Source organism: Meriones unguiculatus, assembly GCF_030254825.1.
Source record: "Meriones unguiculatus strain TT.TT164.6M chromosome 13 unlocalized genomic scaffold, Bangor_MerUng_6.1 Chr13_unordered_Scaffold_33, whole genome shotgun sequence".
Lineage (NCBI taxonomy): Eukaryota > Metazoa > Chordata > Mammalia > Rodentia > Muridae > Meriones > Meriones unguiculatus.
Window position 1 is genome coordinate 9,483,036 of NW_026843645.1, and position 72,089 is coordinate 9,555,124.

Genomic DNA, 72,089 nt, shown 5'->3' on the forward strand with positions numbered 1-72,089 from the left:
GGATCTGAACAGTGCCCAGGGGTAAGCTTTATTGTATATTTAAAGGGCTAAATCCACAAGGAGAGGGACCCTTGGTGATTGCTGGGGTCATCCAATCAGATTTTAACGTTGTGAGGCAAAGCAGTTTCTGTTGGAGGCTGTGCTGATCCAGGCCGCTGGGCTCAAGGCCTTTATGTGTTTTCCAAGACATTCAGTCTGGAATCCAAGGCCCTTAATTTATATCTCTCGATATGTGGTCCAGAGCTCAAGTGACAAAGCAACAAAGAAGCGTGTCCTCTGTCCATAGTAATGCAGGGCTTTGTAAGCGATATATTTTTACAATTTAGTCACCTCGGTTAAGGTAACAGCAAGTTTTACCAGTTAACTGATAATTAGGAAAATGTTTCAAGGGGTTGGGTGGGAGATGGCGCTGCAAGCTTGGGAATGTAAAGTTAGTTTAATCTTGCTAGTAAAATGGATGAACTGCTTGGAGAAGATTGGGGCTCTAGAGGCTGCCTCCATACACACCATGGGTCTGCATCTTCACAAAGTATTTGCAGTAGGGGCTTGAATGTAGAAATGTCCTTGGTAGGATGCAAACTCAGAGAGGCCAAGTTTCTAATATCTTTTCCAAGTTCTGACTTTGGCATTTAACATTTAGGTATACGATTCATTTGGAGTTATTTTCATGTAGGTTATAAATAACATATGTCTCAAGTGTACATGGTGTAATATAGATAGATGGGTCAGATTTCACATCTTGTGCTGTAATAGGTGTGGCAGGAAAGAGACATAAAATTACTATTTAACATTGTTTTGTTTATGGACATCAGGGGGACTGGGTTTACCTGCAATCACTAGGGGGCCATGAGGGGCTGTAGCACTATAGTCTACCTTTCTGGTGATCTCCATTTACAGAGAGATGTCTAGAGCATGAGGGCTATGTTTGAAAAAAAAATGTCAGTAGTATCTAGAGGGTAATTTGAACAAGTAATTTGAATACTTTGAGTTATTTTCATGGGAGTTGTGACATTTGTGTTTATTTAATTTCTATATGTATACAATCATAGTTAACATGGGTCTGCTTCACATTTTTTCTTGGTTGGATTTCCTTAGGTATCTCGATGGATATTTGACTAGATTATTTGGCTTATATTCTTGGCATTTTTGCTTTATTCTTTCATAAATATTGTGCACAATCTTTATTATTATTGCTATACAGTCAGTACAGTCATCATATTTTGTGTGTAACATGTCTTCTTAATCCTGCTGAGAATTCTGAGTTTTTTTTTCACATGATAAATTCAGTTGACAGCATGCTATCATAAAATTGCTGGTTGCCACTACCCATAAAATGCACCCTACACATATCTAGCTGATGGGCAGCTTTGTCTCCATGTTGGTCACCTACCAATTGAAATTGGTGTTGGCTGTGACATGGACACAGTTGCCTGTTTATAAATCAGTTTTCCATAGCTGGGCGGCCTTTTTTGGCCTTAGTGGAAGAAAATGCATTTAGTTTGTATGCAACTTGATGTGCTGAGGAGAACTGGTATGTGGAGGCTTCCAGAGAAAAAGGGGAGGAGGAGTAGGGGAAGAGGGTGGGAGGGTGACACCAGGAGGAGAGGAAGTATGGAGCTGCAAGCAAGATATAAAGTGAAAAAAGAAATAAACTAATGAGAAAAATGGCTGGTTTCTATGTAAGTGAGAGATTGTGTTGACTGATGATTTCTATAGAGGGTTCTACCACTGGGAGTGGCAATATCCTTAAGCAAGTGGCCCTGGGCTGCATAAGAAAACTAGCTGAGCATGAGACTATAAAGAAACAAAAGAGCAAGGCAGGAAACAATGTTTGGCATATTTTTGCCTTACTTTTCTTGGAACTTGATTTTCTGTTTTTGGCCTCCAAAAAGATGGACTGTGATCTGACAGGACCAAACAAGTTATCCCATTGATGACCTGAGATGTTTATAGTTAGGGGATTCAATTATAGCAGTAAAGTAGCAAGTTAGAATAGAAAAAAAAAAGGTATGCCAAAAGTGCCTTTGCTCCTGGACAGACCTGAGAATGTTCTCTTTTTTGAGGAATGTGGAAAATATCAGGTCTTGAGATGACAAACATCCAGACCTTAACTAGCTCTTCCTGTAGGACCTGGAAGGTCATAATATTGAGTGTAGTGCATACAGAGGAAGTGGAGGTCATAGGATTTCAGTGGAAAATAGACTCCATGGAAAATTAAGCTAGAGTTCTTTTCTGTGGTAATTTGTCCCTAGATCTTTCTTATTCTGCTCATGTTATAAGAAATTAAGAAAGGAAGAATTAATAATTGGGGACTGATTCCTTAGATGGAGATTTTTTGTTTTCTTTTTTTTTTCAATGCAGTTTATTCAGGAACCTTGAACAATCATCTGACCCTGGGGAAAGCCAGCCCACAGCTTAAATAGCCTCTGGGTAGCCAACCCCAACGTGCCAAGTGGGCAATGCAGATAGGTCCACATACATGGAAGCAAGCCAGATCTTCAGCCTTAGCCAAATGTGGAGTTATTCGTGTCAGAGCACTCACCATCGGGAAGATGGAAGGCGGAAACCAGCTCCTCTTTAAGGCGCAGTATTACACAGCTCTCTACAGTTCCCCCTTTTTGTTTTAGACGTATCAGGCAAGAGTAGAAGTCTGATCTCTGATATTAGAAATAAATTGGGACTTTGTACTGATGTTCATTTAGGTGTCATCCACCCAAAGAGCATCAGACCCACCTGATACCTTTTTCTCAGAGGCAGGACCTGGGGCATCAACCCGCATGCAATCAGACTTGCTCTTCTCTGGGTCGAAAGTGGCTGATCCTGAGTGCAGTGCATAGCCTCACATCCTGAGCGTAACATTTTAGCTTTTTATGGTAGCCAACCATGCTTAGGGAGACTGTCCTGCTTCAATGGCTGTAAAGGCCTGAATGGTCATGACTGCATTACGCTGTTATGAGACTCTAATCTTGCATATATACCACAGGCAAACCAAGGAGACCAACACCAGAAGGCCAGCTGACGCTCCCATGCCCGTCCATTCCTTCAGATGATTCATGGCTACAGCAATCCATGATGATAATCCTATGGCTAGTCCTGCGTCCACTCTGGTAGAATTTACCGTGACAATGGCCACTCTCAGCTGCTCCATCGTAGTATCAAATTCTCCAGTCCAATTACCTAAAATATAGCTAGACAATTGTTTAGACAGATTTGCAGCACAGGAAAAATTCTTATGTTGTATGCTAGTGACTCAAAGTCCAGCATACTTCCATTGACAGCCAAGTTGAGCAATTTGCCATAGGGTATCAATTTGCTCCTGCACGAGGTCAATTCTCTGATTGAACACCATCAAGTCTCCTTTTAGTTGAGCATTAATTCCTTTTTGTACATCTAAGGCATGAGCTACATTGGCTAAAAGATTATTCAGGGTCTGAGCAGTCTGTATACTATGACTCATGGCTAATGCCACGGTGGTAGCTCCAACAGCCGCCAATGAGATGGCAGTAACAATGGCGGCTGTAATTCCAAGATCGCTTTTCTGTCTGAAGAGAGTCATAGCATGAGGGGCATCAATGGGCACAGGCACCCAGCGAGGCATGCGAGTAACCAGGGCATACCTAAATTCACTAGAATTCCAGCATTGGGCAAAAAAGCAAGTATCATTAACACAATTACTTGGCTCTATCTGGCTAATAATGAATAAAAATGGGGGATATAAACAAACAGGTGTGGGCTTATAGGAAATGTTATGAGAAGCCTTAACCCCCTCGTTGGAATATCCTGCATCAGTTCTAGAACTAGCAGTGGGGGTATCCGAGGTCTGAGTAGGTTCAGGAGACCATTGCCCCCAGGGGCGAGACATGCTCCATGTAAATTGACTAACTCCATGTTTTCCTCCACTTTTGAAAGTCATTTAAGGTTCTTAAATTATTTTTTTCTTGTTTTTTTTTTAATTTTTCATCAATTACACTTTATTCATTCTGCATCCCCCCATAAGCCCCTCCCTCCTCCCCTCCCAATTCCACCCTTCCTCCTCCTTCTGCATGCATGCCACTCCCCAAGTCCACTGATAGGGGAGGTTCTCCTCTCCTTTCTGATCTTAGTCCATCAGTTCACATCAAAAGTGGCTGCATTGTCCTCTACTATGGCCTGGTAAGGCTGCTTCCCCCCAGGGGGAGGTGATCAAAGAGCAGGCCAATCAGATTATGTCAGAGGCAGTCCCTCTTCACATTACTATGTAACCCACTTGGACTCTGAACTGCCCTGGTCTACATCTGTGCAGGGGTTCTAGGTTATCTCCAAGAATAGTCCTTGGTTGGAGTATGAGTCTCTGGGAAGTTCCCTGTGTTCAAATTTTCTTGTTCTGTTGCTCTCTTTGTGGAGACCCTGTCCTCTCCAGCTCTTACTATTTCCCATTTCTTACATAAAATTCCATTCACTCTGCCCAACAGTTGCCCATCAGGCTCAGCATCTGCTTTGATAGTTTGTAGGTCAGAGGCTTTCAGAGGCCCTCTGTGGTAGGTTCCTAGGTTGTTTCCTGTTTTCTTCTTCTTCTCATGTCCATCCTCTTTGCCTTTCCAGATGGGGATTGGACATTTTAGTTAGGGTCCTCTCTCTTGCTTAGTTTCTTTAGATGCACAGGTTTTAGTGGGTTTGTCCTATGTTGTATGTCTATATGAGTGAGTATATACCATGTGTGTCTTTTTGCTTCTGGGACAACTCACCCAGGATGATCCTTTCCAAGTCCCACCATTTACCTGCAAATTTCATGATTTCCTTATTTTTCATTGCTGAGTAATATTCCATTGTGTAGATGTACCACAATGTCTGCATCCATTCTTCAGTTGAGGGGCATCTGGGTTGTTTCCAGCTTCTGGCTATTACAAATAAAGCTGCTACAAACATGGTTGAGCAAATGTCCTTTTTGTGTACTTGACCCTCTTTTGGATATATGCCTAGGAGTGGTATGGCTGGATCTTGGGGAAGCACTATTCCTAGTTGTCTGAGAAAGTGCCAGATTGATTTCCAGAGTGGTTGTACCAGTTTACATTCCCACCAGCAGTGGAGAAGGGTTCCCCTTTCTCCACAACCTCTCCAGCATGTGTTGTCACTTGAGTTTTTGATCTTGGCCATTCTCATGGGTGTAAGGTGAAATCTCAGGGTTGTTTTGATTTGCATTTCCCTAATGGCTAGTGAGGTTGAGCATTTCTTTAAGTGCTTCTCTCCCATTCGGTATTCCTCTATAGAGAATTCTCTGTTTAGCTCTGTTCCCCATTTTTTAAGTGGATTACTTGGTTTGCTGCTTTTCAGCTTCTTTAGTTCTTTATATATACTGGATATGAGTCCTCTGTCAGATAAAGGGTTGGTGAAGATTCTTTCCCAATCTGTAGGCAGTTGCTTTGTTTTGGTGATGGTCTCCTTTGCTTTGCAGAAGCTTTTCAGTTTCATGAGGTCCCATTTATTGATTGTTGCTCTTAGAGCCTGTGCTGTTGGTGTTCTGTTCAGGAAGTTTTATCCTGTACCAATGAGTTCTAGGGTATTCCCCATTTTTTTTTCAAGCCGATTTAATGTGTCTGGTTTTATGTTGAGGTCTTTGATCCACTTGGACTTCAGTTTTGTGCAGGGTGATAAGTATGGATCTATTTTCATTTTTCTACATGTAGACATCCAGTTGGACCAGCACCATTTGTTGAAGATGCTATCTTTTTTCCATTGTATGGTTTTGGCATCTTTGTCAAAGATTAGGTGTCCATAAGTGTGTGGATTCATTTCTGGGTCCTCTGTTCGGTTCCATTGATCCACCACCATTGTGTTTCTATGCCAGTACCATGCAGTTTTTAAAACTGTTGCTCTATAGTACAACTTAAGATCAGGGTTGGAGATACCTCCAGAAGATCTTTTATTGTAGAGGATTGTTTTAGCAATTCTGGGTTTCTTGTTATTCCATATGAAGTTGAGAATTTTTCTTTCCAAGTCTGTAAAGAATTGTGTTGGTAATTTGATGGGTATTGCATTGAATCTGTAGATTGCTGTTGGTAAGATGGCCATTTTTACTATGTTAATCCTGCCAAGCCATGAGCATGGGAGATCTTTCCATCTTCTCATATCTTCTTATAATTCTTTCTTCAGAGAATTGAAATTTTTTTCATACAAGTCTTTGACTTCCTTGGTTAGGGTTACTCCGAGGTACCTTATGTCATTTGTGGCTATTGTGAAGGGTGTTGTTTCCCTAAATTCTTTCTCAGCCCTTTTGTCTTTTATATACAGGAGGGCTACTGATTTTTTTGAGTTAATTTTGTATCCGGCCACTTTGCTGAAGGTGTTTATCAGCTGTAGGAGTTCCCTGGTAGAGTTTTTGGGGTCACTCACGTATACTATCATATCATCTGCAAATAGTGATAATTTGACTTCTTCCTTTCCAATTTGTATCCCCTTGATCTCCTTCAACTGTCTTATTGCTCTAGCAAGGACTTCCAGAACTATGTTGAAGAGATATGGAGAGAGTGGGCAGCCTTGTCTTGTCCCTGATTTCACTGGGATTGCTTTAAGTTTCTCTCCGTTCAGTTTGATGTTGGCTATAGGTTTGATGTATATCACCTTTACTATGTTTAGATATGTGCCTTGTATCCCTGATCTCTCCAATACTTTAAACATGAATGGACGTTGGATTTTGTCAAATGCTTTTTCAGCATCTAGGGAGATTATCATGTGTTTTTTTTTTTCTTTCAGTTTGTTAATATGGTGGATCACATTGATGGATTTCCGTATATTGAACCACCCCTGCATACCTGGGATGAAGCCTACTTGATCATATTGGATAATATCGTTGATGTGTTCTTGGATTCAGTTTGCAAGTATTTTATTAAGTATCTTTGCATCAATGTTCATAAGGGAGATTGGCCTGAAATTCTTTCTTTGTTGAGTCTTTGTGAGCTTTAGGTACCAAGGTGACTGTGGCTTCATAGAATGAGTTAGGTAATGTTTTTTCTATTTCTATTTTGTGGAATAGTTTGAAGAGAATTGGTGTTAGCTCTTCTTTGAAGGTCTGGTAGAATTCTGCGCCGAAGCCATCTGGTCCTGGGCTTTTTTTCGTTGGGAGACTTTTGATGACCGCTTCTATTTCTTTGGGGGATATAGGTCTATTTAGTTGATTTATCTGATCCTGATTCAGCTTTGGTAAGTCAACTCGATCAAGAAAATTGTCCATTTCATTTAGATTTTCAAATTTTGTGGCATATAGACTTTGGAAGTAAGTCCTAATGATTGTTTGGATTTCCTCAGTGTCTGTAGTTATGTCCCCCTTTTCATTTCTGATTTTGTTGATTTGGGTGGTGTCTCTCTGCCTTTTAGTTAGCTTGGCTAAGGGTTTGTCGATCTTGTTGATTTTCTCAAAGAACCAGCTTTTGGTTTCATTAATGCTTTGAATTGTTTTATTTGTTTCCAATTGATTGATTTCAGCCCTGAGTTTGATTATTTCCAGCCATCTACTCCTTCTTGGTGTATCTGTTTCTTCTTTTTCTAGGGTTTTTAAGTGAGCCATTAAGTTGCTTGAATGAGCTGTCTCGAATTTCTTCTTGAAGGCACTTAGTGCTATGAACTTTCCTCTTAGCACTGCTTTCATTGTGTCCCACAAGTTCGGGTATGTTGTGTCTTCATTTTCATTGATTTCTAGAAAGACTTTAATTTCTTTCTTTATTTCTTCCCTGACCCAGCTGTCATTTAGTAACAAGTTGTTCAGTTTCCATGTGTGTGTAGGCTTTTTGCTATTTCTGTTATTGTTGAGGTCCAGCTTTATTCCATGGTGATCAGACAAGATACAAGGGATTATTTCAATCTTCTTGTATCTTTTGAGGCTTGCTTTGTGACCAACTATATGGTCTATTTTGGAGAAGGTTCCATGAGGTGCTGAGAAGAAGATAAATTCTTTTGTGTTTGGGTGTAAAGTTGTGTAAATTTCTGTTAGGTTCATTTGTTTCATGACCTCTGTCAGAGACATTGTTTCTTTGTTTAATTTCTGTTTTGTTGTCCTGTCCTTTGATGAGCGTGGGGTGTTGAAGTCTCCCACTATTAATGTGTGGGGATCTATATGTGGTTTAAATTTTATCAATATTTCTTTAACAAATGTGGGTGTTTGGATTGTGATGTCTTCCTGGTGGAGTTTTCCTTTGATGAGTATGTAGTGTCCTTCCCCATCTCTTTTTATTAATTTTGGTTGAAAGTTTATTTTATCAGATATTAGAATGGCTACTCCTGCTTGCTTCTTGGGTCCGTTTGCTTGGAAAGTCGTCTTCCAACCCTTTACCCTCAGGTAATGTCTATCTTTGTGTCTTAGGTGTGTTTCTTGTATGCAACAGATTGCTGGGTTTTGTTTACCTATCCATTCTGTTAATCTGTGTCTTTTTATTGGAGAGTTGAGTCCATTGATGTTGAGAGAGATTAATGACCAGTGGCTGTTAGATCCCTTGATTTTGATGTTGGCTGTGGTCATCAGGTTGTGTGCTTGGTTGCTTTTTGTTTTACTGTAGTAAGTTTAATTATTCCCTGTGTTTTCTTGAAAGAAGCTATTTTTTGGGGGTCGTATTTTTCCTTCCAGTGTCTTCTGTAATGCTGGATTTGTTCGTAGGTATTGTTGAAATTTGTTTTTGTCATTGAATATCTTGTTTTCTCTATCTATGAGGACTGAGTGTTTTGCGGGGTATAGTAGCATGGGCTGACATCTGTGTTCTCTTAGGGTCTGCATGATATCCGTCCAGGCCCTTCTGGCTTTCATAGTCTCTGTTGAAAAGTCAGGTGTGATTCTAATGGGTTTGCCATTATATGTTACTTGGCCTTTTTCCCTTGCAGCTTTTAGTATTTTTTCTTTGTTCTGTATACTTACTGTTTTGATTATTATGTGGCGGGAGGATTTTCTTTTCTGGTCAAATTTGTTGGGTGTTCTGTAGGCTTCATGTATTCTTATTGGCCTCTCCTTTAACTTGGGGAAATTTTCGTCAATGATTTTGTTGAAAATATTTTCTGGGCCTTGGAGAAGGGAGTCTTCTTTTTCCTCTATACCTATTATTCTTAGGTTTTGTCTTTTCATATTGTCTTGGATTTCTTGGATGGTCTGTGTCAGGAATTTTTCAGATTTAACATTTTCTTTGACAGATACATCGATTTCTTCCATTGTATCTTCTACTCCTGAGATTCTTTCTTCCATCTCTTGTAGTTGGTTATGCTTACCTCTGTAGTTCCTGTTTTCTTCCCTAGATTCTTCCTCTCCATTGTTTCCTCCATTTGTGTTTTCTTTATTTTTTCCAATTCTATCTTCAGGTCTTGAGTTGTTTTGTTTACTTCCTTCACCTGTCTGATTGTACTTTCCTGTTTTTCTTTTAGTTCCTTCAACTCTGTTTCTTTTATTTCATTCAGTGCTTTAAGCATTTCCTTTCTAAAGGCCATAAACTGTTTGACTGCAGCTTCCTCTAGTTTTTTTACGGATGGCATGTCTTTATGTATCTTATTTGTTTCCTCTGTTATCATCTTCATGAGCATAGTTGTTAGGTCATCTTCTTGGATTTCAGTTATGCTGGGGTGTCCAGGGCTACTTGCCCCTGGGTAACTGGGTTCTGGAAATGCCATATTGCTCTGTCTTTTGTTGCTTGAGCTTTTATGTTGGCCTCTACCCATTATGCTATCTTAGGTGTTTGAGGTTATTTTCTGGTGGTTCCTGTGGATCCTGTGGTGGAGAGAATCCCCTTTGCAGAAAGCTGGTTTTTCCTGAAGGATGTCTTCTCAGCTTTTTGAGTATAGTCCCTGGATGGCTGGCGTTTCTTCAGGAGTTGCTGCTGCTCACCTCAGGGATATAGACCTGAGTGGTAACTGTGGTCTTTGTTAGGCGAGAGGGTTCTCCTCTCACTTAGGGAAGTCCTGAGTACAGCTGCCCTGTTTCTGGGTTTCTTGCTGTAAATTTAATGATCAGCTGCTGTGACCCAGTTGGACATCTGGCACGCAGCAACTGTTTGTGCCTGTGTCTGGAGCACAGCTGAGTGATGGTGGCTCGGTCCCGCTGGTCTCTGCTAGACTTTTTCCATTGAAGGATTGGGCGATTTAAGTCAGTACAGTTTCTTTCCTTCCCTGTGGATTCTCTGGAGACAGGAACTCTCAGTCTCTCTCTCTCTCTCTCTCTCTCTCTCTCTCTCTCTCTCTCTCTCTCTCTCTTTTGTGCACTGCTCAGTCTCTGTCAGCTGGCTGGCCGCAGAATCTACCTGTGTCTAGAGCACAGCTGAGTGATGGCGGCTCAGTCTCCATCTTTCTGGCCTTTGGGAGATTGAGTGTTTGCCTAAACTGGATAATTTTTCCCAGTCCTTTTCGGGGTGGGGGTGTCGGCTGAATGCTCTGAGATCAGACCAGCCGTTTCCCTCCCTGTGTGTTTGCACTGGACAGTGAAAACGCAGTCTCTGTTGCCCTGGTGCCCACAGTTCTATTGAGGCGGCGAATTGGGTGCGCAGGCAGGGCTCTGTGCTGGAGCCTGGGTCCCTGGCTCTGGCTCCGGGCTGGCTCCTGGTGCGCCTGTGGAACCCAAGTCTTTTCCAGGGGCTATCTGGGTGACCTAAGGTTGGTCCCAATCGTTTCCTGTACTGTGGGGTTATCTCTCGACTGAAAATTCCAGTCTCTGATAGTGTGGTGTGCACGGTTCAGACTGGGACCGTGACCAGAGACACTGGCTTGTGGCTCTGGGCTGTGGCTGTGGCTGGCGGCCGGCAGCCACGCATCTGGCGGAACCGGGATCTTTTCCACGGTTTAGCTGGGTGAGTTAAAAGCTGATTGAATCCCCCACCGTGGGGTATCCTCTCACCTGGGAAACACAATGACTGTGTTTTATGGCCACGAGTTCTGATTGCTGGTCACTGTGCTGATCCTGCTGCTGCTGCTCAGAATGAGAGTCCTCCCCAAGCCGCCATCTTGCCCCTCCCTGGAAAGCATGATCTTTATTTGAATTATGCACCAAAAACTGACCACTCCTGGACAAAGGCACAGATGTGGGCACTGACTGATTCTCTGAAGAGTCCTCATAGGAAATATTTAACAGATGAAAAAGATATTACTGCATTCAGGCCACTACTGATCAATTAGGGCCTCAGAACAGACTTTAGAGCTGAACTGTGAAACGAAAGTGAAATTGTACAGCATTTTTATAGGATGGAAGCACAAATCAACGGGGAGCAAGGAAGGCTGTAGCATTTTCCTATCATACCTTGACAGAGAGCTTTGATCAAGGAAGTAAACGCTGTTGACTGAGCCCTATCCAGGGCACACGGTTTCTGGGTTCTCAACTCAGCTTTTGCAGTCACATCCCCTCCTGGCCTTACAGGAACAAAAGATTGGAAAAGCTTCTCATAATCAATTTAAGTCCTGAGAGGCAACACATTTACAACCTGTGTGTATCAGTTTAGATTATCAGCAGATTCCCTCTTTACATTCTTTACCTGTCAACAGACAAACATGAAACACCTGAAGAAGAAGGTTATGAGTTGGTTCTGGGGCTTGGGAACATAAACTCAATTTTCACCCTGCCAGCAAGAGGGAAGATGTTACTGAGATGGCAACCATCTTGTAACAACTAAAAAGAATAATACTTTACTTCTATACTTTTTATGCTTTTCTTTAATACAGTTTCTCATAAATATGCTTGATATAATTTCATGGTAATATTATATATTACTGTTACTATAATACAATATATAGAGTATAATTCAAACAAAATTTTGAAATCTTACTTCTGTAAAAACAGTTTATGAAAAATTGGCCATGAATTTTTAAAAGACCAAAAAAAAATGTTTGCTGGAGACTTTGAATGGAGAAAAGTGAAAGAAAAATGATTTAGTTATAATTTTAATATAGAAATAATATATAAATAAATAAAAGAGCCATGCCCAGGGGATGCTCAAATGACAGGAAAGTCACTGACATGGGCAGGCAGTGGTTTCTCTCAGGGTTTGGGTACTCTTGACCTCGGCCAGGGTTAGGATTAGGGTTAGTGTTGATGTCCTCTTGCTGATCTCTGGGGAGAAAGACAATCAAAATTTCATCTTGCACTATTATGTACTAATTGAACATTTAAATCATCAGAATGCTTTCCAATGATATATGTAGTCTGGCATATTCTGCTTCATGATAGTGCCAATATCGTGAACTCTTTATGAATCCCCAAACAGCAATATTTTGACTTCTTCCTTGATGATTTTTATGTCCTTGATCTCCTTTAGTTGATCTCATTTAGGTTCATGAAGTCCCATTTCCTAATTGTTGATCTTAGAGCCTCAGCAGTTGATATTCTGTTTAGAAAGTTGTCTCCTGTGCAAATGAATTCAAAACCCTTCCCCACTTTCTCTTCTAACGTATTTAGTATATCTGCTGTTATATTGAGGTTTTTGATCTACTTGGTTTTTTTTTTTTTTTTTTTTTTTTTGCAGGGAGATAATTATGATCTATTTGCATTAAGATCTACATGCAGAGATACAGTTAGACCAGCACCATTTATTGAAGATGCTGTCTTTTTTTTATTGTGTGGTTTTGGTTTCTTTTCCAAAAATTAATTATTTTCAAAAATTGATCAAAGTTATGTGGGTTTATTTCTGGGTCTTTGATTCAATTCCATTGATTAACCAGTCTATCTCTATGCCAGTACCAAGAAGTTTTTATTAATATTGCTCTGTAGTATAGCTTGAAGTCTGGTATGGAGATAACTCCAGAGGATCTTTTACTGTATAGTATTGTTTAACCTATTTTGGGTTTTTGTTGTTTTGTTTTCCATATGAAGTTTAGAATTGTTCTTTCAAGGTCTGTAAAGATCTGTGATGGGATTTTGATGGTGATTTCATTGAATCTGTAGATTGCCTTTGGTGAGGTGGCCATTTTTATTGTGTTAATCCTTCAGATCCAGGAGAATGGGAGACCTTTCCCTTCTCTGATATCTTCTTCAGTTTCTTTCTTCAGACACGAAGTTCTTTTCATACAGGTCTTTCGCTTGTTTGGTTAGAGTCACACCGAGAAACTTTATAGTATTTGTGGCTATTGTGATTGGTGTAGTTTTCCTAATTTCTTTCTCAGCTTGTTTCTCACTTGTGTTCAGGAGGACTACTATTTTTTAATTAATCCTATATCGAGCTTCTTTGCTGAAGCTGTGTATCAGCTGTCAGAGTTCTGTGGAATTTTTAGGGTTGTATACACAAACTACCAACTCATCTGCAGAAAGTAATATTTTTACTTGGTCTTGCTGATTTTTATGCCCTTGATCTCCCTTAGTTGTCTTATTGCTCTAGCTAGAACTTCAAGTACAACATTGAAGAGGTATTTAGAGAGTGAACACCCTTCTCTTGTCTCTGATTTTATTGTAATTGCTTTCAGTTTTTGTCCATGTAGTTTGATGCTTGCAATCAGCTTGCTGTATATAGCCTTTATTAAGTTTAAATATGGACACTGTGTCCCTGATATCTCTAAGACTTTCATCATGATGGGATGTTGGATTTTGCCTAAAGAAATTTCTGCAACTAATGAGATGATCATATGGTATTTTTTCTTTGGTTTTGCTTATAGGGTGGATTAGATTAATGAAGTTTTGTAAGATGAAACATCCCTGCATCACTTCAATGATGTATATGATGTGTTCTTGGATTCAGTTTGTACTTTATTGAGTATATTTGCAATGAAGTTCATGCATTAAACCTAGAAATAAAAATTTGAAGAGGTCAAACAAAACCTCAAGTGATAAACCTAACCAACACAGTTGAAAACATGAAAAACAAACTCTCAATAACAGAAGAAATGCCACTGTGTTTAGTAAGTCTTTTATTCTCAGCAAGTGAGTTCAAGCCTATTCCTTACTTTGTTGCTCATTAGATTCCCTGTTTCTTGATTTTACTGAGCTCTTTAATTCATTTTGGTGGTGAATTTTGTATAGAATGATAAGTAGGGATCTACTTGAAATATCTTACATGTGTACATCCAGTTTGACCACCACAATGTGCTAAAGATGCTTTCTTTCTTCCATTGTTTATTTCTGGAATTCTTATTTTAAAAATCATGTCTCCATAAGTGTGTGGATTTCTGCCTGGGTCTTCAATCTCATCATTGACTAAAGGGTTTGTTAGTCTGCCAATACCCTGCTGTTACTTACTACTGTAGTTTTGTAGTTGAATTTGGACTTTGTATGGGTGATCCCTCAAGCAGTTATTATGCAGGATCATTTTAGCTATCATGGTTTGTTTGTTCTTCTATGTGAAGCTGAAAATTGTTCCTTCAGTATCTGGGAAGAATTGTCTGGAATTTTCAAGGAGGTTGCACTACATATGTTGATTGTCTTTCTGAGGATGTGGAGTTTACTATATTAATCCTATTTATCCATGAGCAGTGGAGATTTTTCCAACTTTTGTCCATTAGTCATTTGGGAAATGTACATCAAAACAACCCTGAGATTTTACCTTATAACCATCAGAATGGCTAAGAGCAAAAACTCAAGGGATTATGCATGCTGGAGATGTCGTGTAGAAAGGGGAGCCTCCTTCATTGCTGGTAGAAAAGTAAACTTGTACAAACCCTTTGGAAATAACTCTGGTGCTTTCTGAAAAAAAATAAAAAGAGTGCTACCTCCATATCCAGGTACATGACTCTTAGGTATATACTCAAAAGATGTCCCACCATTCAATAAGGACATTTGCTCAACTATGTTCATAGCAGCTTTATTTGTAATAGCCAAAATCTGGAAACAACCCAGTTGTCATTCAACCAAGGAATGGACACAGAAAGTGTGGTACAAGTGCACAATGGAATACTTTTCAGCAATTAAAAACAAGGAAATTATGAAATTTACAGGCAAATGGTGGGAACTAAAAAAGACCATCCTAAGTGAGATAACCCAGAAGTAGAAAGACCCACAGGGTATATACTCACTTAAAGTATATATTATCCATATAATATAGGATAAACACACTAAAATCCATAGTCCTAAAGAAGCTAAATAACAAGTTGGATCCAAGGGGAGATGCTTAATCCTCATACAGAAGGGTAAACAGGATAGACATACAAAGTAGTAGGAGACAATGAACAGGAGCCATCCACATGGGGAATCTGAAAGTCTCTACCCACTAGGGTATGGATGGAGATACTGAGACTTATAGCCAAACTTTGGGCAGAGTGCTAGAATCCTTATGGAAGAAGAGGGAGATAGACTGGAAGGGACAGGAATTCAACTAGGAGGCCAACAGAGCCAAAAACACCTCGGCATGGGGGCATCTGCAGAGACCCATACTCCAACAAAGGATCATGCAAGGAGAGGACCTAGACCCCTTGTTCAAAGGAAGCCCATAGGCTGCTCAGTTTCCAAGTGGATTCCCAAGTAAGGAGATCAGGGGCTGTCTCTGACATGAACTCAGTGGTCAGCTCTTTGATCACCTAACCCTGGGGGATGTTCCAGGCTACAGAGGAAGATGATACAGCCAGCCTTGATGAGACCTGATAAGCTAGGATAAGCTAGAAGGCAAGGAGGTCCTGTCCTATCAGGGGACTAGGAAAAGGGCATAGGGAGAGAAGTGAGAGGGTGAATAGAACTGGGAGTACATGAGGGAGGGAGCTGCAGAAGGGATACAAAGTGAATAAATTGTAATAAATAAATTAATTAAATTAAAATTAAAATGAATGAAAGTGAAATTTAAAAAAACTCATGGCAGTGTTTTCATGAATGGATTTTCCATAATTTAGATATATAAATTTGATTTGCATTATATTATATTATAATAACAATAATATATAATAATACCATAAAATTATATCAATATTATTTATGATAAACAGTATTACAGCAAGTTCGAAAAAGTACAGAGATGAAGTATCATTTTGTTGTTGTTAGGAGACATTTTCCTGAGTCCAGACATCTCAGCACTTCTGCTGCCAGGTTCAAAACTGAGTTCATAAACACAGGCCCAGGAACCTTCTCCTATCCTGCTTCTTTAGGTGTTTCATGTTTGTCTGTTAATCAGGAAGGAATGTAATGAGCAAAGTTGCTGATCATCTAAACTAAGGCACAAAAGTCATAAATGTGTTTCTTGTCATGACTTAAATCGACTATGAGCAGATTTCCCCCTCTTTTGTTCCTGTAACATTCTGATTTGGGGGCCAGAATTCCAGGAGGAGATGTAAATGCAAAAGCTGAGTTGAGAACCCTGAACCCAGGTGTCCTGGATAAGCCTGAGTCACCAGTGCTTACTTTCTTGGCAAAAATTCCCTGTCTAAGTATGATTAGAAAATGCTAAAACCTGCTCTGCTCCCCATTGACTTGTGGTTCCATCTTATAAAAAATGGTATACAATTTCACTTTAGGTCATAGTTCAGCTCTTGAATCTGTTATGAGGGCCTGAATAATCACCAGCAGCCTGAACACAGAAACATTTTGTCATCTGCTTAAATATTTATACTATGACAAATGTTCAGAGAATCAGTCAGTGCCCACATCTGTGCTATTGTCCCCGACTAATCAGTTTCTCCCTCCTTATTCAAATAAAGATCTTGCTTTGATGGACTTTTGCAACTTCTTGGATTATTTTGGTATTTCTGACCCCACATTGTGTTTTACTGAAAAATGTAATTGTGGAATGGCTGGTACAATAGTGTACTAGCAGCAAAACACAAATTGTGAGATTAAGGCTTGAGGATCTTATTAATATGAAAGACTGAGGTAGAAAATGATCATCTGTACTTGGCTGTAATAAACTTACTTTTTTACATATTTATTATTGTAGCTGCAAATGAGTTAAGATAGGTAAAAGGACAATGGGCTTCTGAATGTCAGACACTGGAAAATGATATCATAAGTTCTTCTTCTTAAAAAAATGCACTGAATATTTTAAAACTGAATATTTTAAGTGAGCTTTGTGGAAAACAGCTATGGCAGTTTTCAAATCACCTGTTCTTTTTGATGATTTTTTCATTATTATTATTATTATTATATATTACAGTTTATTTATTTTGTATCCCAACTTTAGTCCCCTTCCCCATCTACTCCCTGTCTCACCCTCCCTTCATCTTTTCCACCATTGTGTTCATCCCCTAGTCCACTAATAGGGAAGGCTCTCTTCCACTACTATCTGACTTTACCCTATAAGATTTCATCAGGACAGTCTGGACCCCCTTCCTCTGTGGCCTAGTAAAGCCACCTTGACTGGGGGAAGTGAGCAGGCAACAAAATTCATGTCAGTATCTGTCTCTGCTCACCTTACTAGAGGAAATCAAATGTTCTAACTACTTTCACAATAGCAATCCCAAACAAACAAGATGTTTTTGATGACCTATAATTCTGTGTCAGACTATGGTGCTCACCAAAGTCACTATGGACTATGATGAAATCATCCAGGTTGGTGAAGAAAGAAAGAACCAAACATGTTTTTCACCCACATGGAGGAAGCAGGTGCAGAGCCCCAAAGCACATGGGAAGTAGAACAATGGAAGAGGGAAGTAGAACAATGGAAAGACAGAAAATTCAGAGCAAATCTGGCTACAGTGACAGAAATATTTCAGCACTGTGACCCACAGTTGTCTGGACTTTGCTGCAGTGTGTGTGCTGGCCTGTCATTAGAACCATTGGGTATGCATAGACTGAGAGCCTAAATCAAGAGTAGGAAGCAGCTGTAGCATACAAAGTCTTCTCTGACACTGTTGAGGTCTGAACCTGTTCCATGATCACAGCCAATAATCTCCTTCAACCAGCCTCAATACAGGGGACTATCTCTGTGTAGTGAAGATCCTGACATGTCCTTTCCTTTGCTTGGTCTCATCCTCCTCCTGCAATCTGTATATACATCAATGGAGATGTTTCAGCTTAATTGTCACCAATACTGGGAGCCCAGCACCGACATGGAGGCAGACATAAACCTCAGTACATTTATCCCCATTCACATCCAAGTTGAAATACTCAAAAATGTTCATTTTTGAGTGTGAACCAAGTCTACTATGAGACACCTTTCTGTGAGTACTTGTTGCTATGGGTTTTCTGGCTACAAGATAATATATGACCTGCTAAACACATGTAATTCCATTGAGAATAATGAAATAGATATGGAGCAATGTGAAAGACGGTTTCACATTTTCCTGCTTCCTTATGCATCTATAAATATTTCCACTCTGCTTTGCTATGTTTCCAGTCAGGAAGAAATTAGAGAAAGAAACCACCAACTTTTGTGTCTGCTCCATAGTGTTATTCCATGGTCAGACTTACATATTTTTAACACATTGACTCTAAATATGTCAAGATACATTTCTACTCTGCTCACCTCTATTTAGCCATCTAAATGTCTTATGTCTGAATATCTGTTTCTTTCCAGGGACTTAGAGAGTTTCTGCTAAAATGAACTTGAATATACCCATGTCCTCAGTACAAATCTTAAAATTTCCTTCCACATGTTCTGGTTTTAGTATCTTTAATTTAGCTCAGAGTTTACACAATGGTCATACTTATGCCTTATTTATTTACCATTGACATTGTAATGAAGTGTTCTGATAGTCATGTTATTCATACCTGCTGGAAACCCAGTGCTTTGTGTTTTGAAAGGAGGTTTATGATTTTCATTTACAACATGTGTATCTGTCCTTTTACCCCCCCCTCAATTTTGTCTTAGGATTTGTCTTTTATGGTACTGAGACTTTCCTGTGGATTGCTATTTTTTCTATTGCTATTCCAAATTCTCTTGTGCACTGTTGATTCTTCTCTCAATATCCAGTTTAATTTATTGTTTGATTCTGTCTTCTTTTCTGTTTTTCATCTTTTTTGCTATCTGAAGTATTTTTCTGCAAATTTAACTCTCTGAGAAACTGAGTTCAGTTGTTGGTTATTTATGACACTGTGGAGGAATCATTAGGCTTTTTCATATTACCTGTTTTTCTGTTGATGCTATGATTGGTACATGTGTTCATTTGAACATCAATTTAGGAATGAGGATGGTCCTTTGCTGTGAAATGTCTTTTTGAAACCTCAGTACATATTTCACCTTTGAGCAGGAAACAGAAATACAAGCCTGTTGTCCTAGTAGTTGTAGCATTATGGAATATTTGAATAGAAAAAAAAACATGTCAGGATGCCTGATTGATTTTGGAAATAAAGCACTCTTAGGAATGCTTTCACAAGATAGAGAAACTATAGCTCAGTAACGCACTGCAGCCAGAGAAAGAAGAAATCCCTACACCAGAGCAAGGAAGGAACCCATCCTCAGACATAGATAATAGGTAGAAAAGACTGAATTGTTAATTGACAGAAGTCTTAATGTTGATTCTGTTTCACTTGTGATAGGTGGATCAAATCTCAATTCCTTGAAGCTTACATCACAGTTTTTAAAGTTTACCCAAAGATATAAAAGTTTAAAATATATTAACATGGCCACAATCTGTAATCTACACTGAAATTCTCACTGTAGGAAAGACAGGTAACAACTGTCTGTAAATATCTGGGTTAAACTCATGTTTTACAGCTAACCCTTGAGCACCAAGAAGAATGGTTGGTTCTGGGGTTTACAAAGGAAAACATTTCCTTTCTCTTTAATGTAATGACAGATAAGATTTCAGCACAATGAAAAGCATTGAAGTATGTCTTCAGCAGGAATGAAAAGGTAATAAAAAGGTTAATTCTGGAACTATGAGAGAGAAGCCAGCACTTTCATATCGTAGTTTTCATAGCATATCAGAAAGCCACCTATTAATATTTTAAATCTCTGAAATTTTAAAATCTTCAACTCTCATTTTCACATACTTTAAACCGCTTGCTCAAACATTTACAACTTGGAATTACATAGCTTAAATCACTTTCTTAGACATTCAAAATTTACATCAACTTTGAAGTGTTTGTTTCCTCCATCCAAGCATTTACCAGGATACAGATTTGTTTGTTTACTGGGATAAATGTTTGACAATCAAGTTCTTTTCAGTGAGAGAACTGTAAAAAGTAAACTGTTAGGTATTAGTAGCTTCAGTTTGAATTTCATTCAAACTGGGAGATTGGATTTTTCAGTGTGAAGCTAGCAAGGTAATGATTTCTTCATCAGGGAACCTAGTATCTGTAGAAAAGAACAAGGGCTGACTTTTATGTATGATATGGACTAACCATGAAGCTGCAGCATTGTTCAGAGAAGCTACCTAAGGTTTAATTACCTCTGCTAAACTTCTACAGTGACAACTTGCTGTCAACATATCAAGAGATCTGAGAGGGGTAAATTTGAGCAGGAAGTATAATCCAATTGTCTCTATGTGAGTCAAAATGACAGACTTAAGGGATACCTGGACACTCAGTCTGGGATCCTCCATAGCAATCTCAAAGACTTTGTAGGGAGCAGAGGTTGACAGTGTTTGGATGTTACCCAAGACAACATTAAGGCTTCAGCTGCCACACAGAATATTAGCAGCTTTCAAACACCAGACAAGTGAGGTCTGAAAGATTTTTTCTGTGGGCGGAAATTTGGAAAAAGTAACCTAACTTGTCAGGGAGAATAGGGCATTTAACTCAACAATGTCCATAGGTTGGGCAGGAATGAATTGGTGAAACATATGGCAATTCATAGTTCAGTTGTCAACATTACCAGAGTTGAAATACGATCAAAGAAAAGGTCATTTCTGCCTATCTTATTTGTGGATAGGCATAGCTACTGACTCTTGAAGTCTGTCAGAAAAAGCCTTTTTCATTAAATTCCTTAAATCCATACTCAGCAGAACTCTCTGAGGGGTTTGATGGAGAACATCAAATTTATTTCCATATTTTTCACTTGAATATTTTTTATTAATTAATTCAATTTACAACTTGGTCATGCACCTCACCCTCCTCTAGCAATCCCCTCCCCTATTCTACCCCATACCTACACAATCAATCTCCTGTAGTCTCATGATGACTTGTTCATCTATCTTCCCTGTAGTCTGTTAAGGCAGTTCCATCAGGGGAAAGTGATCAACAAACAGAAAAGATATTCCATGCCAGAGATATCTCCCCCTTCCCTAATTAGGGCCACATGAAGCCTAATCAGCTCATCAGCTACTTGTGTGTAGGTCCAGACCATGCATTTTTCCTTGGTGGGTACTTCAGGGTCCTTAGGCCCCTTTGGGCACATATTGATTGGCCCTGATGGCCTTCATGTGGAGTTCCTGTCACACATATATAAATGAATAAGTATAAAGATATAGCCAACTGAATCCATTGCTAATTCTTTAGTATTGCTTTTAAGGGATGGGAAAAACATCAGCCCTCAGCTAAAATGGAAAAAGAGAGAATATATTGTAGAATATATTTGAGAGTCTCTGAACATAGTTTATGTTATCCCACATTCCATGTTACAATGTGGAAGAACCTTCAGCAGTTTTCATAATAACAGTATAAAGAAAGCTATAAATCAAATGCATCACTGGAAATATCAGAGAGGAGCTTACATCAAGATGGGGCAAGTTATCATACAGGCCCATGATGCTATGTGATGTCATTCTTGTCTTTTAGATTGGCAGAAGCCAGTGGTGTGCTGGGGTACTACATTCCAAAATGATTTTATTCATTAGCTATAGAAGGTAGATATAGATATAGATATATCATTTCAACCTCAGAGGTGTCCAAAAAATGGCTATGTAGGGTGCTGAAGATAGCCTGCACTATGATAGTAAGCCCTTAGAACTACTATATTCCGATCTCTTCACATCAATGAAGTTTTTATAGTCAGTCTTCTCAGGCACAACTGTTCCCAGGAGTTCTCATTGACACATGCATACATTCATACAGTTCAATATTTAGTATGGAATAATCCCTGGGGAAGTTGTTGCTAATTGCCTGGTTTTGATCAATAGCATCTCTTAACATAGCTTCTAGCCATAAACCTCAGAGATAATGCAGTACAGCCAAATAGCATTTATTTTCTGTGATAGCTGGTCTTAAGGCAGAATTGTTCCTTCAGTACAACCCAGTGGACTTCAGGCTCATTATTTATGTTAATCTACCTCTATTAAGGTCACCTAGACTCTTACCTACCACAGGTTTTGAAAGAAACTTCTGACAACACATCTGCAAGCACAAAAGCCATGAGTGACACAATTCAGCCCACATATCTGCACCAAAGTTCAATGTCCTCTCATAGTGAACATTATTTTTTAAATGTCTTACTATCCTCTTTTCCTCTCTTTTATATGCTAGTTTAACTTACTTTTTTTTCCACTGCCTTACCTTACCCAGGAAACTCTACTCAATGATTTAGTCTGAAAACTCATAGAAACACTTTTCCTTTAGTTACTACCTTTTACATTTTTATAAATATATATTAATATTTACATTATGATTACAAGTGTTTTGCCTACATGTTTGAGTGTGTTCACCACTTCTCTTCCTGGTTTCTTTAGAGGCCAGTGGAGGACATGGATCCCCTAGAACTGTTGTAACATATTATTGGAACCTAAACCTGGCTACTGTGATAAGAATCAGGGTCCTCCACAAGAGCTGCAAGTAGTCATAATATCTCATGCCCACAGAACACTATTTTACACAGGTTTATTTATTTTTATTTCATGTATTTAAGTGTTTACATTCTTGTATATGTGTGAATGCCACAGACGTGCCTGGTGCCCAAAGATGCCAGAAACGATCTTATGACCTATAGCTACACATGGTACCAAGGCCACACTGTGGGCACTGAGAACTAATGCTAGCTTTTATTTAAAGTGGTCAGTGTGCCTAGAGGCCTAAAGATCTTTCTATCCCTCAAAGAGACACTTTAACACTGGGAGTACATACAAACACACTTGTTACAATTTTTCCAGTGAGTATGAAATGGAATCATTACAAAATAAAAAGACATGAAGCTCTTATCCACACACCTAGTGGACACCTTATTGACTCTCCCATGACACAGTGCTTCCATGAACAGAAACAGCATAAGCACCTATGCATTCAGCAGTCATAGGACACAGACAAGAGACACTTTATCCACGCAGTGTAACTCAAGAAAACAATGACTAGATGCAGTTTAATTTCTGGGCATTTAGGAGCCATTCCATGAGGTAACTCAGTTGCCAGGGGCTTATTCACAACAGCTTTCCATGTCACAGGAAAGTGAAGTCCTAAGAACTCTAAGTTCCTGAATTTGAAAAAAAAGTCTTTAAAAAAGTCTCTGAGAAAAATGTACTGACTATACTCTTCACTCTAACTCTATGAGTTTAGCTCGAGATGGAAAAACTATCAAATTTTGCTGACCTTATACTTTGCCATTGAGGAGATCAATAAGGACTCACAACTGCTTCCCAATGTGACCGTGGGTTTCCATGTCTACAATGACTTTAATTCTAGCAAAAGAACCTTGGAGGGCCCTCTGATGTTGTTGTCTGGAAAGAGTGACTATATCCCTAACTACGGATGCAAAGTGCAACACAAAACTCTAGGAATCATTTCAGGAACCAGGCCAGAATTTTCTGCTGCTATTGAAACACTTTTGGAACTCTACAAAGTCCCACAAGTAAGTTAGAAAAGTCCTTTTGTTCACAATCACATAGGAAATCTGACCAAAAAGAAAACAAACAAGTGGTTTATGTTCAGTGTAAGCAGATTTCAAAAAGCAGTGAATGAATTACCTTGATAACACAATGATTAAAAGTGGAAAGAGTGTGGTGAAAAGAATGAGCAGTACATTCTGAGAATTTCAAAGCAGATCACTTAGTAATATTCATGATTCTATCTCCAAATGCTGGCAAGGTGTACTGTGGATATTCAGGCTGTATGTGCTCACAAGTCAAACTCTAAAACACAGATACCTAACTACCCAATCTAGCTTATAAAAATCTCATAATTCATAGATCAATATCTGACATAGAAAATAGAAAGTATAGGACATGTAACTAAATTTGGAACAATCCCGAAACCATCACCAGTGAAAAATTCCAAGAAACTTTTGTGAACTCATTCAGGATAGTAGATCTCAGATGAAAATTGATAGATAACACCAATTTTGGTATATTCCCACTACTGACTATTGCCAGGCTATGCTGAAGCAAAACATCCATCAGAAGGCTTATTGCAAACAGAGAAACCATTGGGTGAATGTAGAGGTCAGAAATAATCAAGATCACAAAACCCACAGTGTAACTCTGATTGTTATCATTCAGTTAAACAATTCATATGTGAAGAATAAACCCATTTGCTCTCTTAGGGTTATGACCCTAAATACCTCTAAAGTCAGAATCCCCACTTTTTTTTCTTTGCTTTTTCAGGTCACATATGGACCTTTTGATACTGAGCTAAATGACCAAGTTACATTCCCATCCCTTTACCAGATGTCTCTTAAAGACAGAGATCTAGCCAATGGAATGATCTCTTTATTGCTATACTTTGGCTGGAATTGGGTGGGGCTTTTTGTGCTTGATGATCGGAAAGGAAAAGAGTTCCTCTCTCACCTGAAAGCAGAGATGGTATCAGAAGATATCTGTGTGGCTTTTACAAAAAAATTCCCTGCTTTTTGGAAAGTGGAGTTAAAAAATATTGCTGTTTTGATGGACTTGAGCCAACATACACAAGTAAATGTACAGGTATTCTATGGTGATATAGATGACTTGATGTTATTCTGCTTTGATAACCAAATGTTTGTAGCTGGAGGGAAGGTGTGGATCATGGCAAAGCAACACTTCATATATTTAGATTCTATAGCAAATGAGAATTCTTTGCTAAACTTTTTCAGTGGAAGCATCTCCTTTTCAAAGAAGAAAACTATATCCCTGGATTCCAGCACTTTCTTGAGGATCTTACACCCTCCCAGTACCCAAGAGATTTTTACTTCCATAGATTCTGGATTGATCATTTTGTTTGTTCACCTGCTTTACCATGTAAAAATCTTAAACCCTGCCCAGCAAATATTTCCCTAAAGATTAATCATGAAAAAGTTGATGTGATGACCATTTCTGAGCACAGCTAATCCATATGGAATGCAGTGTATGCAGTGGCCCATGCCCTCCATAAAATGCTATTGAACAAAATTGAAATGGAATCTAAAGAAGGTAGAAACACCGACTGGCTTCTACCATGGCAAGTAAGTCTCACTCAGAAGCAAGTGAAGCTCAGGTTCTCATATTATTAGTAAGTAATTTACTGTGTTCAAGCCATTCAAATGTTTTCATCTTATACTTAAAAAATACACTAAAATGGAAAAAGGTTCTGTACCAGTGTATGTATATATGTCTATAATTATCTTACATGATTTTAGAACTAAAAGCACTGATTTGAAGACAGTAAATTTGAATGTCTTTCATCATATATTTTCCTTTTCCAAGAAGAAATTCTGTAAGATATCGATGTAATTAATATAAAAATATAGCAAGTTCAATAACCAAATATTATGGGCTTAATGGAATAGGTCAACTGTCATAAGATATAGACAAAGTGACCATACCCAAAGGTGCTACATTAAATAAAATGCAATCTATATTTTTAAGGACACAAAACCATGGGGAGATCCTTTTGTGGAAAATAAATCATCTGTCCTAGAGTCATAAGTAACAGAAAATTAATTGCTTATACAAATTATTTATTCTTAATTTTATAAATGAAGATAAAAGCAAAACTATGCTTCCATTCTTAAATGTTAGAGCACAAACAATATTCATAAGCCAAGGCTATATCTTCATGCATTAGTGACAAATGGCTTTGTTTGGGTTTTACACCAACAAGATAAAAACAGGACTCATCAACACATATGAGCCTCGATGATCACCTTCAAATAGGGCATCATCAATAAGACTGTTGAACAAGTCAATTTAACTTTAAATTCTATCAAAGATAGATAAATAAAAAATGAACTCTGAATGTGTAGTGTACTATGTAATATTGAGCTTGTTGGAAAACAATAATATTTGACAGACATTGACACAGTTTGTGAATATGGTTTTCTGCAGATGTGATCTTGAGGTAAGTTTGTATATACCTTCTATAGATAACAGAGTACCTATCCAATAGTTCTTTATAACATGAGTTTAATTAGGTAACGCAACACTGAATATCAAAAGTCGAAGTACTAACCCATTTTATTTGATAGATATGTAATTAAATCATGGTCGAGGGATGACTCAGCAGGTATAACCATGTGCTGCTCATACAGGGTACATGAGTTTAGTTGTTAGCCCACATATGGTGGCTCACAACTGTCTTTAACGTCAGCTCCAAGCAATCTGGCACACTCTTTTGCTCTCTGTGGGAGCAGGCATACATTTTGTGTACATATATACATAGTTGAAGGCAATAAACAAAAACAAAAATAACACAAATCTTGGGGGTTGAGATGGCTCTGTTTAGAAATACTTCTTGCTCTTCAGAAGACCCATGCTCAGTTCTTGGTATCTATATAAAAGCTTACAAGTGTATGTAACTCCTCTTCTGGGGGATCCAGCAGCTCTTCTGGCCTTCAGAGGCACCAGGCACATTTGTAGTGCATATTGTCCCGCATGGTGTTCATATCAAAACTGAAAGTCAACTGTTCTAACAGAAAACAAACCAAAGAGAAATGAAGTTAGGCAGTGGGTCCTTTACAGTTTCCTGAGTTATAACTGACATAAATTTTATACTTATTTAATATACATTTTTAAATGAATGTGGAGCTTTGCATAAATTCCTACTAATGTTATCACATCAAGGTACTCTCTTTAAATATATGCATACCTATTTACCTAATTCAAATACTCTCATATTCATGTGTGGCATAAAAATGAACATATCTTAATACATATGAATCCACTAAAATAATGTTGTTTAAATTTTAGTCAAAATTTTCTCTACAAAAATTTACATTTTCTAGTTAGAAATATTTTGCTCATACTAGAAAAAGACACAAGGCCTTGTTCCCTCTAAGAACATGCTGCACATGTGCCATACCTTAGACAACATTTCTACTTGTGTTCAGTAACTCTTGCATTAGTAGGGGAGGACTGTTCATCTCAATAAAAAAAGTGGGGAGACACCTAAACAATCTAAGCCTCTTCAAAAATAAAACCATGTTAGAAAGAGAACGGGTTTCTCTTAAAGAACATCAACCAGTAATTTTTATGGGCCACTCATATCAAATGATGTTTCTCTTCAGCTGCATCCATTTCTGAGGAAAATTAAAGTGACAAATGCTGCTGGAAATGAAATAAGCTTTGAGGAGAACAAGAATACTATGGAAACATATGATATACAAAATTTTGTAGAACATGCTAAGCATAATTCATTATTAGTTAAAGTGGCAGAGTTTTTCTTCAAGAGTCCACAAGATCATGGCTTTTTCATCAATGAAGTTCTGATTAAATGGCCAAGCAACTTCAATCAGGTCTGGAATTTCTCAATATTTAATATGTAGAGAAATATTTGTAAAGATTTATTAAAATTGTGTGATCTCTTTGAAATTTTAAAATAATTGTTTTTTAATTTCAGTTTACTTTCTTTACATCCCCAGATGGTCCCTCCCTCCTCACCTCCCAGCTTCCCCTTTCCCCTTTTCCTTTTTCTTTCTCCCTTTAGCCCAGAAAAGGGGATCTCCCCTTCCACCATAGCAACTCTCTCTAGCGCATCAAGTCACATCAGGACTGAGCATATCATCATCCACTGAGGCCAGGCAAGGCAGTCCTGCCAGGGGGAAGTGCTCCAAAAGCAGTCAATAGAGACAATGTTAGAAACAGGCCCTCCCATCTACACTCCCCGGGTGACCCATGTGAAGAGCAAACTACTTACAACATATGGACAGAGGGCTTAGGACCAGACCATGTGTGCTCCTTAGTTGATTTCTCTGTCTCTGTTAGCCCCCATGTTTCTGTGTTAGTAATCTCTGTTAGAATTCTTTTAGGATTCCGACCACTCCAGGACCTTCCTACAGTTCCACAAAACCCCTGGAGCTCCACGCCATGCTTGGATGCAAGTCCCAGCATCTCCACCCAGCTGGGTGGAACCTTCCAGACAACTGTCTTGTAATCCTCTCTACAGTGCAGTGGGTCTCAGTTTGTGCCAATTACTAGTTCGACTTCTCCTCAATCTTTGTTCCCTCTTCGCATCCCTAACCCCCCCACCCTTCATGCAGGAAGGGTAATTTTTGGATCAATGGTTTTGTTGATGCAATTTAGGCTTCATGTCTTTCTCCTTGTTAGGGGGTCTCAGCTAGAGACACACCTATATCCTCTCAGGAGCCTATCCTGTCAGTGGTCTCCATCTTAACAAAGATGTAAGTTCCTTAGTTTCCCTTTTTGTTCCCAGCCCTAGAAACTCCCATCCTCATTGCCCCCACATCTGAACCCCACCGGTGTTTCTCTCAATTCCTTCTGTCCAGTTCCCCCCTTCATCCAGTTCTGATATCTATTCTATTTCCCCCTCTGAGTGTTATTCTGTCACCCTCGCTTGGGCCCTCCTTCTTAATTAGCTTCTTTGGGTCTGTGGATTGTAGTAAGGTTATCCTGTACTATAATATCTACTTATAATTGAGTATATATCATGTGTGTATTTCTGCATCTGGGTTACCTCACTCAGGATGATCTTTTCTCATTCCAAACATTTGGTTGCAAATTTCATGATTTCCTTATTTTTAACAGCTGAGTACTGTTCCATTGTGCAAATATAACACAATTTCTTTACCCATGTTTTTGGTTAAGGGACATCTACGTTGTTTCCAGTTTCTGATTATTAAAAATATAGCCACTATGAACATAGCTGAGCAAATGTCCTTCTTGTATGGTGGATCATCTATTGTAGGTGATGATTACTATTTACTAATTATCTTTTAGTAAAGCTTACAGTTAATCCTAAACAGCTGTATAACCAAATCACCATACAGAGACTGGGTTTATTTAATTAACCTAGAACACAATATTGGGCAATTGTTACTCCCTCCTAAACCTCGAAGCCCTCAGTTTCCTAACATTTAGATTTCACCCATTATACTTGCTTTTAGTGATATGTTAGGTCCAGTCCATCTCTCCACATTGTTCGAAGATCTATCCTCCAGCTCCCTCTCCTAGCATTCTTCTCACCCTTTCTCCTCCCACTCATTTTCTGTCCTCTGGCTCCTCCCCTCTTTCCTGTCCTCTGGCTCCTCCCATTTCTCAACATTGTGGCTAGTTGCTTTATTTTGGCCTGTTTACACACAGTTGAGACAGGATGCTTATAATAAGTGTCATAATGCAATATCCATATTAAAACCAGTGAGTGGGAGGGGGGAGAAATCAGTATTTGAATGAACAAGGGTAAGGTGTGTATACATTTCAAAAGAATGTTATATCAACAATCATCTTTTAAGTATATGCCAAGGAGTAGTATATCAGGGTCTTGAGTTAGAACTACTCTCAGTTTTCTGAGAAAGTGCCAGCTTGATTTCCAGAAAAGATGTACTAGCTTCCACTCCCATCAGCAATGGAGAAGTGTTCCCTTTTCTCCACATTCTTGATAGCATGTGTTGTCAAGTGAGTTTTTAAACTTAGTCATTTGGAATGTAGGAAAATGGAATCTTAAAGTCGTTTTGATTTGCAGTTCTCTGATGGCTAAGGACATTGAGCATTTTTAGCTGCTACTCATCCATTTGAGATTCCTGTTGTGAATTGTCAGTTTACTTCTGTACCCCATGTTTTAATTGGATTATTTGATTTGTCGATGTTTGATTTCTTTTTATTTTTTGTGCATTTCGGATATTAGCCCTCTCTTTGATGGAGAGTTGGTGAAGATGTTTTCCCAATCTGTAGGCTGTCATACTGTTCTATTGACAGTGTCCTTTGATTTATAGAAGCTTTTTCAGTTTCATGAGATCCCATTTGTCAACTTTTGATCTTAGAGCCTGTGCTATTGTGGGTCTATTGTCTGCTATTCTAATGAGTTCCACGCTTTTCCCCACTCTGTCGTCTAATAGATTTAGAGTCTCTAGTTTTATGTCAAGGTCTTTGATCCACTTGGACTTGAGTTTGTGCAGTGTGATACATATGACTCTATTTGCATTTTCTACATGCAGACATCCAGTTAGAACTTCAGTTTGGTTCTATAGACGAACCTGTCTGTTTCTGTGCCAATGCCATGTAATTTTTATTACTATTTCCCTGAAGTATAGGTTGAACTCATGGATGTTGATACTGCCTGAAGTTTTTTTATTGTACAGAATTGTCTTGGCTATCCTGTGTCTTTTATATTTCCATATGGAGTTCATGGTTGCTCTTTCCAGGTCTGTAAAAAATTGTGTTGGAAATTAATTGGAAATGTATTGAATACATTGGCTTTTGACAGGATTTACATTTTTAGTATTTTAATCCTACTGATCCACGATCATGGAGAACTGTTGATCTTCTAAAATCTGCAGTTTCTTTTTTCAAAGACTTGAAGTTTTTTTCATACAGGGCTTTCAATTACTTGGAGTTACACCAAGTTCTTTTATAGTATTTTTAGCTATTCGGAAGTATATTGTTTCCCTAATTTTTTATCACCCCTATACGGGAGGGCTACTGATGTTTTTGAGTTAATTTGGTATACAAATAAATCTCTGAAATTGTCTTGCACCTGTAGGAGTTCTCTGATAAAATCTTGGGGGTCACTTGGGTATAGTATCATAACATCTGCAAATAGTGATACTTTGACTTCTTCTCTTTCAATTTGTAATCCTTTATCTCCTTTACTTGTTCTATTACTCTAACTAGAAATGAAAAAACTATATTGAGGGGTTATGGTGTGATTGGAAGCCTTTATTTGTCCCTGTTTTTTAGTGGGAATGCTTGAAATTTCTGTCCATTTAACTTGAAGTTGGCTATTGGCTTGCTGTATATTGCCTTTATTGTGTTTAGATATGTGCCTTTTCTCCCTGATTGCATGATGTCTCTTTGAAAATTTAAAATGATTGTTATATGCTGTTCTTAGTTCCATTGTGATTGTGAGCTTTCATGTGAGTGTTCATGCATATAAGCACATGTACCTGTTAGGGCCACCCTCTACACTGGGTATCTTCCTCAGTTGCTCTGCCTTTTATTTTTAAACAGGATATGGCTCTGAAACTTTTACTTTATGATTTTGATACATTCAGCGGACATCATTTCTTTGATTTTCTAACTGTCTTCATGATCACAAAATTTGTATTACAACAACATTTTCTACACCCAAATTTTCTTTCCATCCCTCAGTATGATCAAATTCACATTCTCATGTTCATGTGGCAAACATGTTAAACACTAAATCATCTCTTCAGTCCTATTTTATTAATTCAGAAATAAAGTTCTGTATTTCAGAATTATATATATATATATATATATATATATACATAAAATATACATATAAAGAAACACATGTTCCTGTTGATAGAATTAGATGAATTGCATTTCAATGTGGTGTGTTCATTCATGCTGCAAAATAAATGAGTTTTCATGGTTATATAGGTGTGTATGTGTGTTTCTATGTGTACACACACATGCATACACACATATGTATACATTCACATATTTTTATTATACATGCATGCTCATGTTCAAGCATCCTTACTTTTGTACAACTCATACTCAAGTATATCAATAGATTTACAAAGCTGTGAACTAGCATGAACACAAAACAAATTATAGATTTTGATACAACATATTTCTGTAGCCAGTGTATATGAGCTACCAGATATGTGTATCAGGAACTGAACTCATATTTCTCTGCAAGAGCAGCATGCACTCTTAACTGCTGAGCCAGTTATCCAGAAGTATATTCCTGTTAATATATTAATATTTATGAGCTAGAAATTGAATCCAAACCAAGGCAGAAAAGAGGTCTAAGGATAGAAAGAAATAGTTGTTCCTTTCCTACACAAATTTAACATATAGCAAACTAAAGTTTTGTTAGTTTAGTAGTTAATGTGATTAACTAACGTGAAACTGGTGAAAATCTTATGCGAAAACACCACTAATGGTTAAAAAGAAAGAACTATTCTTAGCTTTGGGAGTTAAGGGTAAAAGTCACAGTAATAGATCATAATTCATCAATGGCCAAACCATCTTTCACAAGAAAACTGAACTTCCTTTTGCAGCTGAAACAGAGTGTATGGGTATTACTACATGATTGGAAATATAAAGACAGAAACAGATAAGGGAAGAGTGACTGGGTTTCTCTCTGACAATCCAACTGTTCCATAACTCATATGAAAAATGAGTTCTGGCTTGCTGCTTCACAAGAGAATATGTGAATGTTGTACAGTTTTCACAAAGGCTAGGAAGAAGTGAGTCACAGTTCTGTCACCACAAAGGGAGGTTGAACATTTAGCATTGGGAAGTGTGCTACTTTCAAATCTCCATTCTACACTTCCCTATTAAAAATGTCTGAGTTCCTCATAAATACATAGAATTTCCATAGGATATGTGCATTTAAGTTATTTAACCTAAAATATTTTAAATTAATGTACAATATTATGACTAGCTTTTTCTGTGTTTCCTTCAGACACCTCAATCTGTATGTACACAGCGATGTGGTCCAGGATTCTGGAAAGTTCCACAAGAAGGAAGACCCGTCTGCTGTTTTTCTTGTTCATTTTGTCCAGAGCAGCACATTTCCAACCAGACAGGTATAAAAACAATATATTTCCTCAAACTGCTTGGGAATGTAGAACAGGAAAGCTAAGAAGTGACCGTGGTGTCATAATGTAGTGCTCTTCCCTATGTCTCTTTCACTCATCCCTGAATCCATTAGTGACTGCTGATCCCACACAATGTGTGAATGTTTGAGTGGCAGTTAGTTCTCTTGCTATTGTGTCAAAATCAACCTACTTAAAAATCCTTCCTTTGGGTGCATGGCCATCTCAACTCTTGCAGTGATCCATGCTATAGGCTCCACATTGAATGTGAGATATCCAGTTGTCCAAGATCGAATTATATTTCTGTAATAAACAAATATAATGATTGGTGCCTGAAAGTAACTCCAGAAAAAAAATAGATATGTAATTGTTTCCTCAATACACAAGAAATGGAACTGCATTTAAAACACTTATAGTTGACATTTCAAGCATCAATAATAGCAGAAAAATCCAATCTTTGTAAATGAAAGTATGGCTGCCTGTTTAAGGTTGTGGTCAACCATGTGATAACACACACATGATAACACAAGGAATGAGCAAGTAGTATTTATGAATACAAAGACCCACACACAAAAACACAAATACAACATTTAATGAGAAAGAGTCCATGGATTTGAGAGACAATAAATATAAGGTGGTTCCAGAAGTTCTAGAAAGAAGAACAAGAAGAGATATAGTGAGGCAAATTTGTTATTTTTAAAATGAAAATTTTTATAAAAAAATTAAAAGTCAGAAGGAATAAGCATTATTATAATGATGAGAATCTCTTATTATTTATTATAATAAAAAAGCCAACCCTTACGCAAGTTTATAAGAAACAGAACTTTTTATCTTTTATTAAAAACAATAAAATGTTGAAAGATTAAAAATTAAAAATTTATTTTCTACAATCTAATTCTACCATAGGAAAAATTTCTTGCAGTGTTCTATATGACTACTAGTACTAGGTTGAAGAGATAAGGAGAGAGTGGGCATCCTTGACTTTTCCCTGATTTCAGTGGGATTGGTTTAAGTTTCTGTCCATTTAGTTTGATGTTGGCTGTAGCCTTTATGAATACTGTCTCAGCTGTTTAGATATGTGCCTTGTATTCCTGATATCTCCAAGACTTTAAACATGAACGGGTGTTGAATTTTGTCAAATACTTTTTAGACATCTAAGGAGATGATCATGTTTTTTGTTTTTGTTTTTTTTTTTTTTTTCAGTGTGCTTGTATGATGCATTTTATAGGTGGATTTCCATAGATTGAACCATCAGTATATGCCTGGAATGAAGCCTACTTAGTGGTAGTAGATAATACCTTTAATGCGTTCTTGGATTCTGTTTGCGAGTATTTTATTGTGTATTTTTTGCATCAATGTTCATAAAGAAAATTGGTTTGAAGTTCTCTTTCTTTGTTGGCTCTTTCTGCAGTTTAGGTATCAAAGTGACTGTGGTCTCAGAGAATGGGGTTGGTAATGTTCCTTCTGTTTCTATTTTGTCGAATGGTTTGAAGAACACTGGATTTAGTTAGCACTTCTTTGAAGGTCTTGTAGAATTTTTCACTGAAACCATCTGGCTCAGGGCTTTTTAGGAAGAGTACTTTTGATGATTATTTCTATTTACTTAGGGGACATAGAAAATTGTCCATCCTATATAAAGTTTTTGTAAAGTATAGGCTTTTGAAGTACCACTTAAAGATTCTTTTTTATTTCCTTGGTGTCTGTCCTTATATGCCTTTTTTCATTTTCTACTTTGTTCATTTTAATAGTGTCTTTCTGCTTTTTGTTACTTTGGTTCAGGGTTTATCTATTCTGCTGATTTTCTCAAAAAAAAAGTCCTTGGTTTTGTTGGCTCTTTGAATCATTTTGGTTTTAGTATATTGATTTCAGCACTGAGGTTGATTATTTCCTGCCATCTACTCCTCTTGAGTGTATCTATATTTTTTTTCTAGGTCTTTCAGGTGTGTCATTATATTGTTTGTATGAGATGTCTCAAATTTCCTTATGAAGGCATGGGTGCTATCAGATTTCTTGTAAGCACTGCTTTCATTGTGTCCCATAAGTTTGGGCATGTTGTACCTTCATTTTCATTAATCCTAGGAAACGTTTTATTACTTTATTTCTTCAATGACACTTCTCATTGAGTAGAGCGTTATTCGGGTTCCATGTGTGTATACGTGTTTTGCTATTTCTGTCATTGTTGACATCCAGGTTTAGAATATGGTGGTGAAAATGGATACAAGGAATTATTTTAGTATTCTTGTATCCATGGTGACTTGCTTTGTGCCCAACTATATGGTCAGTTTTGGAGAAGTTTACATGGGGTGCTAAGAAGGATATATACTCTTTTGTGTTGGGGTGAAAAGTTCTGTATACATCTATTAGGTCCATTTGATTCTGGACCTGGGAGATGACCAGTGGGAACCTGGATCAGATCAGTTCCAATACCTAGATGTCCCATCCAGAACCAGAAGTACCTAAGTTGATGCTTTGGCTCTAGCCTCCTGTCCACTCACTGGTCTCAGAGTCTCTGAACTTCTGGCTCTCAGATACAGTGCACATGGGTATCTCACCATCGAGGATTCTCCATTTTTTGATCTTTCATCCTTCCTTCCTTTTTTGGTCGGAGGCTTTTGTGACCTTTTGAATTTCCTCATGGGTCTGGATGTATTTATGTAGTTTAATTATTTCTGAATTCCTGTTTGAATTATTGTTGCTTTGGGAAATCTAAAGCTTATCCATCTCATGTAAAGTTTTAAGCTTACTGGAATATAGTACTTTCTAAATGTTTCCTTAGAATATTCTGAATTTTTTTGGTTTCTGTAGTAATGTTTTTTCTGTCGTTTCTGATTCTTTTAATTTGATTGTTAATTTGATTCTGTTAATTGTTTATTTCTTTCTTTGATTTACTTGATTCAAGAGTCTGTTAATATTGTTTATATTTAGAAAGATTCAGATCTTCCTTTGGTTAATTCCATGTATTGTTTTCTTGGATTCTATTTCATTGAATTCTATTACAATATTATTATTTCTTTTTAAATATATTATTAATTTGTTCATGTACTATTGAAGCATTTGCTCACACCTCTCCTCACAGTCCCTCCCTCACACCTCACCTCCCAATGCATGTGCCCCTCTTCACTTTCTTTTCAGAAAAAAAGGAAGCCTCCCTTGGACATCAAACAGCCTTGGCATTTGTCATTCTCCCTTTCTGATTTAATATTTTATAGATTTATGGTACTATTATATGACATGTAGGTCATTTTTTAGTCTTCAGAATATTGCTGAAAGAACAAGAGTGAAATTAGAACAATTCCCAGGATTATTCTGGAATTAACAATGAAATATTATGATTCCTGTCCTGAGTCAAAGGATGTCAAAGACTATAGAAATTTATTTGCAACTTCCACAGCTGAGATAGGTACTGGTTGATTTGAGCAGACAGCTGCTGTTTGTTGATTCAAGTGTTGTATAATTTACTGCCAAATCAGAATTCCTCCATAGTCCATGGAGGTCAGATCTAACTTAATCCCATATTACCTTAGAAAAATTATATAGAAGTGGGGTAACAAATATCCACTGAAACTCTGAGTAACAAGAAAAATGAGAAGAACCCATAATGGAACCAAGGAAGAACCAAGGAAGTATATTTTTATACACGGATGTGATCAAAATACTTTGTGTACATACTTAGAAACTCACAGTCTATAAAAAAGCATTCGAAGGATTGCTTGACAATCAATATTACTTCATCTGAATATGAGTAATATATAGATTTAACTGCCCTGGAGAAATTGATAAATTCTTCAGCAGAAAGCTTACTGCGCATTAAACAAGATAAACAGTACAAATGGGAATTCTAAAGAGATCCTTCCTTGGCAAATCAGGAAGGAGAATATGCCAGGCTACACACATCAATGGAAAGCACTCTCATGAATTAAATGTGCAATGACTAAATAATTGTAAAAACTGAAATGTTGATTCACTTCCTCCCCACAGATCAGCAGGTCTGCATCCCTTGCCCAAGTCAAGAGTACCCAAATCCTGAGAGAAAATATTGCCTGCCCAAGACAGTGACTTTCTTTTCCTTTGAAGATCCTCTGGGCATGGCTCTGCCCTGCACAGCTCTGTGCTTATCTGTCAGCACAACTGCAGTTTTGGGGATCTTCCTTAAACACCGAGAATCAGCCATTGTTAAAGCTAATAACAGGACTCTCAGCTACATCCTGCTCATCTCCATCCTCTTCTGTTTCTCTGCTCCTTTTTCTTCATTGGACGCCCAAACAATGTCTCCTGCATACTGCAACAAATAACATTTGTACTTGTGTTAACCTTGGCTATTTCTACCGTTTTGGCAAAAACTATAACTGTAATTCTGGCCTTTAGAGTCATGAAACCAGGGAGAACAATGAGAAGGTTGTTTGTCTCAGGCATCTATAATGCTGTCATCCCCATCTGTGTCCTGATCCAACTAATTCTCTCTGGAGTCTGGCTGGGAACCTCTCCTCCCCATATTGACAGAGATGAACACTCTGAACATGTTCATGTCATCATTTCATGCAACAAGGGCTCAGCTACTGCTTTCTACTGTGTGCTGGCTTACTTAGGGGCCCTGGCCTAGGGAGTTACACTCTAGCTTTCCTAGTGAGAGATCTGCCTGACACATTCAATGAGGCCAAGTTCCTGACATTCAGCATGCTGGTGTTCTGCAGTGTCTGGGTCACCTTCATCCCTGTCTACCAGAGCACCAAGGGAAAAGCCATGGTGGCTGTGGAAGTCTTCTCCATCTTGGCCTCCAGTGCAGGACTTCTGGGATGCATCTTTTTCCCAAAGTGCTACATTATTCTCTTAAGACCTGATAGAACTCTTTGAGATGTATTAAAAACAAAAAAATAGCAAATAAAAATTGATCATTTTGATATATTAGTTTTCTAATAAAACCAATTAGTATACTAAAATTAAATTATGTATATACTTTTAAGTAATCTTTTTCTGAAATGCATATTTATACATAAATAAGAACTCCTCACTTTGTCTCACAATCACAGACATTCTATTTCAGAATAGAAGCTGCTGCTGAAAACACATTTTACTAAGTTATGCATGTTACTTATTAATTTATGGACAATATATATTCAAAATGTAATTACATGATAGTAATTGAGATAAACAGTACATGAACTACATACTTGTTTTCTTTGTTATTTTGAGGAGTATAACAGGGCTTTGGGTGGTATTTGAGATTCTTCTTTAGAACAGGGATGAAAATCAATCTCTGGAATAGGGAGGGGTGTTTTTTATACAGGTTGAGCCATTCCAAAAATCAGAGTAGAGAATTTTCTAAAAGGAAAAAATAAATAAATCTACTACTTGGCCCTGCTCTCCTTTTCTAGACATATGTAAAATGACTCATCATCCCACTCTAGAAATACTTGTTCAGTCACCTTCATTGCTATTGTGTTCACAATGTGTAGGAAATGGAAACTCATAAATATGCTTAACATGATAAATATCATACACATAAATAGTTGTAAGTAGAAAAAATATAATTTAGGTAACCCATATCCAGAAGACAAATATCTCTCATTCTCTACTCTGTGGCATCTAACACCAAAGTTTCAGATGTGAGTATCACCATGGAATAACTTCAGAAACAAGAAAATATGTTGGGCAAGCAATAAAATGGTGGGTATAATTGATCTGATTGGGATAATGTAGTGAAGGTCCCCTAATTATCAAGGTGGATAAATATGAAAGAAGGAAGTGGGACAAATAACAGTAAATATTTTTAAGAGTTTTAAGCAATCATATTGTGACTTATCTACTTAAAATCCCTATAATGCATGTAAGTCCATGCATGAATATGTTATATGTTACAACCTAAACATTTTTAATAATGCACACAGATAAGTATAGTTCACCACTGTCAGAAGAAGCTTTTCTTTGCAACAGCAATCATGACTGAAAAGCACAACCAATCACAAGGCAGAATTCTGAAGAACACTCACACCTGATAAATCTACAAAACAATACCCAGATTTAAGGCTCAGAGATCATGCAGAACAGGTGATGAAAAAATTATATAAGGCGGAGGATCAGAGTATGTTCTGGTAATGTGTCTCCTAATAATACCAGAAGCTACAGCCATAAAACAAATCATTATAAAGAAATTAAAAAAGGCTTACTAATATATCTGCATAAACATGAACTGAAAAATGGAAAATGCCAATCGGCATGCAAAAGTGGCCCAGGAAGAAACCATCGCCCTTAATCCTATGCAAAAATCTGCAGGGAACTAATAAAAGCTGCGAGTGTGAGAAAAAAAAAATCTTCCCATGAGAGAGCATAAAATCAGTTAGTTATTCAACACCTAACAATCCATCCTGAAAACATACAGGGGACCCAGAAGTTTCCCCTGAAGCCCTTTCCTGTCCCTACAGAGCACAGTATTTCCCCTGTGTCATGTAAATGTCCCTGTCCTTTGCCCCTGGCTGTCTTCAGGATCCAGAGCATCCAGGAAGCTGATTCCTGATGCCATCGCCCTGCCCATCTGCTTCAGGAAGCAAACAGGTCCGGCTGCTGGAAATCATTTGTGTGAAGGCAAAATGTACACTTTGAATTACAGCACTGGCTGCTCTTCCAAAGATCCTGAGTTCAATTCCTAGCAACCACATGGTGGCTCACAACCATCTATAATGAGATCGTGTGCCATCTTATAGTGCACAGGCATAATGCTGGAGAATGAATGAATGAATGAATGAATGAATGAATGAAAAAGTAAAGAAACAAAACACCTGACTCAGTGTCTCATGCCTGTTATCCCAACAGCCAGAGGGCTCTGTGAAGCAGAGAAACCCTCTCTCTTCCTGAGGTGCCTGGTTACATACCCAGCAACCACAGGGTCATCTGTCAAGGGATGTGGTGCCCTCTCGTGGCAAGCATGTGTCACTTAATAATGCTTTACATAGATGCTGTACTTAATTTAATACTATGTATTTATTTCAATTTAATAAGAATAGAGCAAGTAGTGTCTCGAGAGCCAGCCTCCTCCTTGAATCCTGTGGGGTCGGAACTCTGGAGGACTCTGTGCTAGATCAAAGCAGGGCCTGGGACCACTGAACTTGTGTCCACCCTTTTGGGCTCTCCCTAACCTATGATAAAATTCTATTGCTGAGAATAACAACTCCACAAGTCATTGGACACAGAGAATCCCAGCTGGCGCCTATTTAGAACCTTCACCCCCTATGGACTACTGTTCATTATACTGGAACTTGAAAATATACTGCATGCCACTGGAAGAGAAAAGTACAGACCAACCCAGCCATGCAGCCTTTGCTCTCTAATGGTGACATGCCTACAAGATTTGCTGGTGCACTTGTTGTACAAACATCATGGAAGTGACCAACTAATATCTGGTTGGGTTTCAGGAGGCCCACGCCATGAGAAGGAACCTCGATCCAATACTGCTTGGGTACCCAGGAGCCTGAGTCTACACATGCCAGGAATATAAGAGAAATCTAAATGCTACAGTTACTCTAAAGGAGAATAGCCATAGTCACAGATCTGTGCCTTCTTTGGACATCATTGGGAACTTCCTCCTGCAGCAGATGGGAACAAATAAAGAGGCCCATGTCCAGTCGACCTGCAGAGAGAGAGAGAGAGGCCTTGGACCATTCCACCCTAAATGAGATGTCTCCAGCAAACTCTCACCTCTAAGGGCTCAAGGTACTCTGTGTGCAGAGTGTGAGCACCAGCGGGGATGAAGGACAGGAGGGTAACAAGGTCTTGTAAACACTTCAGGACCAACACACATATAAATGCACCCTGACCTACAAGCTATCTTTTCTATCACTTTCCCCTTTCAGAGCTACCTCACCAGGCCACAGGGGAAGAGGATGCTCTGAGTCCTGATGGACTTTATATGCTGGCATGGGTGGGTGGACATGGGGTCAGCAGATCCTGTTCTCTGAGGAGCCAGGTGAGGGGTGATAGGGGAAAAGGGAGGGTAGGCCTGGGAGGAGAAGAGAAAGGGTCTATGACAGGGATGTAAAATGAATAAATAAAAATAAAAAATAAGGGAGATGGAGAGATGGCACAGAAATTAAGAGCACCAGCTGTTCTTCCAAAGGTTTTGGGTTCGATTCCCAGCACCCACTTGGCAGCTCATAATCATCTATAGTGAGACCTGGCGACCTCCTCTGGACAGATAGAATGTACAAATAATAAACAAATATTCCATAATAAAAAGAACTATACCATGAATCATAAAGTTTCCCTCCCTCCAAAATAACACTCACTACCTCTTTAAATAATAATAATAATAAATAATAATAATAATAATAATAAATGAAAAACTTAGTTTTCTCCAAGACGGTTTCACTGGAGCAACAAACCAGACTAACATGTAGGTCTCATGAGCAACAACAGATGGCAACAGAAAAACTCAGGGGTATACTTGAGGGGTGTCAATGCTGTATTTATGTATATACATATATACATATATATATATATATATATATAAATGTATATACATATATACATACTGTTCCTTTGTGTACATTATGGCTTCTGGTTTCATGCTTTTATGGTATTTCCATGTCAATGAACATCTGTATCTCTACCCACATGTATCCCTCATATTTTTTTTGCTCTTTTTATTAATAATAGACACATTAATCATTTTAATGATTTCTGGAAAACTGGAGCCTAACAATTTCGTCTTTATGAAACACAAAAGTGTGTATCTGTGAGATAAAGCCACTTTCCCAAACAAGTAATCTGCTCCACCTTTTAGGGTCCTCTGGTCATCATTTGGCACAGCTTTATGTGTTATCTGTTATCTCTGCTGCGTTTGGCACAGCTTTGTGTGTATCTGTTATCTCTGCTGTGGGTTCCGGTAATTTTGCAGATTACTAATCCTTGCCCCGTTGATGAGGGCAATCCCAGAATTCTAAGCCATCTCTTGATCATCTGCTGTTGCTGCTGCTTCCTCTGCAGTGATGTGGCAACATTGGTATGTCCAGAGCCTAATAACGATTTCTGTTGGGCCATCTTTACCCCTTATTGGCCATTCCTTGACAGCCTTTTTGGTGGACCTAGTGTACTAGGACTGATGAATATCTGTACAGTTGTGATAACTGTAACACAAGCTTCTACCAGGCCCAGTGTTAAGAATTTCACCTGATGGCACTGGAGGACCATAACTGAGTTTTCTATGCTCTGCCATAACCCACTTTTCTAAGGTCTAACTGAAGAGCACTTATGGCTGTTCTGAAACTATAAGTCCTTCATGGGACTGCCTCTGTTTTGCCCAGTTTGTGAGACCACAAAAGACCACCAGGAGTCGAGCCATTGCAGAACACATGAAGATCTTTTTATTACAAGCTATAGCTTGAGCCCACACCCTCACTGACTCAGCAGTTGAGAGTAGAGTACCTCATGCTCAGGGTAGGCAGACTTGACTCCTTTTTTTTAGTGAGTGCCAACTCTCCTGTCAAAACAGGGCTGGTCTCAGGAAAGCAGACACATATACAGAGATTATAAATCATTTTTAAAGATTACAACAAAAAGCCAGGTGTGGCATCACACGCCTGTGACCATCAGTGGAGCAAGCAGAGGCAGGTATCAGTTTCAAGGCATCTGAGTTTGCAAAGCAAGTCCAGGAAATGCAAGGTCACACAGAGAAACCTTGTCTCCAAAAACAAGGGCTTGCACCCCTTGCCAGCTCTTCACACTCACATGTATGGGCATGTCCTAAGTCACACAGTATTACTTCAACTGAGCTATAAGAAAGTCCTTCCAAGCATGGTGGTGCAGACCTTTAATCCCAGCACTGGAGAGGCAGAGGCAGGAGGATCTCTGTGAGTTTGAGGCCAGCCTGACCTACAGAGCAAGTCCAAGACAGCCAGGGCTACACAGAGAAACCCTGTCTAAAAAATCCATAATAATAATAATAATAATAATAATAATAATAATAATAATAATAATAATAATAATATAATAATAATAATAATAATAATAATAATAATAATAATAACAATACCACATATCAGAACCATGTCTGCTGGCACTTTGCAGGATTCCTTTCACAAGGAAGTCTCCCAGTAAAGTTTATAGAGAAAATAGAGGATGGAAGAAAGATTTAAATTTAAATCTTCATTTTATTTTAATTTTTAAATCTCCATTACAAGAAATTCTTAATGGGTTGAAAATGAAAGAAGTCAAAGAAGGCAGAAGAAACTATAGACATCCCACAGGGCAAGTGCTGGGGGAAGACACAGGGTTCTATTTTTATTTTATATAGAGAATATGTGAACACCTTCTACTGAAGAAGAATGGTATGAAATACTTGAGGAAATATTGTATATGTCAAGGTTACATTATTAGAGTGCTTCTAAGCTGCATCTCTTCAAAATGTGCTCTTTTATTTGTGATAGCACATTTACTTTTTAAAAGACACATATGTTTGTGTGTGTGTGTGTGTCTGTGGAGGATAGAAGAGGAGAGTGGATCCCCTAGAGTTGTAATTCCAGTTGGTTAGGAGTTGCCTGACATGGCAGAGGGATACATTTTAATATCTTATTAAATGTGTGAGATGCATTAAATATATCAAGTTTGGAATTCTTAAAAGGTGATAATCTCCACAAACAGATAAATGTACCATGTGCTTCAGTGTTCTCACTTTAGCAGCCCAAGCCTAGAAACCCAGCATTCAGAAGGCTGAGACAGGAGGATCACAAGTTCAAGGCTGGCCTCCACACCTCCCCATGAAAAGGTGCAATTCTGTCCAGTTAGATCAGCTAAGGCAGCATACAGCCTCCTAGTGGTCATGAGTAGAGAAAGGTCATCCTGAAAACATACTGAAAAATTTAAAAAAATAAATTTAATTCACCATGTGATGACATAAGCCATTTAGATGAACTCAACAGTATTCATTCAAACGTATGTGTGACCATAGTAAAGGATCATTAAGACATTTGTTAATCATCTTTTCATTTTCTTCCTTGAAAAACAATGCCTCCTTCTACTGATGTTCATAACACATTCATTTATGTTTTTGAAAATTTAGGCAATATGAAGTAAAGAAAAGTGGGACCAGGGCTAGAGAGGTAGCTCAGATGTTAAAAATATTGGCTGTTCTTGTAAAGGTCCTGAGTTTAATTCCCAGCAACCACATGGTGGTTCACAACCATCTATACTGAGTTCTTGTGCCCTCATATGGCTTGCAGTGGTAAACGCAGGCAAAACACTGTATAATAAATAAATAAATAAATAAATAAATAAATAAATAAATAAATCAGAAGAAAGGAAGGAAGGAAGAAAGGAAGGAAGGAAGCAAGGAAAGAAGGAAGGAAGGAAGGAAGGAAGGAAGGAAGGAAGGAAGGAAGGAAGGAAGGAAAGAAAGAAAGAAAGAAAGAAAGAAAGAAAGAAGGAACCACAAACAAATTAATACAATAAATTCCTTCTTAAAAATGTTCTTGGATGAGGATGGAGAGGTGGCTCAGAGATTAAGAGCACTACTCTCTATTCTTTCAAAAGTCATGAGCTCAATTCCCAGAAACCACATGGTGGCTCACAAACATCTATACTGAGGTCTAATGTGCAGGCAGAATGTTGTATAAATAATAAATAAGTCTTTAAAAAGTTTTGGAAACATGATCCTTCTGGCTCTGCCTCCGAGTGCTTACCCGGAAGGTGTGTTCCCCACACCTAGCCTTATCAGGCCACAGAAGAATACAATGCAGCCACTCCTGATGAGTCTTTATAGACTAGGATCAGAGGGAAGGGGAGGTGGACCTCCCTTATCAGTGAGTTGGGGGAGAGGTACTAGTAGGGCAAGGGAGGGAGGATGGGTTTGGGAGGGGAATTTGGGAGGGAGCTACAGGGGGATACAAAGTGAATAAACTGTAATTAATTAAAATAAAAATAAATTTTAAAAATTCAAAAAAAAGATGTAGCCATGTAAGAGAAAGGCTAATTAACAGACATAAAGAAGGGGAGACAAGTAAACAGATGGACTGTGCTTAGCCCACCTCAGAGAAATTGTATGAACAGTTCCTGAGTATAAAAACAATGGGCAAGCTGGATTTTGTCATGCCTTTAATTCCAACAACCCTCAGGTGGCAGAGGCAGGTATATCTCATAGAGCTGGATGGTAGCCTGGTCTATGCAATGAGTTCCAGAATAGTCAGGGGCACATAAAACTCTGCAAAAATTAATAAAAAAAACCAATAGATACAAACATCTTTGTATCTAACAGATACAAATACAGGGTGCTTCCTTCATTCCCTCTAGTTATGTACACATCTTTAAGAAACCTGAAGTGCCTCACTTTAAATTGTAACATTAATATGATCTTCCTAAAATGAAATCTATGTTTAAACAGTTACAAAAAAATGATGAAAACATCAGCAATGTAAATGTTGATCAAAAATAGGCAATGTAGGGCATGAGAATTGGCCCATAGTGAAGAGGTTTCACTGGTCTTGCAAATAATTAGTCCTGATTGCCAATACCTACATAAATGTGGGAATCAGGAACCACGGGGAATTGGAGTGAGTGGCAACAGAGCCGGCGCAGAATCCTGGGAATCAAACTCCAGAGGCAAGACTAAAAGTTGCAGGTCTAACTTCATTATCCATTGTAACAGCCTTTAAATGACTGAAAGCCCAACCAGAACATCCCATGCCAGCCTCAAGTACCAGCAACAATCAATTTGTTTAGTACAACTATAAGGAAATGTGTTAGTTGAGTGGGGAGGCAAGGTCACCTTAGGAGATTCATAAAGAAGGGGGAAGCAGTCATTGCCCTTGGCTTCCATCAATTTTGACACTTCCCTAGTGTGCTAGCAGTCCCTAGTAGATCAAAACTGTTTGCAGTAGATCAGGACCTTTCCAGGAGTTGTAGGAGTCACTGAAGCCTCACTTGCCATTCGCTATGGGCCTCTGAAAGGCTTACCTTGACATACATAGGAGCACACACCTATCCGTTACTCTAAGTTCAGGAGTTCTGAGGCCATCTTCTGACTGCTTCGAGGACCAGACACACATGAGGTACTTATAGAAAAATAATAGTATTCATTTAAAAAAAATTAAGACAAGCACTGAAAAGGAAAAAAAAATATCATACAGTTGAAATAATGTGACTCAGAAGGTTCAAGTAGTATTAATATCATGATGAAGATCAATACAAGAGTATATGCTTGACATGTACAAAACCTACATTCCAGGCTTATCAGATAGTAATATAAAAACAAAACAAAAATGCCTGGCATGTGAGCCACAACATAAGATTAACTCTAAATGAATCTTACACCTGAATGTTAAATGCTAAGGGCAGAACTTGTTGAAGATTTTAGAGAAATTAGTGCTCTCTGGTTTTAGCATCTTAATAAAGATGCTTCTACACACAAGCCCCTGCTCCAAAAGTTTTGCCCAAATGTAGCCTCATAGTGAAGTTATTCAAAGGCTACCCTGGGTCAAAGAAATGACTAGGACCACAGGAGACCTAAGAGGTGGCTGCACATGGTCTCTGCTTACCACCCAGTTTCAGTAAGAATCCACCACACCAGCTCCTGGAGCTCAGCTTCTTGATCCTCCCCATTGTGGGCAGTGAACACGAGCTCAGCCTGTTGCAACTTCAGATCTTGCCAAATCTCCCCTCACAGCACCCCGTGGTGCTCAGAGGTGCTGCAACAAGCTCAGAAAAGGCAGAACCTGCAGCTTGGGGCCTGGAAGAACACACCTACTCTTATGCCTGCAGGCCCTAAATGGACAGTGTGTCTTGAGTGACATGAGCCCCTCAGGGTTAGTGTGTGGTGAAGGAGAAAAGCATAACTATCAATCCTAGGCTTCCAGTTCAGGGCCATGCCTTTTCCAGATGTGCACACATTTTCATTTCAGTAGCCCTTGTGCCTGTCCTCCCATAGTTTACTCATCTGTCTTCTCATCCAGCCTCAGGCAGGACCCTCCACTCCAGATAGCTGTGTTTAGCAGCCTGCTCCTCCCATTTGTGGGCAATGACCCTCCACTCACCATTTTTAGACTTCAGAATTTGATCTAGCTTCTCTCACAACATCCATCAGCAGCTCTTACATCTCATCACACATGGACATTCTGCTCAAAAATAGAGTATTACCTAGAGCTGGGCACCCAAAAAGACCTGCCTTCTCTTCTGCTAGATGCCCTGATTGGCCAGTGAGTCATGAGTGACATGAGCCTCTCTCTTAGGAATAGAGTGTGCTGAAGGACACAGCATAATACTACCGGGCAAAGGTTTCCAGATGAGTGCTGGGTCTTTTCCACACCCGCACAGATTTGCATTTCAGTAGCACTTGAGTCTGTCCTCCATCTGTCTTCCCAACTATTCCCAGGCAGGAACCACCACTCCATCTAGCTCTGATCATCTTATTTATGGGCAGTGACCCTCCACTCACCATGTCTGGACTTTGGAACTTGCTTGAGGTTATACCCTCAGAACACCGAGCAGCAGCACTCAGAACACCTCACATGGAATCATTCGAGCCTGATCAGCTACAAAGCAGACTCTAGCGTGACTCTCCGAAGAACCTGTCTCCTAGCATGACAGACAACTCTCACAAATGGACCAGTCCTTTGGATAAAACCCATATTTTTGGCCTGCCTGCTCACATGGGAAGCTGTCTTGGGACTTGCAAGCTTAGGAACAAGATAGATCTGAGGAGAGACTGTATCCCAATGAAAAGGCATCCTGAGATATGGGAACCCAGAAACCACACAGCTCTGAGATGGGACAATGTCCTTATAGAATAGAATTTCGAGATAGGAAGGCCAAAGAACCACACAACTCTGAGAGGAGGCCTCTTTAGCAGAGGTGTTGCAGCTCCCATGGGAGAGTATCTCCAGTTGAGCTTAAGGACATAAGGAGCCTTGGCCCTACTTTTATTTCACCTCTCCTTTGCTAACTTAAGAAAGACAGCAGGAGCCTTGGCCCTACTCCTACTTAACCTCTCCATTGCTGTGCTTCTTAGCTCCTTCCTAGGAGAGTCAGACCTGGCAGTAAATCTCATAAAAGATGTATATATTGGAGGATCCAGCCAGTAATGGAAGAAAACCAGGAGTGGCTGCCTCTGTGGAGAAGGCACCAGAGAAGTGGGCAGACACACCATTTTAATGTGATTTGTTATGGGGTGGAGCTTTCTAGGAAAGACATTTTCAAAGTGAGGATTAGGAGGATTTCAAATTCTTCACTTAGGGGACTTCAGGATTTCCTGGTTTTCCTGTTCAGAGACTGGTCTGAACCCTAACTCATGGATAATGTGTGTGGGTGGGGGTAGCTTAGGAATTGGTAGGTTTTCCTGCTCAGATATTAGTGAACTGTTGTTTAGGGTTTTTACCTAAACTTAGCATAATATAGGGTAGGTCCTACATAGTGGCTCAAGATGGCCTTAGTGACAGTTACAGAGGCAGAAATTGCCATTGTAACAGTTACAGCAGTGTGTGAGTGAGGGACCCATTGACTTCTGCCTCAAGGGGTTTACATAGACTTCATTTCTGAGCTAAGGAAAACAATTTTCCTCAAATAAACTATGAACTTATCCTGAAATGGCAGAGACCTGATCTAGTTCACCATGCCAGACCAACTGAAGCATCCTGAATCAGGGGAATGGCTAGTTTATACATTGCTGCCACAGAGATTGTGCTGGAGCTCACAAACTACCTTCATATAGATAAATCAGTCAGCAGCAGCCCCACCTGAGGCTTCAGGAATTGCTGCTGTCTCCTCCTTTTATGGCTAAATACATTATTTCATATCAGTTTTCAGAGTTACATACTAAATGTAGTTTGCTAAATACATGATTATGTAAAATAATATCTTTACTCAATTGTATTACTGTAAACAACACCACTAAAATAATGTCTTACATAAAGATAACAATTTGCAGCATAAATTCAATACAATCCAAAGAAAATTTCTAGAAATGTATAAAAGGAAAGATGATTCAAAAGGTATGTGTCATTGCAAACCTCAGAATTCTCAATAGGACTATGAAGAAATTGTACACATATTGGGACAATGTGACTTTTGTACTCAATACATGAGTAGAAAAAGCCCAAAATGTAAGCCTAAAAATATATTCAAGTTTTAATCCCAGGTCCTAAGGAAAGTCTACCAAGAGAAGTGTGAATTTGACCCAAGTTACATTCATTCTATGTGTAAAACAAAATAATGCAGAGTCCACAACTCCTACAAAAACAACTCAAAGTGACCCCTGAATTGATGTATTTCTAACTCTGCACCTACTGCTGATCTCTCTTCCAAACTGATGACTTGCCTCTGTGACAGAACTATGCTTAAAGAAATCTGCAACTTTATTGCACACCAGGCTTTACTGTTGGTAGTGATTCTGTAATGGTCCACTAAGCAGCTTCTTAGATACCTCTTCTTTGACTTGAAGATTGGACAATGGTTGGTATAAATCAGGGATGTCTCATTGGTTATAGTTGGAGACAAATTTGTTTACAATCCTTTTGAGGAAACATGTTTCCTAGCATCCTAATCTCTAACAGGCCTTGCTGGCATGCTACTTATCTATGGGGTGTTTTAAAAGAGCCCTTAGCTGTTACTTGGTGTGACTTCATGTCTCCTAAGCACTGGCAAATCCTTTACATCAACAATTCTGTTTAAGTCACAGATTTCTAATGAAGTGCTACTCAACACATATGTTATTTACAACCTCAACAACATCAACTCTAAGTGAATCTTACACCTACATGTCAAATGCCAAGGGCGGAACTTTTAGAAGATACTAACAAAAGGAGGCCTCTCTGAGTTTGCATCCTGACAAGGACATTTCTATGTTCAAGCCCCTGCTACAAATGCTTTTTGAACATGCAGCCCCATTGTGTGTAAAGAGGCAGCCTCCAGAGCCCAGCCTTCTCCAAGCAACTCTCATATTTCACTTCCCTATTTTGCAAGAAAAGTTAAAACAACTTCACATTCCCAAGTTTGAAGAGCAGTCTACCACCTTGCTCTTTGAAACATTTTCCTAAGTATCTGTTAACTGGCTAAACTGTTACCTTAATGGAGGTGCCTAAATTGTAAAATATATCACCTTCAAAGCCCTCACTATGGACAAAGGACTCACTTCTTTGTTCCCTTGTCATCTTGAACTCTGGACCAAATGTCTAGCTGGATAAAATAAGGACCTTGGATTCCAGACCTAATGTCTTGGAAAATAGTTAAAGGCCTTGAGCCCAGGTGTCCTGGATCAGCACAGCTTCCAACAGAAACTCCTTTGCTTAACCCATATCCACAATTAACCGCCAGAGGACCCTGGTTTGAGCCTCACTCCCCACTACATTGCACCTCAAGGACAAGGTGGCTCCTGAGGCACCTAAGGGCAGAGATCAAAACTGCCTGTGATGAGCTAAACTTTCAGAATCCTGGGGAGGGAGGCAGAGAAGGATGGATCCCCAGGTTGCCCAGGTACCCTGGTCTCTGGGTCCCCATTTCCCAGATATTTACCAGCCTTGGCCTTTTAGCTATTTCCCTGCTCAAGGCTGTTTCAACCTCGTGGTAGAAGGATTAGAAAGGGCAGCTTGTTCTTAAGCAGCTGTAGCTGCACGTACACTCCTGCCAGGACCTTCAGAAACTTATTACACGCACGCTGAGAAACCAGGAGTGCTGCTGTTTGCGAGTGTGTAAAAATCTGCGTGTCCCTGGACTCCCAACACACACGATGGCCTAAGTCCTGGGGCGAGGTCCTTGCCCCAGGCGGGCCCCTGCCCCCTGCCCTATAGTTGTCTGTCTCTTGGCTCCCTCCCCTTGGCTTGCCTAGCCCAGCCAGGACTCCCCCAAACCCGCAGCTCAAAGGATGGCCGCCCAGGGCGGGGCCTCCCCACAACAGCCTTGGCCTCCTTAGAGCAACTGGACCCCATTCTACAGATGGCTCCGCCTACAGTGGGCGTGGCCGCCGTGGCCTCCCCTCCACCACCCCGGCATTCCACCAGTCCTGCAATCTCATGCCTTCTTTCCAGGGACCCAGAATCCAAGCAAGCACCAGGGTTGGTCATTACTTCTCGTCATTGTTTTTCGTGGGTTTGTGTCTCTGAGACGGGATCTCTCTGTGTAGCCCCGCCTGTCCCAGTGTTGTGCCAGATTCTCAAGACCCTCTCCCCCCTTTTTCTTCCCCCTTCCCACCCAGAAGACCTCCAGGAGTTGAGTCCTTGGCCAAATCCAGGAGGACGTTTTCATCGAGAGCTGTCTCTGCAGCTCACCTACCCTCCCTCCTGGAGTCTGGTCCCTCCAGGCTCCCAGAGGGGGTGGGGGTGGGGAGAATCCCACCTGGCGAAGGTCTGTCGGTGGAAATAAGAAAGCAGATAATGTCACATTCTGAACTGACTGGCTGTGGGAAGGAAGCCCTCCTCCCCCTTGAACCCTGAATGGTCTGGCTTCCTTTCTTTGACTGTACTAGGGGAGGAGGAGGCCATCCATTGCCTGCATCAAGCTAGACTACAGAATTCCTTGCCTGGGGATTCCCTGGGTTCCCAGGTACCCTTTCCCCTATCTTCTCTGGCTCTGGCTTTTTAGGGATTTCTGTATCCAGGTCAGTTTCAGCGTCCCTGGCTGAGGGAATGGAAATGACATTTTGGCAGCCCTTGGCATCCTGTCCTCCTTGGCACATCAAAGTTCAGGCTGCGCCCAGAGGCCCAGAGGCCCTAGTCACCATAACCAGGGAACACCCACCGGGGCACATGCAAGTCTGCTCCCTTCGTCCCCCACCCCCCAGGAGGGACACTCCTGCTCAGAGGTTGTGGCAGGAGCCTCTGAACGCTGATGGGAGGGAAATTGCAATGGAAACCCCCATTCATTTATCCTACCCTTTCTCCCCACCCCTCCTTACTACACATCCTTTATCACCACCCAACTCCTCTTCCCCACCCCTTCTCTCCATTCACTCCTCCTCCCCACCCTACCCCCAACCCTGCAACCCCAGGGACCAAGAATCCAAGCAAGCACAGGATTTTGCCATTACTTCTTGTTGTTGTTTTTATTTATTTTTTTATTCCTGAGGCAGGATCTCTCTCTGCATAGCCCTGGATGTCCTGGACTTGATCTGTAGAGCAGGCTGGCCTCCAACTCACAGAGATCTTCCTGCCTCTGCCACCCTGAGCGCTGGGGTCACAGGCATACCACATTCAGCCCTGGTGCACCAGTCTCTACATTGAAGAAGTTGATTTCTATCAGGCAGGGTTGTACTCTTCCTATCCTCTCTCCTGCGTGCCTGTCATCAGCCAAACCTCCTACCCGCTCTCCTTCCTCCCAGGGCAAGAACAAAGCCCTCCCTGCCTCCCTCCCTCCTTCTGTGATGGACTTATCTGGCTGCAGGCAGGAGAGCACAGGTAGATGGGAGGTGATGGTGCCTCTTGGGGAACAGACTCCACACCTCCACAGGATCCATCACCTGTGACCCGACACCTGTGAAGAAGAAGACACGTATCTGGAATATAAGTAAATTTGGGAACTCTGAGGATGTAACTCAATGGTAGAAAGAATGCTAAGAATGTATAAGAGAAAAGATTTCATCCTCAATGTTGCAAAAAGGCTTTGTTTTGGTTTGCTTTTCCTTTTCAGAGAAGACCTCATTTAGCAGAGGATAGTCATAAACTCACTAGCAGAGGATATTCTTAAACTTCTGATTCTCCCACGTGTACCTCCTAAGTGCTTTGATTACAAGTAATGCCATCATGTCAAATTTTATGTGGTGTTGGGCTTCATCCCACTAGGAAAGCACTGTACTAACTCAGCCACAACACAACAAATTTTTCCTGTGATTTCACAGAAAAAAAAAATCTCATTGCATTTTCTAAAATTTCTTTTTAATCAGTAATAGTCTTGGCACCCTTCCACCTGTGGGATAGATTGTTTACTCTGCTACATTTCGATTAATGGGCTCTGCAGCTATCCACCTTGATTCCAGGAGGAAGAGAAGTGTACCTGCTGGAAGACAGAAGGTAAGGTAGGAAAAGACAAGCACAAATATCTGCAGATCTGGAAAAGGTCCTGGCCCTGAAAATGAAGCCTGGTACGGGAATCACTGAGATTTGTTCCTTCAGTATATTCTAACCCTAAGGGAGGTGCTCATGTCACTCAAGACTCACTGGCCAATCAGGATCCTGAAGCTGTCCCTCCAGTGAGAGGAAGAGGCGGGTTCTTCCGGGTACCGTGCTGCATGGTCGCTCTGTAGCTGAGCAGGATTTAATGGTTGATGTGCTGCGGTCTGAGTGCAGCTGCCGTGTGCTGTGAGGGAATTTCAGGCGAGTTTCAAAAGTTGCAACATGGTGAGTGTGTGTCCGCTGCCCCAACCTGGTGGAGTAGGAGGCTGAACAGCAGGACCTGCATTTCGGTTCCTGCCGGGGACTAGGTAGGAACCGGCAACCAGAAGCAGGCAGAGAGAGATTCCTTGCCCTAGCCGTGAACGCAACAGGGGCATCTGAATATCTTAACTGTATTGGGATTGGGGTAGAAGCTGAGAAAATTTACTACCAGAACAGAAGGGTAAAATGAAAGCTCTATTTTCTGAGCTCAGGGAGGCGGCAGTTCAGGATCTGAATGGTCGCCCAGGGTAAGCTTTATTGTATATTTAAGCGGTTAAATCCACAAGGAGAGGGCCCTTTGGAAAGTCAGGATCATCCAATCAAATTTTCACATTATGGATTAAGCAAGGGAGTTTCTGTTGGATGTTGTGCTGATCCAGGACACCTGGGCTCAAGGTCTTTAAATGTTTTCCAAGACATTTGGTCTGGAATCTAAGGCCCCTAATTTATATCGCTTGACATTTGTTCAGGAGCTCAAGGTGAAAAAAGAACAAAGAATTGTGTCCTCTATCTGTTGGTAAGTGAGGGCTTTGTAAGCGATGTAGTTTTTACAATTTAAGGTACCTAGGTTAAGGTAACAGCAAGTTTAACCAGTTAATCGATAATTAGGAAAATGTTTCAATGTGTTCAGTGGAAAATGGCGCTGCAACCTTGGGACTGTAAAGTTAGATTTATCTTGCTAATAAAATGGAACAGCTGCTTGGGGAAGGTTGGGCTCCTGAGGCCGCCTCCTTACACACTATGTGGCTGCATGTTTTGTGGAAGTAGTAAATAACATATGTATTGAGGAGGACTTAAGTGTAAAGCTGTGATGTAAATGCATAAAACAGTTGATGTACAGGATTTATCAATGCTTAGGTGACAGGACATCACACCAAGTAGAATTTAGCTAAGAGCTGTTCTAAAACACTCCTTAGATAAATAGCATGCCAACCTGGCCTGTTAGAGATTGGGATGCTAGGGAACCTGTTTGCTCAAGAGGATAGTCAACAAATTTGTCTCCAGCCATAACCAAGGAGACATCCCTGATTCATACCAACCATTGGCCCATCTCCATGTCAAAAAAGAGACATCTAACAAGCTGCTTATTGGGCCATTACAGAATCAGAGCCAACATTAAAGCCTGATGTGCCATAAAGTTGCAGTTTTCTTCTTACGAAAAGCATAGTTCAGCCACACGGGCAAGACATCTGATGAAAACAGTTGAACAGAGAAAACACTGTTGTGTTGAGGGCTGCCCTGACCAAACAAAACCTTCCTTGAGGTCCTCATGATTGAGAATAATCTAACTTCTCACACTCCTCAAATATGCTTTGCAGAGCCAGTATATCCTGTGGCCTAAGCCTTGGGAGATTTCCCCAAGATTCTGAGTTATTTAAAATAAAGCACTGTTCCTTTTCTAAAACCACAAATAGGGTGAGCAGCAGGGTAAGGACATTTGAGGAGTGCTTGCTTCTGATTCTGAGAACCCACCTCTTTCAAACACATGGAGATACCCTCATCAGTTCCAAAGTCACTGTGGTGTTGGTAAATAATGTTATTGAGATCTTGTGTTTCCCTCATGCAGTATTGTTTTTTTAGACTCCTCATGATTTTATTCCATTGTATGAGAATTTCTGATCAATTCATAGACATTTCCTGTTTCCTTCCATTTCTTTCCAGGAAGTAGTGTACAAGATGCTATTCTTCTCAAGAAGCTTAGTTAGGATAAGATGTAGCTTGTGCAAGACCTTCCCACCCTAGCTTTTTGTTGTTGTTGTATTTTTTAAATTTTATTTTTATTTTATTAGTTTATTCACTTTCCATCCCAGCTGCATCCCCTTCTGTTTCCTCTCCTAATCCCACATTCCCTTTCTCCTTCTCTCCCATGCCCCTCCCCCATTCCAATAACAGGGTAGGTCCTTCCCACTTCCATCTAACCCTAGTCCATCAGGTTTCATCAGGACCAGCTTCTCTGTCTTCCTCTGTGGACTGACAAGGCTGTTCCCCCCTCAGGTGGAGGTGATCAAAGAGCCAGTCATTGAGTTCATGTCAGAGACAGTCCCTGTTCCCTCTACTAGGGAACCCCCTTGGACACTGAACTGCCATGGGGCACTTCTATGCAGGAGTTCCAAGTTATCTCCATGCATGATCCTTCCTTGGAGTATCAGTCTCAGAAATGACCCCTGTGCCCAGAGTTCTTGGTTCTGTTGCTCTTGTGGGGCTTTTTTTCCTTCCAGGTCCCTCTATCTCCCCCTTCCTCCCCCAAATTCCCTGTACTCTGCAAAAAGGTGGGCTATGAATCTCAGCATATTTTTTTGATATCCTGCTGAGTAAAGTCTTTCAGAAGCCCTCTGTGATAGGCTCCTGTCCTGTTTTCTGTTTTCTCCCTCTTCCGATGTCTGTCTTGTTTGCCTTTCTCAATGAAGATTGAGTATCGTACCAGGGTCCTCCCTCTTGATCAGTTTCCTTAGGTGTACAGATTTTAGTATGATTATCCTATATTATATGTCTAATATCCACTTATAAGTGAGTATATACCATGTGTCTCTTACTGCTTCTGGGATACCTTACTCAGGATGATCATTTCTAGATCCCACCTTTTGCTTGCAGATTTCAAACTTTCTTTGCTTTCAATTGCTGAGTAGTATTCCATTGTGTAAATGTACCATAATTTCTGTATCCATTTCTCTGTTGAGGGACATGTGCATTGTTTCCAGCTTCTGACTATTACAAATAAAGCTTCTATGAACATGGTTGAGCAAATGTCCTTGTTGTATACTTGAATACCTTTTGGATATATGCCTAGGAGTGGTATAGCTGGATCTTGAGTTAGCACTATTCCTAAGTGTCTGAGAAAGGACCAGATTGATTTCCAAGGTGGTTGTATAAGTTTACTTTTCCACCAGCAATGGAGGAGGGTTCCTCTTCACATCCTCTCCAGCATGTGTTGTCACTTGAGTTTTTGATGTTAGCCATTCTTATAGGTGTGAGGTGAAATCTCAGGGTTGTTTTGATTTGCATTTCCCTGAGACTAGAGATTTTGGGCATTTCTTTACATGTTTCTTTGTGATTTGATGTTCCTTTAATGAGAATTCTGTTTGGCTCTGTACCCCATTTTTTAAATTGGATTACTTGATTTGTTGCTTCTTGATTTCTTTATATATTCTAGATATCAGCCCTCTGTCAGATATAGAGTTGGTGAAGATCTTTCCCAACCTGTAGACTGTCTGTAAACTGTTTTGTTCTGATGACAGTGTCCTTTGTTTTACAGAAGCCTTTCAGTTTCATGAAGTCCCATTTATTGATTGTTGATCTTAGAGCCTGTGCTGTTGGTGTTCTGTTCAGGAAGTTTTCTCCTGTGCCAATGTGTTCTAGGTTCTTCCCCACTTTTTCTTCTAACAGGTTTAGTGTGTCCGTTTTTATATCGAGGTCTTTGATCCATATGTATTTTAGTTTTGTGCAGGGTGATAAGTATTTGTCTGTTTGCATTTTTGTACATGTAGACATCCAGTTAGTCCAACACCATTTGTTGAAGATGTCTTTTTTTTTTCATTGTATGGTTTTGGCACCTTTTCTACCTTCTACTTTTCTTAATATTTGAAACCTCTGAGACCTCTCTCTTCTACCTTGACACTGAATAATGACCTGCTGTATGATAGAAGTGGAGTACTTAAATCATTCAAGGAATATCTTTGCTGTGTAAAACTCCCATTTGTCTCAGTGGCTAGACTTGAAATCTCTAGTCCATATTAAAATTGTTTAATGTATAAACTGAAGCCTAAACTTAAGAGACTTAAGAAAGACTGCGTGTATGGAATACAAAATCAGTTTTAGGCTGTCTTCACTTATAGCATTAAGTAGATCTAGATACATGCTACTATTAAAGAGATTTTTTTTTAGTTAACCATTTAATTATGTATGGCGTATTTTCACTGTGGGGGTGGATATTAATTCTAGAACAGCTGCATCTTCAGCCTTTTGGAAAAAATATTTCTAAGGCAAGCTTTATTGGTACAGGTCTCATAGATCCCAGTCTATTGCTTCCCAGCAGCATGACTTTGCTTTCCTCTTGGTTAAAATTTCCAAAATTTTAAGGTAAAGCCTGTACCACAGCTGAGTTCTAAAAATTACTCATTTGAGTCATGTAATGAGCTGTCTATTTATGTGTGCAAAGTGGGAAAGCACCTTGAAAAAATGAAGGTCAAATTTCTCGAAAATTTTAACGTTTTTTTATAAATTCATTTTTTTGTGATAAATTTTACAAAGATGTTATGAAGTAGTGTCAAGGAAAAAAATGTGAAACAACATTCACCAATATCTGAGTAGCATCCTTCAATCTTTCCACTAACAGCAGCCACAATGATGTGACTTAAGGAACTCAATTCCAGGGTTAAAAGAAGTTTCTGAGCTGCAGAGGTGTCACAGATGTACATGGTGTTGTATAGTTACATAGGGCAGATTTCACAGCTTGTGCCATAATAGATGTGCCTGGAAACAGACATAAAATTATTATTTAACATTGTTTTCTTTATGGGTATCAATGGGACTGGATTTGCCTGTAATCACTAGGGGGACATGTGGGGCTAAAATGCCATAGTCTGTCATTCTGGTGACCTCCATTTAGAGAGAGAGGTCTAGAGCATGGGGACTCTGTTCGAAAATAAGATCAGTAGTACCTAGAGCATAATTTTAACAGTGTAGGGGTTACTTTGAGTTGTTTTTGTGGGAGTTGTGCTGTTTGTATTTATCTAATTTCTCTCTGTATATAATCATAGGTAACATTGGTCTACCTCACATTTTTCTTGGTTGGGTTTCCTCAGGCATCTCGATTAAAACTTGACCATATTATTTGGCTTATGTTTTAGAATTTTTCCCATATTCTTTCACAAATATTGTGTACAATCTTCATTACTTTTGCTGAACAGTAAGTACAGAAGTCATATTTTGTCTCTTTGTATAATATGTCTTCATAATTCTGTTTCATAATTCTTAGTTTTGTTTTTTTTCTGTTTAAGTGGTAAATTCAGTTGGCAGCATGCCAGCATAAAATTTCTGGTTGCCACCATTTAAAGAGCATGCACGGACTGGACCTAAGCACTAACACATATCTAGCTGATAGGAAGCTTTTTCTTCATGTTGGTCACTTAGCATCTGAAATGGGGGCGGTCTGTGACATGGACACAGTTGCCTGTGTATGAATCATTTTGCCCTAGCTGGGAAGCCTTCTCTGGCCTCAGAGGAAGAATCACATAGTTTGTATGCAACTTGATGTGCTGAGATTTGTTATGGGGAGCCTCCCCTTTCCTGAGAAGGAGAGGAGGAGTGAGAGAAGATGGTGGGGGATGATACCAGCAGGAGAGGAGGTACAGAGCTTTGAGCATGATATAATGTGAAAAAGTAAATAAACTAATGAGAAAATGGCTGATTTCTATGTAAATGAGAGATTATGTTGACTGATGATTTCTATAGAAGGCTCTTTAATTGAGGGTGTCAGCATCCTTAAGTAAGTGGTCCTGGCCTGGATAAAAAAGCTAGATGAGCATGAGACGATGAGGAAACGAGACAGCAAGGTAGAGAAATGATATTTGCCATGATTTTTGCCTAAATTTTCTTGAAACTTTAGTTTCTATCCTAAGCTTCCAAAATGATGGACTGTAGTCTGAGAGGACCAAACAAGTAAACACATTTATGACCTGAGATGTTTGTGGTTAGGGGATTCAATCACAGCAGCACAGTAGCAGGTTAGGAAAAAAAAAAGTTATGCCAAAAGTGACTTCCCTCCTGGAAAGACCTGAGGATGTTCTTTTTAGAGGAATGTGGAAAATATCAGGACTTGAGATGGCAAAAGTCCAGACCTTAATTGGCTCTTCCTGGAGTACATGGAAGTTCAGAATGTTGAGTGTAGGGCATACAGAGGAAGTGGAGGACATAGGATTTCACTGAAAAATAGGCTCCATGAAAAATTAAGCTAGAGGTCATTTGTGTGGTAATTTGACCTCAGATATTTCTTATTCTGCTCATGATCTAAAAAATAAGTAAAGTAGAATTAAAACTTGGGGACTGATTTCTTAGATGGTGATGTTTGTTTTCAAACCTGGCTTGGATGTTAGTGATTAGTCAAGGCTACATTTGAATTCTTGATTCTCAAGCGTCAGCTTTCTAAGTACAAGTGCAACAATGGAAGATGTACCCCCAATGTGTTATGTTCTGTCAACATATTTTACCAATGTTAATATTAAAATGCTTAATAGAATGTATGTATGTATGTATGTATTGTTAGAAGTTACAACTTCTTCATGTTCTCATTTGTTACTATATGGCACATCATGCTGAAATTCTGCCTTGTCAGAGAATTTTCTAAAGGTTCTAGATAATGCCACAACAATGAGATTTATTTCAAAAAACATGTTGTATGTGTGTAATATGACTATGTGTTCTTATGCCATGACAGATATATGCAGACTTGATGACATTTTTGGGGGTTCGTTTTGAACATTATAATTTGATGATTAAGGTCATGCTGCTAGTTTTCACTCTGGATTTTTCAAAGAATGTATAAATATTATTTTTTCTCTTTTATTTATTACATTCATGTTGTATTCCAGCTACAACCCCCTCCCTTATCTACTCTCAAGCCCACTGTCCCTCCGAGTGTATTAAATTTTTTAAAGAAATTAGTTTCTTTTATTGACTTTACATCCAAAGGGTAATCCCTCCTTCCTCTGCTCTCAGCCCACCCTCACCCTTTTTCTCCCCTCCCAGAAAAAGGGAGCCCCACATTCCTTGTATTACCCCATTGCAGCATGTCAAGTCACATCAGGACTGAACATATCCTCATTCGCTAAGGCCAGGCAAGGCACCCCTGACAGGGGGAGAGGATCTAAATGTAGGCAGTAGAGTTCATATTAGAAACAGTCCCCTCCACTTACCACTCAACCCACATGGACCAAGGTGCCCAAAATATAGATAAGTTTATGAGGTCTATGTCCAGAACATGCATGCTCCTTAGTTAATGTCTCATTTTTTGTAAGCCCCTCTGGGTCTAGGTTACTTGTCTCTGTTGGTCCTCTTGTGGCTTCCTATCTCCTTCAGGTTCTTCGATCTTTCCCCCAGTATTTCCATAAGACTCCCAGAGATGCACCCTATGCTTAGTTGCAAGTTCCAGCATTTGTCTCCATTGACTGCTGGGTGGAGCCTCTGAGATAACAGGCATGTGTAGGGGCTTTTCTACAAGCACAACAAAGTAACATTTACAGTTTCATTGGCTGGCTCTCTAGTGTAAGATGGATCTCAGGTTGGCCCAATTATTGGTTGGACTTTCCCTCAATCTTTGTTTCCTTATTATCCCTAAACTTTTTGTAGGCAGGGTAATTTTTGGATCATGGGTTTTGTGGTTCAGTTGGTGTTCTATCTCTCCACTAGTCCTGTCTGGCTAGGAGGTGGTCACTAGGTTTTCCATGTCTCTTTTCCCCTGCCCCTATGATAGAAGTCTCAGCTAGAGTCAAACCCAGTCACATCCAGGGCCTCTCAGGAACCTTCCCTGTCAAATGACTCCAAGGAGAAACCTCCTCAGTCTCCTTTCATGTTCTCAGTTCTCTCACCTCCTACTACAATTCTCCCCACATCTGATACCCACATTTGTTTCCCTCCCCATTCCAACTTCGGACCAGTTCCCTCTCTTCATCTACTTCTGCTGTTCTGTTTTTTATTCTGAGTGACATTCTGCCAACCTCCCATGGACCCTTCTTACTTAGCTTCTTTGGGTGTGTGGATTGTAGTATGCTTATCCTGTACTATAGGTCTACTATCTGCTTATAAACAATGTGTTTCTCTCTGTGTCTGGATTACCTCTCTCTGGATGATCTTTTCTAGTTCGATCCATTTGCCTGCAATTTCCATGATTTCTTATTTTTAATAACTGAGGAGTATTCCATTGTATATATGTATTAGTAGTTCTTTATCCATTCTTCACTTTCTGGCTATTATGAATAAAACAACTATGAACATAGTAGAACAAATGTCCTTGTTCTATAATGCCACATCTTTTGGATGTATTCTCTGGAGTGATATAGATGGGTATTGAGGTAGAACTATGCCCAATTTTCTGAGAATACACCAGTTTGATTACCAGAGAATTTGTACAAGTTTGCACTCCCATCAGCCCTGGAGGAAAGTTCCCTTTTCTCCACATCCTCACCAGAATGTGTTGTCACTTGAGTTTTTTATCTTAACAATTTGAATGGTGTAAGATGGAATCTTAGAGTCATTTTGATTTCCATTTGTCTGATGGCTAAGGACTTTGATCATTTCTTTAAGCGTTTCTCAGCCATTTGAGATTCCTCTGTTATGACTTCTCAGTTTAGCTCTGAAACCCAGTTTAAATTGGTTTATTTGATTTGTTGTTTAATTTCTTAAGTTCTTTGTATATTTTGGATATTACCTTTCTGTCTGATGTAGGGTTGGTGTAGATATTTTCCCAATCTGTTTACTGCTGTTTTGTTCTATTGATAGTGTCCTTTGTCTTATAGAAGCTTTTCAGTTTCTTGAGATGCCAATTATTGTTGATCTCAGAGCCTGTGCTGATGTTGTTCTCCTGTGTTAATTAGTTCCAGAATTTTCTCCACCTTGTCTTCTATATGATTTAGAGTCTCTGGGTTTATATGATGGTCTTTGATTCCCTTGGACTTGAGTTTCTGCAGGGGGATACAAAGGGTCTATTTTCATTTTTCTATGTGCAGACATCTACCACAATTTGTTTAAGATGCTGTCTTTTTTCCATTGTATATTTTGGCTTCTGATATCATCCACCATTACCAAGTAGGCTTAATCCCAGGCATGCAGGGATAGTTCAATATAGGGAATCTTAATCCATCATATAAACAAATTTAAAAAAAGGATCATTTCCTTAGATGCTGAAAAAACATTTGACAATATCCAACAGTTATTCTTGTTTAAAGTCTTGGAGAGACTGGGAACAGAGGCACAGATCTAAAAATAGTAAAGACAATATACAGCAATCCTATAGCTAACATCAAACTAAATGAAAAGAAAGTTAAATCAATTCCACTGAACTCAGGGACAAGACAAGGCCACACACTCTCTCCAAATCTCTTCAGTACAGTACTCAAAGTCCTATCTAGGGCAATAAGACAACTAAAGGAGATCAAGGGGATACAAATTGATAAGAAAGAAGTCAAAGTATTGCTATTCACATATATGACAGTATATAAAAGTGATCCCAGATATTCTACTGTAGGGAACTCCTACAGTTGAAAAACACTTTATCAAAGTGGTTGGATATAAAGTTAACTCAAAAAAAATCAGTAGCACTCCTGGATGCAAAAGATAAATGGACTGAGAAAGAATTAGGAGAAAAACACCCTTCACAATAGGCAGGGAAAGAAACCATAATGTATCTTGGAGTTATCCTCAACAAGCAAGTGAAAAACCTGCATGAAAAAAAAAAAAAAACAAAACTTTAAGCCTCTGAAGAAAGAAATTGAAAGAGATACCAGAAAATAGAAATATCTCTCATGCTCATGGATCAGTAAGATCAACATAGTAAAAATTGCCATTGTACTAAAAACAATCTACAGATTCAATGATATTCCCATCAAAATATCAAAACAATTCAATAAGGAACTTGAAAGAACAATTCTCAGCTTCATATGAAAAAATAAAAAAGCCAGAATAGCTAAAACAATCCTGTACAATAGAAGATCTTCAGTAGGTATCACCATTCTTCATCTCAAGCTCTATTATAAATCTATAGTAATAAAAAATGCATGGTACTCTAATAAAAACAATCAGTGGATCAATGGAATTGAAGTGAAGACCCATAAATAAACCCACACACCTATGGCCACTTGATTTTTGACAAAGAAGCCAAAACCATGCAAGGAAAAAGGATAGCATCTTCAACAAATGGTGCTGGTCTAACCTGAAGTTTACATGTGGAAAATGAAAAATAGATCCATATTTATCACCCTGCACTAAACTGAAGTCCAAGTCATTCAAAGACCTCAACATGAAACCAGATACACTAAATCTGTTAGAAAAAAAAAAGTGGTAAAGATCCTCGATCTCATTGGCATAGAAGGTAACTTCCTCAACAGAACACCAAGAACACTTGCTCTAAGATCAAGAATTAATAAATAGGATCTCATGAAACAAAAAGCTTCTATGAAGCAAAGAACTCTGTCAATAGAACAAAATGACAGCCTACAGCCTGACAAAAGATCTTCAACAACCCTTCATACAACAGAGAGGGCTAATAAACAAGATATAGAAAGAGTTCAAGAAATTAAACTCCAGCAATCCAAATAATCCACTTGAAAACTGGGCTACAGAACTAAACAGAGAATTCTCCACAGAGGAATATCAAATGGTGGACATTAAATGCTCAATATCTGTAGTCATCATGGAAATGCAAATGGCATTCCATCTTAAACCCATCATGGCTAAGATCAAAACCTGAAGTGACAGCAAGCTAGTGAGAATGTGGAGAAAGAGGAATACTCCTCCATTGCTGGTGGGAGTGCAAATTTATACAACCACTTTAGGAATCCATCTGATGCTTTCTCAGACAATTGGAAATAGTGTTACTTCAAGACCCAGCTCTACCATTCCTGGGCATATATCAAAAAGATGCTCTACCATTCAACAAAGATATTTGCTCAACTATGTTCATAGCATCTATATTCATAATAGCCAGAATAGGGAAATAAACTACATGTATCTCAAATGAACCATTGTTTTACAGAAATTGTGGTACATTTACACAGTGCAATGCTACTCAGGTATTTAAAAAAGAAAAAAGGAAACCATGAAAATTTCAGGCAAGTGATGGAACTAGAAATGATCATCCTAAGTGAGTTATTCCAAAACCAGAAAGACATGCACAGTATATACTCATTTGTAAGTGGATAATGGCCATAATATAGGATAAACATACTACAATCTTCAGACCTAAAGGAGCTAAATAAAAAGGAGGACCCCATGGAGGATGGTTAATTCTTATTCAAAAGGGCAAATAGAATCAACAACAGAAGTGACTGAGGAGAGGGAATAGAATGAGAGCCTAACATACATATCGTCTGAAATACTTTACCTAGTAGGGGTTCGAAGCAGATGCTAAGACTCACAGTTATCCTTTGGGTAGAGCACAGGGAATCATAGGAAAGAGTGGGGGGATAGAAAGTAGAAAGATGCAGAGCTGGAAGGACTTACATAAGACCAACAAGGACAACAAATCTGGGCCCATGGGGACTTGCAGAGATTGATGCACCCACCAAAGACCATTCATGAAAAGGAACCATTACCCTGCTCAGATGTAGCTGATAGAAAGCTCAGTCTCATGGGGGATCCATAGTAAGAAGAGTAGGAGCTGGCTCTGACATGGACTTGTTGCCTGCTCTTTGATCACTTTCCCCTGGTAGAGGAGGCATTGCTATACCACAAAGGAAGAGGATGTAAACAGTCCCAGTGAGCCTTGATAGGCTGGAGTCTGATGGTAGGAGATGAGGTCTCCCCTTATCTGAGAAATTAGAAATGGGATAAGGGTGAAAGAGGAACAGAGGGGTGAAACCAGGAAGAGACAAGGGAGGGGGGTAAAATTGGGATGTTAAGTGGATAAATTATTTTTAAATTTTATTTATTTATTTATCACAATTTATTCACTTTGTATACCCACTGTAGCCCTCTCCATCGTCTCCTCCTAGTCCCACCCACTCTCCTTCTTCTCCCCCTATACCCTTTCCATAGTCTCCTGATAGTTGTCCCCTTCTGTCTGACCCTAGCTTTTCAGGTCTCATCAAGGATGGCTGCACCATATTCCTCTGTGGCCTCACAAGGCTACACCCCCCAGGAGGACATGTTCAAAGAGCCGAGTTCATGTCAGAGAATAAATTATAGAAAAACAAATTTATATTAAAACAAATTAAGTGTGAATAAAATAAATAAATAAAGTCTAAAAAAAAACAAATACAGCAGGTAGAAAGAATGTTACACACCTGCAATTCAATAACTCAGAAAGCTCAGACCTGTTAGTGTCATGAATACATGCCATCCTAAGAAATTAAATATACTCTCTGCCAAATTTCAAATGCTGGATATGGATGAAGATCAGCACAACAACCTATGCTTACATGTACAAAACAAAACAAAACAAAATTAAAAAACAAAACCCAAAATGCTACATTCCAGACTCAGCAGATAATGTTGATATGTATGTTGATGCCAGGCATTTTGGACTATATTTAAGCCCAACACTAGACTGGAGTTAGATCTGTAAGTTCAAAACCTTTTTGGTCTACATACCAACTTTCAGGACAGCCAAGGCTAAAAAGAAACTTTTTCTTCAGTGTCAAAGATAGAAACATGTTCTTCGCTGGGAGCTTTTTGATTCAATCAAATATGTTCTGACCAAATTCACTATAGGATTATTGTCATACAATGATGAAAATGCAGTCTAACTTCAATGATCCTAAAATTCTGCAATAGCTCATACACTGTTCAAATTTTCACAGTCTCTTCTGACACACAAGAGAATTTTTTGGGTGCCACATCTTGTAACATCAGAAGCAAGTTACATCATTCCAACATAGATGCACAGAATACCCCTTTCCCATTCTTGTAGAGAGGAATGTGTACATATTTAGGGAAGAGTAGACCAAGGAAAGAAGATCAGCAAGGAAAACAACAAAGCCTGATGCTGTTTGAAAAGGCTTAGATGGTCCTATCCCTGAAACATCTCATACATTTCCAAGATTGCTTACTTCCACTCCCTATAGGTAGCACTTTATGGTAGGTATCTCATAACTTAGGCACCTCAACATCTTGTACTGTCAAGACACAACTCAGGCTTCACCCTCACTGCTTCATGCAATGAACAGTTACAGTATCTTTCCTGGGGAGCTGACTCTGCCAAACACAGATGGCTGTCACAGTGTTGAACTGAAAACACAAAGTAAGAATCTATTATCTTAAATATTATCTTAAATTTTGCATTTTTCTTGTTTCCAGAATGTGCATAACATGAGTGAGATTGTCAAGTTGGGTTTTAAGTTGGGATGGACAAAATGGGATGGATCGTGCCACCCTTGGAACACATTTGGAGCAGGTTTTATATGAAGTTCTTTCCTGGTATTAGGAATCACTTAGCCTACTTCTTTGATTAATGGAAGAATTATCAGGAGGGAGTGTTAATTTAAGGACACCATCTTAGGCTTCAAATTCAGACCTAGGACCTTCTCTTTGATGATGATCTCCTTAAAAATTCCTGTCTCTGTTTCAGCATGTGACTGCCATCTGAAACTACCTAGTGATGCTTTTCTCTACAAACCAAAGACTACATTTATTTCTGCTCCACTTGTCTCTTTCTTTCACTGTGGTCCTGAACATCTCATTAATAATAACCATTCAACAGATTCAATGTTCTTTCTAAGAAATCCAGCCCATGCTGGGGGTGCATGTGTGCTGGTAGGTTGTATGCCACCTGATACCATCAGCCTTCCATCATGGCCTCTGAAATTCATCATTTATCCCCATCTGGGCTTGCTCACTGGCCCATGGGCCTAGGCCTCACTGGGTCTGTGTCTCACTAGGCCTATGTCTTGGTTGCAAGCCAACAAGGCATGGACTTTTACTTGAACCTGTGAGGTGAAAGTCCTTAGAGCAAGGCACAGCAGCTTATCCAAGAATGGTAACACTTTGGTATTGCCATAGGCTCTGGAATACCAAAATTTCCACTACCACTGGGGATTTCATTCTAAAAGAGCTATCTACCTGTAACAGTCAATAGAAAATTCTTTCCACACCCCCATGTAGTGAACATGGGTGTTGCCCTAAACTGTTCTAGCTGCCCCTGAGAGAAATGGAACCACTGTTCTCCATCTGGAAGCTGAGCTCCAGGCCTCTGCTGAATGGAGAATGACAGAATGAAACACATTCTGGAAATATGGAAATATGATCAATAAAGAAAGCAAAAACAAGCTGGCCATGGTGGTGCACACCTGTGATCCCAGCACTTTGGTAGGTAGAGGCAGAGAGATCTCTGTGACTTGGAGGCAAGCATGGTCTACAAAGCAAGGCAAGGACAGCATATGCTACACAGAGAATTCTAGACTCAAAAAAAATTTTTAAATGCAGAAATTTAAGGAATCCTGGAAATGAAAAATTTAAAGACTACAGCAAAGAAATACAGAGGCAAGTTTCACACAGAAAACAGAGATCAATGAGATAAATTTATGCACTGAATACAAAATAGAAGAAATGGAAGACAGGTGTGTTTATACACTCTTTTAACACCAGAAGTCAGGGATGCAGAAACAGCTGGATTGTTGTGAGTTTGAGGCCATCAAAGTGATTCCAGGGCAGCAAAGGCTACAAAAAGCAATCCAGTCTGAAAATAAACAACAACAACAACAACAACAAACAGAAAAAAAAGATGAAATAGATACATGTGTCAAAGAAAATGTTAAATCCAAAAGTTCCCTATCAAAAAACATCCAGGAACTCTGAGACAATATGAAAAGACAAAACATGATTATAATCAGATTAGCAAAAGGAGGATGAGATCAAGGTTCTGGAAGATATTTTTAACAAAATCATACAAGAAAAATATCTTAACCTAAAGAATAAGATGTCCATCAAGGCAAGAAAAGCATACAAATATACCAAAGACACTGGAACAGAAAAGAATGTCCTCTTACTGGAGAATAATCAAAACACTAAATATACAGAACAAAGAAAGAATATTAAAAGCTATAACAGAAAAAAAAATTAAACAGACCACACTAACCAATAAAACAGACAAACCAAATAAATAAATACATAAATAACATAAAATAAAATCCAACCAAAAAATAAATTAAGGCAGATCTATTGGAATTAATCCTGTATTATCAGTAAAGATACTAGAAATTGAAGGATATAGCCAGTGTTCTTGTGGCTCTAAAAAAACTAGAGAAGCCAAGAAAAATTACTAACTATGCCCAGAACCTTTTAATCAGAAAGTGGAGAAAATAAGATGTTGCATGTTAAGGTCAAATTTAAACAATATGTATCTATAAATACAGCCCCACACAAGTGCTAAAACCACCACCACCTCCACCACCAAAATACCAAGATGAACAATCACTGTTCATTGATATCACTTAATACTATTGACCCAAATTCACCAATAAAAAGACACAGGCTCACAAAATGGATGATAAAACAGAATCCACCCTTCTTCTAAACACATCAAACACAGCTTCATATCAAGATAGACATTATCTCAAGGTAAATGTTTGGAAAAGATATTCCAAATAAATGTACTAGAGAATCAAGGTTGTATAGCAATTTTAATATCTAATGAAACAGCTTTCAAAAAACTAATCAAAAGATGGCAAAGGACATGATGTATTCAAAAAATCCAGCAATATAACATTTCAATACTTAACATCTATGCCCCCAACCTAAGAACACCCAAGTTATAAAAGAGACCCTTCTGCAGCTTGCATCACATCCTAGCCCTCATAAACTGATAGGAGAAAACTTCAATATATCACTTTCACCAATGGACAGGTCCTCCTGACCAAACTGAACAGATAAATGCTCCAGCTAACTAGCATCAAAAAACTAAATATGCCCAAATGATGTTTACAGAACATCCACCCAAACACAAAAGATTGATCCCTCTTCTCAGCAACTCATATATTCTTCTCCAAAATTGATGATATACTTGAACAGTGGAATTCTCAAAAGATATAAGAAACTTGCAATAACCTCCTGCATCCTATTAGACCACTAAGGTTTAAAGCAGCACATCACCAGTAACAAAAACAATAGAAAGCTTACAAACTCATAGAAATTGAACAATTCTCTACTGAATAAAAAATGGATCAAAACTGAAATAAAGAAAGAAATTAAAGACTTTCTAGAAGTCAGTGAAATGAATATACAAAATATCAAAATTCATAGTACACAATGTAAGTGTTGACAAGAAGACATAGCACTAATTACATTCAGAAAAAATAATTAGAAATATCTCTTAGTAGCAACTTAACAGCACATCAAAGTACTCTAGAACAAAATGAAGTAAACATAACTGAAAGGAGTAGACAGTGAGAAACTACTGAACTGTGTCTTCACTGGTAAAACTGAATGTTTCCACAGGAAAAGAAAGGTGGATCCTATCAAAATTGATCATGATTAGATTTGAATAGTAGAGATCTTCTGAATAAGCAGAGGTAACTATTCATCAGACAGCGTGGTCATTCAGTCCAAACTAACTTAATAAAAACTAGTTTTTTTCTTAAATAAAAAAGGATACTTTTGTTGTTTCATATCAAATACAGTTAAGAGGTTTAAAATGTTTTAAATAAGTTCAAAGGTATAAACTTGTTTGAGTTGGTCTAATTTGGAGTGAATAAAAAATTTTAGCAGCCTGGTGATAGACCATGCATTTAAGCCCAGCAGAGACAAGCATTTCTGTATTAATTAGTTGTTCTCTAAATTTAGGAGTTACAAGGACAGGGTGTTGGTGGTTCACAGCCTTACTCCCAGCATTTGGGAGTTACGTGCCTTTTACATACCACCTGGGAGACAGAGGCAGGCACATAGGACTTACAGTGATTTTATTTAAAATCTGCTTATAAAAGGCAGGCTGAAAAATCAAAGTAAATGCCCTTTATTATCTACAAATAAATACACTTTAAGGTATATTTGTAAACTTTCAAAGATTTTTAATTTTAATTGAGATATTATATTTTTTATTTCCAAAAAACACATTTTGCCCTATAAAAGATATAACATGCCTAAAAAGGTATGAACCTCACCCCTGAATTAGGGTTGGGGCAGGGTTTTGATTTAATCTTTTCAGGAGAATAAAATCATCCAACTAAAGAATATGGAGACCACTGGATACATGAAACTTCTGAAGAAAATAACAGATCACCAAAAGAAAATGTCAAAAGAGAAGGAGTAAACTGGCCAACTGGTATCACTCACCTTCATGTTTTCTCTTCTGTCTTCTACAGACATAAGTGCAAATTGTCTTTAAGTGATTGCTAAAGAACAATCCAAAATCTCTACCTCATATCAGAAAAGCCACCTGGTAAGAAACAGAGGAAAACAGAAAATTAAGGGATGATTCTATTGTCATGAATTTCATAACCTTCTGGCATGATGTGACTTCTATACTTACCACAAACTTCAATAATTAAGAATGTGTACAGTGTTTGTGAAAGAATGAGGGGGTGAGAGAAAAAGCCAAAAAATAAGCCTAAAATATAGACAAGTTTACATGAAAAGAGGTAAGTAATCTCTAGCATGAAAAATTTGCACTGGACCAGAGATACCTTTTATTTTCTAATTAATACAAATTAAATAAACACAGATTTCAGAACTGCTACAAGACAAACACAAAGTGACACCTAAACTTTTATATTTTTGACCCTTCAGCTACTACTAACCTCCTTTACAGAGAGTCCTTTTGCTCTGGATCTCTCTTAGAAAATGGAGGTGATCATAAAGCTGGGCTATGGCTTGCAGTCCCTCATGTCCCCTTGTGGGTTCAGGCACAGCCCAGCCCTTGCCAACACTCACACACAAAAAAATTTTGGAGAATATTTTAGTTTCTGTTTCCTGCTGCATGAATTATGTCACAATATGTGGAATCTTTCCTATCCACTTATTTAAAATGAGGCACACCTGACAAAATTTTGCATCTCAGAAGTTACTTTTGTACCCTGGAATTGAATTTCCCTAAATCACGCCATTGTGACTGGTGGTAGTTGAAAGGTTAAAAAAAAACATAAGTATTGATGAGAGATCACCACCACCACTTCTTTTCTTTCAGTTTCAAAACAAGTTGTAAAATTTCTTATGCAAAGCTCTATGTGGGATACAACATTCATCATTTCTAGAAATGAGACCTTCAGTTTTTCCAATCTGTCCACTGCAAAACCAATGCCTGGGTGTGCACACTAGATAGTGATATTATAAGCACCACAACTTTCTACTGCCCAGGTGGCAAAGTCCTCACTTCTCTGGACAATCAACACTCAGGAAGGGTCAGAGGCCAAGGGTCTCTGTCAAGATCACCACATGGAGACCAACAGAACCACAGCCTGAACCACAGTCCATCTCATTCAAAGCAGATCAGGCTGTGATAGCTCAGGAGCCTGCTATTCCTGGCCTGGGGACAATGGCCCCACACTCAGCATGACATGGCCTCTGGTCTCACTCACAGCTCTTTAGAGCTACATCAGAGGAAAATCCCAAAACAAACCCATAAATTACCTCCCACTATTGCTCCTGACTGCTAGGCCTACCCAGAATCCCTCATTAGCTTGAACAATACAGCTGAGTCTTAGGACAGTAGTAGCTCCTCTACCAGTGGATCAAAGATCAAATGATGCTGATAGCAGAGGCATTCTAGTTTTGCCCTAACCCCTATGGGCACACAGAATGCTAATGTTGTTATAAAAGAATGAAAATCCCAATTATTCTATTTTAAAACCTTCCAGTGCAGAGAGGCAGAGAAAGCACCCATCTGACCATCCTACTCACCTCAACTCCAAGAGTAAAAAGCCCCAAAAGCTCAACAGTTCAGATGACAGATCAGGGTGGATAGGCCAAAGGAACCCAAGGCCAAAGGCTTTCTAGCTCAAAGCTCAAAAAGCCCAAAATCTACTATGCTAAAACTCCTTCCACTTTTACACTCTTTCTTAAATACATTTCAGCTGAAAGTTCCACTTACTCTTTAATCCCTGTCAGCTGGCTTCTTGCTTTGCCTCTTGATCTAGGGTTAACATTATTAAATCCTGTGCACAGAGAGATTTTGAATTAAAGGTATGTTCCAGGGCTGACGGAACCATACCATAATCACCTGTTTAGAATAAACAGAAAGTTCTTGGAATTAAGTTTTGTGTTAGGGCTCAACCATACCAAACAAAGCACAGGTTTTTACAGTTCACAATCTATGGGATCACACTGGGATCAAATATCCTGCAACATCCTCATCTTGGAAATGTTTTAAAATACAATCTTCTACTTTCCCAGGGCACCTGATCATCTTCCAAGATACTGGTCATTTATGTTGCACATTCCATTACATGATCAGTGTCCAACACAGTCATCTCTACCTCATATTTGGGAAGTCCTTCAGCCAAACTTTAGTCAAAGCCAAATAGTAACAACCATTAAAGAAACAAATGGCCATGAATTTGAAAGAAAG